This window comes from Caretta caretta, chromosome 5 (genome assembly GCF_965140235.1).
Source record: "Caretta caretta isolate rCarCar2 chromosome 5, rCarCar1.hap1, whole genome shotgun sequence".
Taxonomy (NCBI): domain Eukaryota; kingdom Metazoa; phylum Chordata; order Testudines; family Cheloniidae; genus Caretta; species Caretta caretta.
The window spans coordinates 130,384,555-130,456,643 of record NC_134210.1 but is presented as its reverse complement, the minus strand read 5'-3'; the positions used below and the strand labels follow the sequence as shown (position 1 = coordinate 130,456,643).

The window sequence follows — 72,089 nt, the reverse complement described above, 5'->3', positions numbered from 1 at the left end:
GCATGTCACTGACCTTTCTTTCTAAGTCTTGAGCAGTTTTCCCTGTGACTCGGAATGGGGAACATCTTATAGGCGGGTGCGACCCCGTCTCCACCCGGTGGACAGTCAGATTAGTGAGTCCAGGCTGGTTGGAAAACAGCTGTCGGTATACATGCAGCACCCTTCTGATCTCAGCTTAGACAGTTCCACCACATAATTTACCTCATTTAGTTGCTTGACAACCTTGAAAAGGCTTTCCCAGGTGGCCTGTAGTTTGTTTTTTCTCACGGGGATGAGAACCATCACCTGGTCTCCGGCAGCATAGGCGTGGGCCTGCACTGTGTGGTCATACCAGAACTTCTGTTTCCTCAGGGCTCTAGCCAGATTCTCCTTGTCCAGGCCCATGAGCTCAGCAAGTCTTTCTTGGAAGGTCAGGACATACTCCACCACTGATTCTCCATCGGGAGTGGTCTTTCCCTCCCATTTGTCTCTCATCAGGTCCAGGGGCCATCTTACCTCACCTGCTGTTTGCGTACAGGGAGGTGCCCCAGGAGTCTACTGGGTTTTTGCCTTTTGAACTGTTGTATGGAAAAAGGGTAAGCACTTGTCCCAATCCTGCGGATGCTGGTTCATAAAGGTTTTCAGCATCATCTTTAGAGTTCCATTGAACCTCTCCACCAGCCCATTGGACTGGGGGGTGATATGCTGAGGCCCAGGTGTGCCGGACCCCACATTTCTCCCACAAGCACCTGAGCAGGGCTGACATGAAGTTGGATCCTTGGTCTGTCAAGACTTCCTTGGGGAACCCCACTTGGCTGAAGATGATCAGCAGCACATCTGCCACGGTGTCTGCTTCAATGGAAGACAAGGCCACTGCCTCGGGGTAGCGAAATCTACCACCATCAGAATATATTTCTTCCCTGATCCGGTCATCTTGCTAAGAGGCCCCACTATGTCTACAGCCACCTTCTGGAAAGGCTCCTTTATAATGGGCAAAGGTCTCAAAGCTGCTTTTCCCTTGTCCTGGGCCTTCCCCACCCTCTGATGGGGTCACAGGATTGGCAATACTGCTGGACAGTGGTAAAGACCCCAGGCCAGTAAAAGTTCTGTAGCAGCCCCTGCCTGGTACGCCGGATTCCCTGGTGTCCTGAGAGAGGGATGTCATGGGCCAGGCACAGGAGCTTGCGGCGATACTTCTGGGGGACCATCAGCTGCCTCCGGATCCCCCATGACTCCACTTCCCCTGGGGAAGCCCATTCTCAGTACAGGAATCCCTTCTCCCACAGGAACCTCTCCTGGCAGCGTGGTCTGTGCCATGCTGAGGCCAGCCAGGTCCCTTAGCTTCTGCAAGGAGGGATCTTTCTGCAACTCGGCCTGGAACTCAGCAGCTGGGGAAGGGATGGGCACTCAGGCACCCTGCTCCCTCTCACCGGCTGGGTCTGAAGCTACTGCCCCTCTGAGCCTTGTCCCTGGGCACTCCCTCCTCACTAGGGGAGGGTCTGGCACCTCTGGTAAGGTACCCTACCCAATACCAGGGCGCAGTGCCCCTCGCCAGCTCTGGCTACAGGTCATGACTAGGATGTTCTGGGGCTTGCTTGGCCAGTCCTCTAGGTCCATCAACACCTCAGTGGTCAAATGATGATGCACCCGCACATCCTTGGGGCCCTCCTTGGCCCCCATTTCAGATGTACCCTTGCCACGGGCACCTTAAATGGGGTCCTGCCCACACCCGTCAGGGTCAGGTAGGTGTTGGATACCACCCGATCTGGGGCCACCGCCTCGGGCCAGGCCAGCGTCACCTCATCACCCGTGTCCCAGTATCCACTGGCCTTCCTCCCATCCACCTCTAGGGGAACAAGGCACTTGCTCTGTGGGGACAGCCCCGCGCCCACCCTGTAAACTGAGAACCTTGAGTCTGGAGCATCCAGCCCCCCTGAGGAGCTAGTCTGGGAAATGCCTCCCTCCTGAGCAGTGGGTAAGCTGCCAGCCCCCCCGCCTGGGATGCCTGCCCCTCTTCCAGCTGAGTCCCCACCAGTTAACCCTGTGCAGGTTCAGTCTGCTTAGTCTGTCCTTGAGCTTGGGGCACTGGGTCCATATGTGGCCTCTCTGGCCACAGTAATAGCAGTTCATGTTCCGTTTGTCCTCTCGATCTGGGCGGTTGGTCCTGAGGTCGGTTGTTCCCCTTGGGAGGGTGTGCTCCACATTCCCCCTTTGGGGAATCCCAGGGTGACTCTTTCTCTGCATCAAGGTGGGCCTATTCCTTTAAGCCTCCTCCTGTCCACCTCCTGACCAGCGGTCCATGAACTCATCGACTAGCTGCCCTGCGCACCGCAGATCCTCTGGCTTTTTGTCCGCCCAACCACATCCTCAGGTCGGATGGGCAATGTTCATACAGTTGCTCCAGTACAATCAGTTTAGCCATGTCCTCCTTAGCCTGGGCCCCATCTGCCTACTTGTAGACATATCCCTGCATTCGGAGGATCAGTTCCAGATATGTGACCTCAGGAGTTTTACGCAGACTCTGGAACTTTTTCTGGTATGCCTTGGGCGTCATCCCAAACTCGTGTAGCAGGGCGTTTTTGAACAGTTCATAGTCCCCTGCCTCTGCCCCTTCCATTCGGCTGTACATCCGCACGGCTTTAGGGTCCAGTAAGGGGGTGAGATACCGGAGCCTGTCAGCAGGGTCAACCCTGTGCAGCTCATAGGCTTTTTCAAAGGCAATCACGAATTCATCTATGTCCTCCCCTTCCTTATATTGGGACAGGATGCACTTACCAAAGCTCCATGCAGTCCTGGGTCCCCCATCACTCACCGCAGCAGGGGGCTCTCTGCTCCTCAACCTTGCCATCTTCAGCTCATGCTGACACTGCTTTTCCCATTCTTCCTGCTCCTCCTTCAGTTCCTGCTGCCTCAGCTCCAGCTCTTTCAGTTTTATCTCCCTCTCCCATTCCAGCTGCCTCAGCTCCAGGGATGGGGAGCTCCGCTGGGAGGATCCCCTGCTGGCCGCAGGGGTCAGGGTGCCCTCAATGTTTGCTGGGCTCCTCCCAGCCCCTCCACTAGGCATATGTAGGAGGGGCCTCGGGATGCCCTTGGCAGCAGTCTGACCCCTCCCAGCTGGGACAGGCCCCGGTGCTCGCCCTGCATCCACTGGGCTGCTTCCCTCAGAGACAGGGATCGGTTCATCTGAGCGATCTTCCTCCTCCAGCTGAGCAATCAGCTGTTCTTTGGTGAGCTTCCCAATGTGCAGCCCCCTCTGCTTGCACAGTTCGACCAGGTCCCTCTTAAGGTGATGGCTATTCATCTTCCTGGTGGCCCCAAGTTATTGTAGCTACTGTGGACTCGCAGGCCTGTGTGCTCTCAGCTCCCCATGGTTTCTAGGAGGATCCCCTAGTATGCCAACCCTTCTTCAAGTCACCACCTCTTTCCCAGGGTCAAGCCACAGATGACTCCACCCCTGGAATCACTCACCGGGGGACCCCATTCCTGCAACAGTCCTTCTCTCTCCCAGGGTCAAGCCACAGATTCCTCTGCCCGTGGAACTGCTCACTGCAGTCCCCAGAGGGACTCCATTTCTGCAACAGTCCTTCTCACTGGTCACCCACTCCCAGGAGTTAAGTGTAGCTCCTCTGCCCAGTGAAACCGCTCCTCTCTGAGCCTTCAGCACGCCTGGTCCTCATCAATCCCCCTTCATTTTACTGCTCCCCAGTCACTTACTGCAAGAAGCACCATCCATGGGGTGCAGTAGATCCCACCTCTACCACCAGTTTTCATGAAGCATGGGGGACACAAGGCCCCGCACCGCCCACTTCCTGCAATTCATCATGACTCTCAGCCATCCAGTAAAGCAGAAGGTTTATTAGACAACAGGAACACAGTCCAAAACAGAGCTTGCAGGTACAGACAACAGGATCCCCACAGTCAGGTCCATATTGGGGGACAGGAAGCTTGGACCCCGGCCCTGGGTCTCCCTCCATTTCCCCAGCCAGCTCCAAACTGAAACCCCCTCCAGCAGTCTCCTCCAGCCACACACCCCAGCTCCTCCTCCAGCCTTTGTCCAGTTTCCCGGTGTCAAAGTTCCTTCCCCACTCTGAACTCTACGGTACAGATATGGGGACCTGCATGAAAGACCCCCCAAGCTTATTGTTACCAGTTTAGGTTAAACGCTGCCACCACCAAAGTGTTATACAAAGAACAGGGGAAGTGCCCACTTGGAAACGTCTCCCCCCCAGAATATCCCCCCAAGCACTACACCCCCTTTCCTGGGGAAGGCTTGATAAAAACCCTCACCAATTTGCATATGTGAACACAGACCCAAACCCTTGGATCTTAAGAACAATGAAAAAGCAATCAGGTTCTTAAAAGAGAATTTTAATTAAAGAAAAAGTAAAAGAATCACCTCTGTAAAATCAGGATGGTAAATACCTTACAGGGTAATCAGATTCAAAACATAGAGAATCCCTCGAGGCAAAACCTTAAGTTACAAAAGGACACAAAAACAGGAATATACATTCCATTCAGCACAACTTATTTTATCGCATAAAATTTATTAACGCATATCTAACTAACTCTTCTTGCTTGCTAACTCTTCACAGGAGTTCTGACCTGCATTCCTGCTCTGTTCCCGGCAAAAGCATCACACAGATAGAGAGAACTCTTTGTTTCCCCCCGCTCCAGCTTTGAAAGTATCTTGTCTCCTCATTGGTCATTTTGGTCAGGTGCCAGCGAGGTTATCTTAGCTTCTTAACCCTTTACAGGTGAAAGGGTTTTTCCTCTGGCCAGGAGGGATTTAAAGGTGTTTACCCTTCCCTTTATATTTATGACACCCGGGCAGAAGGTATCATCTGGCCCCAACCCCCTCCTGGGCTCAGGTTCCATGCTCAGGTATCATCCCTCAAGTGAAGTCACACCCTGATATCCCATCACCAGTGCAGACAGTACCAGTAAAACTCCCACGCAACATCCCCAGGTCAATCCTCCTACTCCCTACTCCGTCACACAGGATATGTGCATTCCCTTCATAAGGTCTTGCCATCCAGCCTCTGTGCTGCAGAACTACAACTGTAAGATTTTAGTTTTATGGGATTCTCAGGAGTCCAAAGTTTCTTCTCAGTCCTGTGGACAATCTGAAAAATCCTGGCAGTTTTAGTGTTCCACAGTAACCCCTTCTTCCCTCTTTAAGCATCCTCTTCCCCAGCCCCCTCCTCCACATGTATATATACCAGTACAGAAACGGTGGTGCTTCCCAGCCTAATTGCCTTAATTGGCAAGGGAGCACACCAAGACAATGAGATACCGGAGGGACTCTGTTGAGAATTGTGATTTCTTTCGCATAATCTGTGCTCCAGAGTGCTCATTAGGCTGTGAATTACTATCATGCAATGCATTCCATTTATAGTGCACAACATCTCAGCACGTAAACTGACACTGATTTGCTATGTCATCTCGGACAAGGCAAGGTTATGTGCCTTATCTGGGAGGTACCATCATCAGTTAGGAAGTGAATTAGCAATTAGGAAACCAGTGTATTTATTCTCCTACTGACATTTACTTGATGTGTGACTTTGGGTAAATAACCTTTCTACAGGTCAGGTACCCCATGGATCAAATGGGCAATATAATAATTATTTACTAACCTGGGTGCTCAGGAACTTCGCTCAAGGGAGGTGAGGTCTAGTGGCCCTTGTTAAGGATAGCAACATTCAGGAAGCATCAAACCAAACAGTTCAGGATTATGGAATTTACAAGACCCGTTAGCAATGTTACGTCAGACAGAGGAACTTGCAAACACTGACTAGAGCCTGAAATGTTCTGTTGCACCCTTTAAAAAAACCTGGGAAATTAAATGCAAAGATCTATATAAATGCAATCTTAAAGTTGCACACCAGCACTCAAAAGTCAGAAAACACAAAAATTATAGTTGGAGAGGCAACCTTAACTGTGACCTCTTTGTGCATATGCATTATGAAACTATACTGTTTCTCAAATAATGCAGTCTAATAACAATTTTCCTGCAACCTTGAATACACATACAAAGCATCTTGAATTAGTGCTTTTGGGGGGGGGGCGTATTTAGATTTAAAATAATAAAGACTCCAATCAAAGGCTTTAGATGCCCTAAGAGCCTTAATTATACAATAAATACCATCACATTAACTCTGATCAACATTAAAATCATCAGTGCCAAAAACTCAGCCAGCCAGCCACTCACCCCCTTCCTCAATGAGGAAACATACCCTCAGCCCTCTCAAATAGATGCCTTTTTGCATGCCTGGAAAGTCAACAAATTCAGGTTATTTTGGACCACAAGGAGATGAAGTTCCAGAGTTCATACACACAATGCCCAGCCAGTCACCTCCTCTTTCATTCACCAACAAAAAACTTCATTTGGCGTTAGTTAAGGTTGCTCTCATCAATAAACTAAACCATAACAAATGAGGAAATACAAAGTTAAGGATTAAAAGGCGGCAGTGACAAATGCTCTCAGGTTAGGAAATGCAATAATGAACGTTGCCTCAGCAGCCTGAATTCAGCCCCCTTGTGTGTGTGCATTATGACACAGCCTTTAATGACCTGTAGAAGTGACTGTGCAAAGTTTGGTGGGAGTGTCATGCCCATCATCCCATAGGAATTTGGTGGCAGAGGCAAGGATAGAATCCATGCTTTCAAAGTGGCATGCAACTTCCCTAACCACAAGGCCATCCTTTTTCTTCCAGCAGTCCCCTGTCTCATTCACTACAAATCTTCCAATTTCTGCAGCACATGAGGCAGGGATCCTACAGACAACAGCCTCCTTTACTGTACTTCCCTGATTCATCCCCAGTGCACTGAATGAACCTGGGGTCCTGTGTTACACATACTATAGGTTGATGTAATTAAAAACTGTATCATAATCCACATGTGAAAAGGGGACAAATTAAGGTGCCATAGACAACTTTCAGTATGGAATTTCTGAACTTGAGAATGCTTGATTTTGCAACCTTTAAATCTTCATTAATTCTTAACTTTGTATTTCCTAATTCTTTATGGTTTAGTTTATTGTGAGAGCAACCTTAACTAACATTAAATGAAGTTTCTGATTCGTTAATTTCCTTAGTTTTTTAAAAGGAAGAAAATGGTTTATATATGTGCTATTTAAATAACAAAGCACTTACACATTTGTTGTCTTCAGTGTATACACTTCATTGCCATAAGCTATCTTTGTGAAGCTCCATATTTCATCACTCAATGATATGTTGTCCAATATATTGAAAGTCATGAAATTAAATTGTAGTAAAAACAAACCAAGTTTTAATGCAACTTCAATTTTACTGCAACATCTAAATGACAGTTTTTAAAATTCTGTAACAGGAAACTGGGCTGGGACTCAAAGCTAGAATCTTCCACTTTTTAAAGGAATCTACATGAAAAGAAGCTGGAGAAAAGCATCTTCTTTTCATATCCCCCTTTTGAGGAAAATAAGAAACCAACAATTACCAAAGAAACCATGGAACATACCATAGTACAAGCCCAAAGGAGCACAGCTGGAGTTGATCCAAACCCAGTCTGCTCTGTCCCAGGTCCTCCTGGGGCCCTGCTTTGTACTAATGTGATGGTCATCTGAGGGAGACAAGTTATCGAAGGCAGCTATTGCTATGACAACCAGGGCCCTAGTGGCTCTCCCCAAGTATGCAGATGAGAGTGCTGAGTGGCTGATTATCTCTGATGTCACGATGTTACTGTACAGGTAGCTGCAAGGGACATTGTGTGAACAAAATAAAAATCAGGTTTTTCCAGTGTTCTGGTTTTCCCAAATTTTCCAAAACAGACCTCAACATACAAACCCAAAGTACACATTGGAGATCATGCCACACAGGTATTAATCAATGGCTGAAATTTGGTTCAAATTCCCCATGACCTGGTTACTTAAAAGGGTTCCAAAAAAGGTGAGACATTGATGTACAGACCCGATAACACAGAACATGTTGATGCAATCTTAACTATGGTTATTTGCTGCTGGGAGACCATAATAATGAGGGAGTTCCAGCTTAATCACCCCTTCTAGCCCCAGCTGTGTTAGCATGGCCTGGAGAGAGAAAGGAGATCTCTCAGGTAGGCTGGTGCCGGGCTATTTAGGAAGACACCACCCGAAGGCTACCTTACTAACCCTATCGGCCCCATATATCTCTTGCAAAAAAGGTGTGACAGGATGGTGCCCCACGGCATCCTATACTCAAGAACTCTGCAGGAGGAAGAGCAGTTGCCCACAACTGCCTGCTGAGATCCAAAGAAAGCCACCAAAGAGCAGCCCTGCCAGGCTGTGAATAATTCTGTGCATATAGCAAAGAACGGGTGAAAACAACTGACTGGACAGTAGATAGTAAACCATGAAGTGACATATCTCAAATGCAGTGTAGTAAAACAGGGTAACAGTGAACAGCATATGCACAGGCTAACCATTAAATAGCATGAAGTCTTTCAAGGACTACATCACTAACAGCTGTGCTTCATCAAACCATATGAGTTCTAATCCTTATTTAGGCCTTCATAGATTCACAGAGTTTAAAGCCAAAAGAGGGCCCATTAGATCACCTAGTCTGACCTCCTGTGTATTGCAGCCTCTTAAATTTTGCCCAGTTAGTCCTGTATTGAGTCCAATAGCTTGTGTTTGGCTAAAGCACATTTTCCAGAAAGGCACTCAGTCTTGATGTGAAGAGATGGAGAATCCACCACTTCCCCTGGTAGTTTGTTTCCAGTGGTTAATCACCATCCCTGTTACAAAAAAAGTGCCTTATTTTTTATTTTAATTTGTCTGTCTTGAACTTCCAGACACATTATGCCTTTCTCCACTACATCAAAGAGCGCTTTAGTACCCAATCACGCTTAGTTCCTATTAGGATTTCCATTCTCCTTATTTCACAGAAGGTAGGCACATCCTTACCCCTCAGGCCAGTTTAATTCAGTTTTCATGTAAATGAGGCATGTCAGAAACTTCTCTTTAATTGCCCACTTTCCTATTTAGCCTAAGCTATTCAATATCCCTAGTTTCATACAAAATTCCTATTAATTTCAAAGGGAATGTTGCCTTTTAAAGGACAAGTGGATAAGTCGCACTGTATTGACATATCACTATTTATTTCTTACAATGTCACTGTACAACTGGGAAATCCCCATGGGGACCTGATCCATCTCTCACTGGCCCCAGTGTAAATTAAGAGTAACTCCATTGGAGTAAATCCAGTTTCACAGTGTAAATGAGTGGAGAATCAGGGCCAGGCACTTTTAGGTTAGATTATCAGAAAAAAAATCTATCATGCACTGGCTGAAGGTGGAAATATATTTAACTTTCAAATTATTACTGTGCAGGTTTCTATTCTAGATTCAACAAGTTCTCCTGGGATATTAAAGAAACAGGTTCAAAGAAAGTATCACCAGTACTCAGTGAATTAATTGTTGATTTTTATTAAAAGTTTTGAAGAGGTCACGTGGGTAAGAAATTTGGGGGCAGAACAAAGATAGAGTCAAAAAAAATATTAGAAAAATTCATACTCAGTAGATCTCGGAAGGATGAGAAACATTTTATGAACCAGTATAATAATGAATAATATGTTTATTGTTCAGAGATATGTATCCAAAGTGGGGGAGGGGGTCGGGTTTAGCTGTACAGTTAACAATTTTTTTTTTAAAACTACATCTAATTTGCTGAAGTCCCAGCGCTGTCATCCCTACTCCTAGTGAGTGGTACCTTACCCTGTTAGCGGGCTTGCTGATTTCAGTAGGACTACTCCCAAAGTAAAACTACTATTTGACATGAATAATGGGGGCAGAATCAGATCCTGAAAATATACTGTACCATTACGACCATAGGCTTAGTGGAAGCATACAACAATGACACAAATATATGAAAAGATGCGGCATATGAGTAGCTAAGGTTGGAGAAAACCCTGTTGCATTGCATTATTTATGAAGTAGTGTGTGATTGCACAATTAGAAGCCAATCCTACCTCTCTACACAGTGCCGTTTTGCTGCGTAGGAAGAGGACAGGGTGGGAGAGGTCTGTCCAGGAAATGTGCACCCTCTGCATGCAGCAGAGTTCAACTTCAGCTCTTCCCGGCATGACCTGTAATCTCAGCTAAGACCCAGCTGACCATTCCACAACCCACCTTGGCTGCTGATTACAGTGTTAATTAAGAACCTGATCCAATGCCCATTGCAGTAGAAGAGTCTTTTCCATCAGGTTTAATAAGTGCTAAAATCAGGCCCGGAATGCTCCGAATGTTGCAAGTTTTGTCATATTATTTTCCTTTTTTCTTGTTACACTATAAATCCTTTATTTTTTGTGCTGCCCTCACTGACTCCTGAAAATAATTGGTCCCTTTCTTTCATTTTTGTAACAGCCTTTTATATATCTGTAAACAGAGCCATCTCCCCTCCCTTTCCTTTTCAGCAGACTGAACACTTCCAGCTCCTCTAACCTTTCCCCATTGGTCTTATTTGCCAAACTTCTGTCATTTTACAGCTCCCTTCTGAACTGTCTCCAATTCTCTCTCTTTCCTAACAAGTGGTGCCCAAAACAGAACTCCAGCTGAGGTCTGACCTGTGTGTTCATTTCATCCTCCTGTTGATACCTCCTAAAGCCCCATCTGTCTGTTTTGCAGCATTGTCAGTTCATGTTCCATTTATTTCCCATTCTGACCCCCACATCCTGCATTGTCATATGACGCTCAAGCCAGCTTTCCCCTATGCTGTGGGCCTGATCCCAAGGGTACGCTGACTTGTGGTTCCTCGCTGCGCTCAGGATCAGGCTGTGTATCAGTGCACGTAACTACTTCCTTTGGAGCCTGTTTACAGAACAAAGAGTAATCAAATGTAGTGAAATGGGTAGGAAAGGAAATTTCCTGCCTCCTAATTCCTTTTCTAGAGGGCTCCAGCTTCAAAGCAGGCACCGCCAGCTATAGCTGCTTACCAGGAGGTAAGTCAAGGCCTTCTACCCACAACCACTGACCCAGAGAGACCTGGCACCAGGCCCACCAATGCCCCTTCCTCTTCTCCACATGGAGAACCACAACATGAGCTTGCAGGGACAAATGACATAAATCCTCCAACCCTCACCGCTCCTTGCCCAAAGCTATCAGCTCCAAATACAACCCAGGGCACAGCGTACCCCCACCACTGGATCCAGAGGGACCCACCCCCAGGTTACTGGGCCCTGTAGCCTTCCACGCCACGCTCCACATGGGAAGAAGCAGCAGCTGCAAGGAGCAGCTTTCCCAGCCTCCTGACACCATTCGCTCATCACTGAAACCAGGACTCTGGGAACGAAATCCTGGCCCCTTTGAAGGCAGTGGCAAAACTTCCATTCACTTCACCCTGAATATTTTCTAAATGGCTGTGTTACCCCTTTCTGGCCCCTTTCCTCCTATCTGGCCCCTTTCCTCCTATCCCAGCAACCCCTCAGCTGCCAGTCCCACTTTCCCTGCCTATGGTGGCTTCACGCTCCCCTTTCCACCTCCCTCCTTTGTAAGTTCTCTCTTTTTATCCACTGCTCTTCCTCAGCCCCCATTTCAACCCCAACCCTTGGAGAAACAAAAGCTGCATTTTAATCCTTTAACTCTGACGAATACACAAACACGTTTATTTGGATGGATCTAACCAACCATGTACTCAGCACCCTGAGCACTTTGCTTGGATCTCATATTTCTTTCCTCAGATCCATCGCTGTTTTTTTGCCTTTTTAGATTGCAAGCTTCTCAGGGCAGAATTCTGCATGTTTATACGGTGAGTAGCATCCTGTGGCACTACTGAAATAAAATAAAATAATAAATAATTATTAAACAAATAAATTAATAAAATAATAAATAATTTAAAACAAAATTATTTAGTGCGTTGTGATAAAGACTCAGGGTCTGATCCAAAGCCCATTGGACTGAATGAAAACATGCCTTTTCAATCAGGTCACTGTTTGATCAACCCCTCAAAGAGGCAGTGTTTCACATGTCAGTTCAGCCCCCTCTTATTTATCTTAGGGTTTTATAATACTGCCACCCATTACCATAGTATCTGGGTGCCTGCCAGGTAAAATCAATAGAAACAGCCCAGTCCCTAGTAGACTTCAAGGAGTCTCTAGTTCAGGGGTCGGCAAACTTTTTGGCCTGAGGACCACAGCTGGGAATAGAAATTGTATGGCGGGCCATGAATGCTCACAAAATTGGGGTTGGAGTGCAGGAGGGGGTGAGGGCTCTGGTTGGGGTTGCGGGCTCCAGGGTGGGGCAAGAAATGAGGAGTTCAGGGTGCAGGAGGGGGCTCTGGGGTGGGGTGGAGGAGTAGGGTGCGGGGGTGTGTGCAGGCTCTGGGGTAGGGCTGGGGATGAGGAGTTTGGGGTGTAGGAGGGTGCTCTGAGCTGGGACTGAGGAGTTTGGAGGGCAGGAGGGGGATAAGGGCTAGGGCAGGGGGTTGGGGCATGGGGAGAGGCTCAGGGGTGCAGGATTTGGGCAGCACTTACCCCTCAAGGGGCTCCCAGAAGCAGCAGCCATGTCCCCACTCTGGCTCCTACGTGGAGGCATGGCCAGACAGCTCTGCACGCTGCCCCATCTGCAGGCGCCATCCCTGCAGCTCCCATTGGTCAAAGTTCTCGGCCAATGGGAGCTGCGGGGGCAGCATGCAGAGCGGAGCCCCATGGCTGCCCCTACACATAGGAGCTGGAATGGGCCCATGCCAGTGCTTCTGGAAGCAGAGTGGAGCAACCCCAGACCCTGCTCCCTGGCTGGAGTGGGGCAAGGCCCAGACCCTGTTCCCCAGCAGGAGCTCAAGGGTCAACTTAAAAGGGCTGGCGGGCTGCATTCCGCCCATGGGCCTTAGTTTGTCCACCCCTGCTCTAGTTTCTCTCCCTCTTTTCAGAGCAACAACTGCTTGAGGTAAGATAGTTTTGTTTGTTTCCAATTTTTTAGGGCAGGGCAGTTGAGTAGGTGGGGTGTGGAAGGAAGAAAGAAAGAAAACTTGCTAAGGAAGAAAAACTCTTCCAGTGTACAGAGAGAAAATGTGTGGATTTGACCTTTATGCAACTAGTTGATGCCGTCTCAGAGAAAACAAGGACATGTCTGTAGTGCCTGACCGCTTACAGATGGGTACACTATATGACAAACCAGGGGGAGAAAACACTATCTTCTGAAAAAAAACCTACACTTCCATTGTTAGGAGTCATTGGAGAGGAAACAATAGCACATATAACATCCGCTATTTAATAAGCCCTCATGTAGATTGGCCAGCTGGTGAGAGGAATGGGGAAAGTAACCACATGTGACAGATACTACTTCTATGTGGTTGATTCACTGCTGCAACGTGATCTGGTGCTACAGTGATGGATGTATTAAAAGAACCAGTGCAGGCGAGAAACAAACCCATCTGGGGAGGGGGGAAAGTCTCCAGAGCAGTGCTTATATCAAAGCTAAAGTAATGATCATCCGTTATCTTCAACAGGCAGTTTTAGAAAGAGAACAGCGGGCATATGTACACGTCTGTACTTTTGCTCAAGAGCTGGTAAGTCTGCCTCTAGGAACACCAACTGATGCACAGATGATCTGAAGGGTGCGTGGATGCCACACCACCAGCAGTGCTAAAATGTATGAGCACATTAGCTGCATGAGAAGATGATCTACAGCAGTAGGTGAAAGGTGCCAAAGCTGACCACAGTTATCTCTTTTGGCTGAATATGCACTCAGGCCTGAGAGAGTGATTTTGAGGATTGCTACCAAGTACTTCTCTCGTGAGTGTTCAGAGGAGATGACTCTCAGAATGTTTTCTCCTCTTTCTCTGCTCAGATCACAGAGGTAGGCTCAGTTCTGCCAGCAGTCACAAGCAACAGTTATTTCAAGTTGGGCCTCTCTGCCACGACCATAGGTTTGCCAGGCGTCCGGTATTCGACCAGAATGCCGGGTCAAAAAAGGGCCCTGGCGTCTCCGGTCAGCATGACTGACTGGGCCATTTAAAAGCCCAGTCAGCAGTGCAGCAGGGCTAAGGTAGGCACCCCTGCCTGCCCTGGCTTTACACACCACCACAGAAGAGGCCAACATGTCTCTGCGGCCCCTAGGCGCAGGGGCGATCAGGGAAGTTCTGCACACTGCCCCCCCCAGCACCAGCTCCACAGCTCCTATTAGCCGAGAACTGGACCCTGACCCATACCCCAACCCCCTGTCCCAGGTCAGAACCCCCTCCCACACCCTAACTCCCTCCCAGACCTCACACCTGCTCTCACACCCAAACTCCCTCCCGGAGCCCATATCCTGCACCCGCTCCTGCACGCCAATCCTTGCCCCAGCCCTGAGCCCGCTCCCACACTCCAAACCCCTCAGCCCCATCCCAGAGCCCACACCTTAACCCCAAACCCCTCAGCCCCAAGCCCACCCCAGAGCCCACACCCCCAGCCAGAACCCTCACCCCCTCCTGCACCCCACCCCCCTGCACCAGCCCAGTGAAAGTGAGTGAGGGTGGGGGAGAGTGAGTCATGGAGGGAGGGGGGCTGGAGTGAGTGGGGTTGGGGCCTCAGGGAAGGGGCAAGGCCTTGGGGAAGGGGCAGGGCAGAGAGCGGGGCAAGCATGTTCAGTTTTGTGCAATTAGAAAGTTGTAACCCTACACAATCACCATCATAAATAATACCTATATTACCTGTTCCAGGTATCCCCTGGGGGGGCACTTCTGCTTCTACTCCATCCATGGATGGTGTTACATAGACCCCTCCCCCCCCCAAAAATGGCTCCAATAATCCAGTTACCCCATGTCTGCACAGATCTAAGTAAACAGGTGAGCCATCCTGCCGGGTACAGGGGTGATCACACCAGTGACCTCACAGGGCCCAGGGTCACTGAATCATCCTGCCGGGTACAGGGGTGATCACACCAATGACCTCACAGGGCCCAGGGTCACTGAATCATCCTGCTGGGTACAGGGGTGATCACACCAGCAAACCCACAAAGGCCAGCATTCCTTGGGAACATGTTTCTGTGGCTGGGCAGTTCCCCATACCAGGCTGGATGCTCAGCTCTTGCCATAGCATGCACATGAGGATTATAACTGAAGTTGAGCAGATCTTTGGACCCAAACAAAACCTATTTTTGCCTCTACTCTCTGGTTCCCCACAACCTGGTCAGTGCAGAGACCACAGAGATTTTCATTCTAGAAGCTCTTTTTCTTTTTACCCACATAAACTTGACTATCTGTTAAAAAATCAGACCCTCCCGTGCACCAGAGCTCGCCTTGACACAGTGCGGGGTCCGCCTGCATTGCAAGTGAAAGTGCAACTGTAGCACAGGTAGGCATAGGTAGTGTACACCTGGCGGCACAGGCTTTACCCCAAACTATAGACCCAGGCTCCCCAGCAGGCTTGTACTTCACATCTTCGCTTGCAGAACAGACTTACTCTGAAAGGGAGGCAAAGGTGGCCTTAAGCCACATTCGTTGTCCTCAACCCACCAGAACTGACTGGGGCTGACTCTGCCCCCAGCAAAACTTGGACCCACAGATGTAATGGCCCCTAAGGAGCCATTCCATGGGCAAAGACGGCTAGAGAGAAGTTATATTCCCTTCCCCCAGCCCATCCCACGACACACCACCTATGTGGACATTTCCTCCCCCCTATTATGGCTTTAAGGCTGCTGTGGGCCACTAACACAGAGCAGCCTGATTTGGGCCCACGACCTGGACCAATTACTCCTGCCATAGTTAGTATATAACATTCTTCTCGCTCTGATCTGCATACCGCACATGAGTGCATTCATACATCACACTTGGATGCTCTACAACATACAAAGTAAATTAAAACAATAAATAAGAGACGATAAAGGGCTAATTTCACCACTTTTATTAAAGTGCCTAATGTTACTCTTGAGTCCCCTTTATGAAGTCTTTCTTACCCTTCAGCTGTACAGTCTTCCCGGCAAAGTCACAAGAGAGGTGACTTTTGCAGATTGCACTACTAATGAGAAAATTGTTTGTTTTTATTGTAAGATGATTTATATAAATATTCCCCGCATGATAAGACTCTTGAAAAAACAAGTCTCGTTTTCAAAAGTGTCCTGGGATACAGCAAGAAACAACAAACAAATTCATTCATAAAAATTTGACATTTAGAAAACATTTGAAGAACAGGGCTTCACGCTTAACAATCCCAGTTCAAAAAACCCTAGCACTGGTTGGCATTAATTTTATTTCAGAGGGAATTTATTATTGATATTATTCTATTGCTGTGCCCATGATGAGCTAGGCATTTTCCATGCATTCAAGGCTATGAGCCACTCACAATTTAAAGACAGCTAAAAGGAGGGCAACCACAAATAGCGAATTTTCATACTGCTCAGCTAGCTTCATTACAGGCAACCCAACTGAGAAACAAGGCCCTGCAGATGGGCTCGGGGGATGGGGGGCAAGATTGGACCATGTTTTGGAGACTCTACAGAAGAAGGTACAGAGGGGACTTTCCAAAAAGCTGACAAACAGACAGACAAGACCCAGGAATGTTAGTAGAGTGGAGGGGACAGAATAATGTGAATCTTGGCAGGGAGGATAACCAGGAAGGGGCAGAGATATGTAAAGCTTTAATCTGATGTGCTGGCAGATAGGGAGTGAGGGTTTCAAAGACAAGAATGATGTGATCAAATCAAGAGGTACGGAAGATGACTTTATGGGCTGAATAGAACCCATTACAGCATATACTGAAGGCAGACAATATTATCTGATTTAAAAGTTACCAGCTATATAGACAAAATGGGAACAATACTAGACACAAGTTTTTTTCCTGGATTTGGATGAGCATGTACACAGCAGGTTGGCTAAATCTGCTGATGACACAAGGTGCTTTACTTTCTGACAGCTGTTGAGGATTTTGAGACACTCCCAATAGATCTAAGCACACTGGGGTATTTAGCCAAGTGAGTGCAGATTAAATTTAATTAGCAAAAAAATGCAAGGCAATGGCCAAAAATAGTCCAAACTTTTATATAAGCAGATGGACTGTGAATGAACTTTGAGGATTCACGGAGGGAAAGACCTTTGAGTCAATGTGGATAACTCAATGGAGCTGTCTGCCCAGTAGCAGATAAAACAGATATTTGTGTGTTAGAAGAACATGGAAATGAAATTTTCTGGAACAACTGTGTGAGCCCTGCTGAAGTGATGTGAACAGCCAACAGCAGTCTTGGACTGGCACTTTGAGCCCCAAATTCCTCCCTACATCAGTGCAGAGCCCGGCACAGGGATGGGGAGGAGAGGAGCTACTAGGGACCAGTATGGACCCTGGTAATATTTAGGGCAGCCCGCAGTGCTGTCTAATTTGGGAGCCAGCTGCCCAAGGCCTCTGCCTGCCCCTATGTCCCCCAGGAGTAGCCCCTGTGCTAGCAGCTTTCATGACCCAAGACTACTCAATTGTCACATACTTGCCCATAAAAGTCAAGGGTACATTTAGCAAATGGAGCAGGATTTAATGTGATCTCAGTTACAGGCAGCATTTTCCAAAGCACTCAGCTTTGGCCCACCTCTGCTCCTGTTGAAGTCAAAGGTACAATTCCCATTGCCTCCAGGAAATGCAGAGTTAGGCCAAGCTGAGCGCTTCTGAAAAATCCTGCCTTACATAGTAGGTAAGCCTTGAACACTTAGGCAAGTGAAACCTCTTTTCTGATGGGTGAGTAGTGTTGAGTCAATATTAACGGCACAGAATTTCTTATTTAAACAAACTATAAAAGCTAAAAGAAATCTCTAAGCTTTCATAACGGAATACTGAATTCATGAACACTAATGAGCACAATAAAAAACCTAGGGCCTGCCTGATCCAAGGCCCATTAAAGTCAATGAGGGTCTTTGATTAGTCCCTGAGAGAGACTACCTCCATGCAGATTGTAAAATGAAGGAGTGATATAACTGTTCCATTGGTTTCCAAAAGCTATTTTGCACTGAGCACTACCGCTTTGTTGAAATGATCAAAATACAACACCAACACCAAATTCAAGATTTCTCAGAGGTGTGTACTTTCAACACTACTTTATAGTGCAGAATGCTGGGGAATGAGAAAGTATGACATGTCCAAACTGTCTTCATTTCATACAACCTGTCTCAGAAAAATCCTCTATATCTTTTGGCCCAGAACAATCTCAAACCAAGATCTATTGACACAGCCAAGAGTGCAGCACAGTGCAGCACCCTCATTGCCAGGAGGCGTTGGAGACAGATGGGTCACGTGCTTCTGATGGAAACTGATTCCATCACTAGAGTAGCCATAAGATGGACACCAGAAGGCAAGCGAAAATAAGGCTGCCCAAAAACAACATGGCAAAGAGCTGTGGAAGCCGAGCTGAAAAACCTGGGGCACAGCTGCGGAACCATTGAAAGACTTGCCAGAAACAGACAGGAGTTGAGGAGCTTCGTCGCTACCCTAAATGCCAGAGGCATAATAGAAACATCATGATGACGATGACTACCACTTTGTGAACATCAGCATTTCTACTGCTTATTATGATTCTACTCTCCGTTGTTCATTAACTGGACAAAACCAATTGTTGTTCCAGGGTAAAGCTTGCAACATAAAATAACAGCATTGTCACCTCCTGTTCCTCCCTGTGAGACAGTGATTTGAGAGGTGAGGTGGCCAGGTTCAACAGGACCAAGAAGAACTGTCAAGCTCTAGGCTAAGCTGAGAAGAGAAACTGGATTCTTTCAAGGAGATCTGTGATGCCTGGCCCTAAAGATTTCCATGTGACTCGTTAGTATTCTATTGGTCACCCATTCCAGCCACGCTGCAGTAGAATCTTTTCCTTGCTGCTAAATCCAGTTTGTCTTTCAATCAATCACCTTGCTACATAAATCTGTGACGTGTGGCCCTCAGAGTACTTTTCAATAACAAAAAAATTAAAACAAATACTAAAAGCAAAAGAGGGGAAAAAATTTAAAAAATTTAGCGGGATTTTAAATAACCTGCGTGTAGTGGCACTTACTGTGCTCTGTGTTAGGGACCCACCAGAGCAGCAGCCTGTAGCTTGGCCCTGCATGCTGTGTCATTAGCAAAGCAGTTTATTGGGACCCCACGGTGCTCGTGTGACTCCTTCACATCAAGTTTGTTGGGCAGAAGACAGAGCAAACGGATTCTACATTCTCAGTAAGAGGAAACCCTACAGAAGGTGAGTTAATTAGGCAAATAACTGAGCACCAAGTGATTTCATTCAAATGTACAGCAATATTTAAATACACTGGGGGACACCTGGAAATGGAATGAGTCCGTCTATCACTACCCTTCAAACATGAGCATGTTAATCACAAAGCCTATCTAATTCAGCTTCAAAATATGGCAATGGAAGTGTTGCAAAATTTAATATGGTTAATTTGAGTTAATTATCCCTAATTATACATGTGCCATATTGCAGAGTTATCTAGAAACAAGTGTGTTTAATAGCTACAAACAGTAAGTATAATATTGAGCTCTATGATGAAACTTTAGATGCAAAATATATTCAAATACACACAAAAGAGCCATTGGCCATTATCTTTGAAAACTCATGGCGATCCGGGGAAGTCCCGGAAGACTGGAAAAAGGCTAATGTAGTGCCCATCTTTAAAAAAGGGAAGAAGGAGGATCCTGGGAACTACAGGCCAGTCAGCCTCACCTCAGTCCCTGGAAAAATCATGAAGCAGGTCCCCAAGGAATCAATTCTGAAGCACTTAGAGGAGAGGAAAGTGATCAGGAACAGTCAGCATGGATTCACCAAGGGCAAGTCATGCCTGACTAATCTAATTGCCTTCTATGATGAGATAACTGGCTCTGTGGATGAGGGGAAAGCAGTAGACACGTTATTCCTTGACTTTAGCAAAGCTTTTGACACGGTCTCCCATAGTATTCTTGCCAGCAAGTTAAAGAAGTATGGGCTGGATGAATGGATTATAAGATGGATAGAAAGTTGGCTAGATTGTCGGGCTCAACGGGTAGTGATCAATGGCTCCATGTCTAGTTGGCAGCCGGTATCAAGTGGAGTGCCCCAAGGTGGGTCCTGTGGCCGGTTTTGTTCAATATCTTCATAAATGATCTGGAGGATGGTGTGGATTGCACCCTCAGCAAGTTTGCAGATGACACTAAACTGGGAGGAGAGGTAGATACACTGGAGGGTAGGGATAGGATACACAGGGCCCTAGACAAATTGGAGGCTTGGGCCCAAAGAAATCTGATGAGGTTCAACAAGGACAAGTGCAGAGTCCCGCACTTAGGACGGAAGAATCCCATGCACCGCTACAGACTAGGGACCAAATGGCTCGGCAGCAGTTCTGCAGAAAAGGACCTAGGGGTTACAGTGGTCGAGAAACTGGATATGAGTCAACAGTGTGCACTTGTTGCCAAGAAGACCAATGGCATTTTGGGATGTATAGGTAGGGGCATTGCCAGCAGATCCAGGGACATGATCATTCCCCTCTATTCGACATTGGTGAGGCCTCATCTGGAGTACTGTGTCCAGTTTTGGGCCCCACACTACAAGAAGGATTTGGAAAGAGTCCAGCGGAGGGCAACAAAAATGATTAGGGGACTGGAACACATGACTTATGAGGAGAGGCTGAGGGAACTGGGATTGTTTAGTCTGTGGAAGAGAAGAATGAGGGGGGATTTGATAGCTGCTTTCAACTACCTGAAAGGGGGTTCCAAAGAGGACGGCTCCAGACTGTTCTCAGTGGTAGCTGATGACAGAACAAGGAGTAATGGTCTCAAGTTGCAGTGGGGGAGGTTTAGGTTGGATAGTAGGAAAAACTTTTTCACTAGGAGGGTGGTGAAACATTGGAATGCATTACCTAGGGAGGTGGTGGAATCTCCTTCCTTAGATATTTTAAGGTCAGGCTTGACAAAGCCCTGGCTGGGATGATTTAGTTGGGGATTGGTCCTGCTTTGAGCAGGGGGTTGGACTAGATGACCTGCTGAGGTCCCTTCCAACCCTGATATTCTATGATTCTATGAAAAGCAAAAACCAGACAGTGCCAACTGCTGAAAAGCAGCAGTGTCTTGTGAGACCTCTATGTCATCTCTTGCTATGGGCCACAGGAGACCCTGGTTTTCTTCTTCATGTGTGTGTGTGTGTGCGTGTGTGTAGTTGGTGAGCACATCAGATACACTTCTCCTTCCACTTCCATTTCAGCCATCTGTCACAGAGGTGGCTGCCCCTTTAAGGTCAGGCCCTGGTCCAATACATCCCTGATACAAGTTCTGGTCTTTCAAGGATAGGCATTCTGGGAATTGTAGTCTCCCCCAAAAGGATCATGTGACTGCAGGCTACAGCAAGGTCATCTGGGCAAGGTGGGGCAGACTGTGAACAAGAGTCAGACCAGGAAAGAGGAGGACCCTGATGCAGGGCACTCTACTGAGGGAGAGCTGAAGAAGCAACAGCAGCTTGCTATTGAAAGCTCTTGAGTGCCCTGTGTCTGTGGAGAGTGTCAGGGAAGGAGCAATGGAAAGGCTTGATAGGGGAGTGCTGGGAAGAGGTCAAAAGCTGGGAATGGGCGAAAGATCCATGGGCGAAAGATCACTTGATGCTTTCCTGTTCTGTTCATTCCCTCTGAAGCACCTGGCATTGGCCACTGTCAGAAGACAGGATACTGGGCTAGATGGACCATTGGTCTGACCCAGTAGGGCCATTCTTATGCCAAGGAGAAGGCATAAAAACAGGCCAGCACCATAAGTGGTGGCCCTGGGAAGCACCTTTACTGATGGTGAAGGACTGTGCAGTTCGTTATTGTTTGTGGCTTGTTTTCCCTGGACGAAGGAGAGTCTGGTTTGGCCGGAGAGTCCAGTCGCTAAATTCACAGAAGCACCAAGAGCAAGGGGAAATTGATGTACTGACGCAGAGGGATGGCTACATCTGACGCTGTATGGGCGAGCTGACCCTATCATGGTTCTAAGGAATCCATGGGAATGGGGACAGAAGATAGAAGAGACACATACAACAGTTTATAATCCCAATAAAGGGAAAAAGGTATCCTCTACTACATTGGAATACCTACACAATATCTCATAAAAGGTTGTACATGATTGCTTAGGAGAAGTGAACATGTCTGTATCAAGGAGACATTATCTGTAAAATAGGAAGTTCAGGACAATATCTTTCCAAGACCACGTATGCTGGACATAAACTCTTCTTCCAGGCAAGTGGAGAACAGAAGAGAGCATACAGTTCTTTGGGCCCCATTCCCATGTGTGGAGACCACTTCTCAACGCAGGAGAAGGTGAGAAGCTTCCCCCCATTGGTTCAGTTAGTACATGGCTGCCATGTTGAATGAGAGTAGGAAAGGAACTGAAGAACAGATATAAAGGCCTCAAGTTCCAGGACACTGAGATGCAGCTTGGACACGTTTGGTTTCCACAGCCTGTAAGCTCTGAGCATCTCTTCCAATTCAGAGTTTAATGTATCTGTCCCTACATAGGAGACAGGGTGGTTGAGTAAAGGGTGGACCTCTTAGCACCTTATGTTGTAGGGATCACCAAATGAGCAAGTCATTCTTTCTAAAAGGTTACAGGGAATATACACAGATGATGCCATCATTTTGGTCTCTTGGACACTGCTCAAAGCAGCATAAATTGTACCCCTGAACAAGTCAGATCTTTCAAAAGGGAGTTTCTGGCTCTTTTTTATGGATTTCCTTGAATGACATAAAAGTTCTGAGCCCAGAATGCTTCTTGAAGGTAATGACTGAAGAAATAGAATTAGCTAGAGTATGGAAAGGATCCAAGAATATTATTACTGCATGCCTGGGTAAGTCTTGTCCCTCTTAAATGGCAGTCTTCGTAGCCTAAAAGAGAAAATCAGGGAGAATAGCTATAATTTGGAGGATCTTACTGTACAGATGGAAGTTGCACCACATCATCAATGCCTCCTAGTTGGCAATTTTCACAGACAAGGTGGCCAAGGAGTAAGCTCTCTTTCTCATGTAATATACCATAATTTCTATGGCTCTTTAAGTTGGAGAATCATCTTGGAAGACCCACCCATCCTACACCTTTCAGAGGCAGCAGAAAATACCAAGGAAGGATCCTGGACAATAGATATGGATGTGATACACAAGGATGGTTTTCTAAGCTGCAGATGAACCAAGGGCAGTGTGTTACCAGATCTCCTCAGCTGGATCCATTCTCCCCTCCTTTATTGGTAGGGCCATCTCTCCTTAATCCTTTGTCTCCACGACATCAAATATCTTGTGTATCTTTTCATGAACTACAGCAACTGGAATGTGAAAGGTTAGAGCTTAGTGTCCAGCAGTCTCTTGGATGGCCTGACTGTCCTCAAGAGCAGAATGCAACTACGGAGTAATTCTGTGCAGTGGCTGCAAAAGAAGACTCCTCATTCACCTTGTTCTTCTCTTTTTCTGGTGTCAATTTGCAGATGAATAGATTCTAAGGAACCTCCGGAAGATGATGGCCTCTCAAATGCCTGTTTATGATGCGTGGAGACAGAAGAAGGTGGAGACTAAGCTCTCCTAACTCCCTTCCTTTTGGAGGGATGTCCTTGAGAGGCTTCCTAAGAAGGTGTCATATAGGAGCATTTTAGTCTTGTGGTTAGACCACTAGGATCCTGGCCTAGGATACCTATTCCCCATGAGGCAGAGGAGGTCAAAGGATGAAGAGTGCAACTGTCCTGGTAACACTGTCTCTGCTGGACACTCGCCAGGCTGCTGTGTGTGTGTTCCACCCGCTGGGACCATGTGAGCTAAGCTTTCTTGTGGCTAAGTAGAATACAACACTGTCTGTTCCCTGGACCACTCTGGCACATTTCCTAGGTACAGGCGCCCTGTTATCTCTTCATAGAAACGAGACGTGCATCCCTTAGTGCTGGCTCCCCCAGATTCTCCAATAGCTTAGGCACACCCTTTCCCAGAGCTCCAGCCTCTGGGTACTTTTTACAGTTCACCACTTCAGGAATGTGGCAGAGAAATGCAAGCAGACACATATGCTTTACAAGGATTTCTGAACACAGTTCCTCTTTCCTTAGACAGCATGAGGTCTAGGCAAAATAAGAAACACCTGCACACATTCCCCTGGCTCATTTTCCTCGCCACTCTTGTGCATTCTTTGGGTTTAGGGCAGACTCCTCTAAGGAGTCCTGGATTCGCCTCCTGCACATGGGTTCTCCTCTGAATCAAGACATCTCTCCCCTCCTGTAGATGAGTCAGCTTCCTTCTCCCTCAGCTGGTCCCTCAGTTAAACAAGACCCACTGCTATGGAAGCATGCCCCTCTCTTCCTCTCTCCTGCCCAAAGTTTTCTATGTCTCTCTGAGAGTCCTTCCCAAGCCACCAGTCTCTGTGGTTTTGGAAGGCTAGCATCAACACTTTGGTTTCTTGGTTCTGCTGCTGGGGATTATCCACTCTCCAAACCCCAGCCCCCTGCAGGGAAGTTGGAGAGAACTGATTTCCCCTAGGATGAAATTACCCTTTTGTTCTCCCTAGGTAAGATCTGTGCAAGTTACTGATAGTCCTTAACAATCAGCCTGTTCATGGGCAGAAATGTCAGTGCCATCCTCTGTCTCCTTAATACAAAAAGCATGGGGCAACACATATTAAAAGAGCTTCATAAGGTATAATACAGACAGTTCATAAAATCAAACTGTAATTCATAAGTTGTATATAGACAGATTCCCCAAATTGTCACAGAAGCTCTGGCTAAGGAAGCAGAGATCTGTCCGGGTACCTTAATAATGGAACCAAAAGGGCTGCCTCTGATCTGAATGCCCCCTACCCCAAACAGACAGGCGGGGACTCCACGTACCAGTCCCTCAGAACCAAAGAGGCTGTATACACTGGACCCACCCTAGCCCAAAAGCTCTTATGGCATGGGCACATAAAGAACCGATTTCCCTCCTACAGAATCAGAAATGGGCCACATGCATTTCAAATAGGAGTGACGTTTGTTGCCCTCTCTCAAAGTGTTGCAGCAACTTGGAATCATCACACAGGACTCCTACTAATTCACCATGTGCAGAGCACAGGCACAAAGCCCATATATTACTTAAGTGCCACTCAAGGCTTCCTTTGAAGGCCTAAGTGGAATTTAAGTGGTGCGTAAGCCTTGAGCCTCTGCACAGGGGTGATGTTCAAGGTTAATGCGTTCAATCAAATATTGGAGCAAACAGACACATTGTGAAAAACTGAAGCCCTGAAAGAAAGGATTTTGAGAGTTTTATAGGCTTGGTAAGAGGATTCATTAGACATTTACTCATTAACTTAATACTTGGCCAGAACGTGTAGAATCAACCATTGTCCAGTTCCACCATTAGGATAGCATCAGACACATTTATGAAATCTGATCATTATTGAATGGCTTTCTGGGTGACAAGTACAAGAAAGATGTCATGTCTTTTACATAATTTATCAAATAATGTCAAGCAACTAATGTTAAACACAAAAGCAAATATCTGATCTTTCCCCATAAGAATCTGTATCATACTTTATAGTCTTGTAATGTAAAATAAATTCTTAAATAATTATTGATACAGCTATAAGCTGAACTGAACAGAGAAACCATCCTTTTTTATTCTAATCCTAAATCATTCTTTAAAATTCTGATCACAGGTCCCTCCACAACTCCTCACTCCTTACGGAAATCACATCAGCAATGGGAAGAGCAAGAGAACAGGGAATTTCTCGGAAGCTGGTGAAAATGCCAGTACTATCAACAGAAGAGTGAAGTCTGCTGCTGCTACAAACCGCATTAAACTCTCGCTGCATGCTGTACCCTCACCATGGAAGGAGAGTAGCTGAAGAGTGCCTGAGACAGCCAATGACAGGTTTCAGAGTAACAGCCGTGTTAGTCTGTATTCGCAAAAAGAAAAGGAGTACTTGTGGCACCTTAGAGACTAACCAATTTATTTGAGCATGAGCTTTCGTGAGCTACAGCTCACTTCATCGGATGCATACCGTGGAAACTGCAGCAGACTTTATATACACACAGAGATCATGAAACAATACCTCCTCCCACCCCACTGTCCTGCTGGTAATAGCTTATCTAAAGTGATCATCAAGTTGGGCCATTTCCAGCACAAATCCAGGTTTTCTCACCCTCCACCCCCCCACACACACAAACTCACTCTCCTGCTGGCAATAGCCCATCTAAAGTGACAACTCTCTACACAATGTGCATGATAATCAAGTTGGGCCATTTCCTGCACAAATCCAGGTTCTCTCACCCCCTCACCCCCCTCCAAAAAACACACACACAAACTCACTATCCTGCTGGTAATAGCTCATCCAAAGTGACCACTCTCCCTACAATGTGCATGATAATCAAGGTGGGCCATTTCCAGCACAAATCCAGGTTTTCCCACCCCCCCTCCCACCCCCATACACACACAAACTCACTCTCCTGCTGGTAACAGCTCATCCAAAGTGACCACTCTCCCCACAATGTGCATGGCAATTGCACATTGTGGGGAGAGTGGTCACTTTGGATGAGCTGTTACCATTGCCATGCACATTGTGGGGAGAGTGGTCACTTTGGATGAGCTGTTACCAGCAGGAGAGTGAGTGTGTATAGGGGTGGGGGGGGGGGGGGGGAAACCTGGATTTGTGCTGGAAATGGCCCACCTTGATTATCATGCACATTGTAGGGAGCGTGGTCACTTTGGATGAGCTATTACCAGCAGGAGAGTGAGTTTGTGTGTGTGTTTTTTTGGAGGGGGGTGAGGGGGTGAGAGAACCTGGATTTGTGCAGGAAATGGCCCACCTTGATTATCATGCACATTGTGTAGAGAGTTGTCACTTTGGATGGGCTATTGCCAGCAGGAGAAGGAGTTTGTGTGGGGGGGGGGGTGGAGGGTGAGAAAACCTGGATTTGTGCTGGAAATGGCCCAACTTGATGATCACTTTAGATAAGCTATTACCAGCAGGACAGTGGGGTGGGAGGAGGTATTGTTTCATGATCTCTGTGTGTATATAAAGTCTGCTGCAGTTTCCACGGTATGCATCCAATGAAGTGAGCTGTATCTCACGAAAGCTCATGCTCAAATAAATTGGTTAGTCTCTAAGGTGCCACAAGTACTCCTTTTCTTTTTGAGACAGCCAATGGCAGCATAGCTTTGAGGCTGATAAGTATAGATAAATAATAACCATAGGTGTAAATTCAACACAAGCTATGTTTGGCAGAAATGCAGGGCTGGAAACTCAGCCTCAGCCGGCTATGCACAAGGGACCCCCATTCAGCAAAACCTTTAAGTGGGTGCTTCAGTCTGTCCCTATTCTTCAAAGAGACAAGGTGGGGGAGGCAATATCTTTTATAGGACCAACTTCTGTTGGAGAGAGACACAAGCTTTCACAGAGCTCTTCTTCAGGTCGGGGAAAGGTACTCAGAGCATAGGCATCAACATTTCCCGGCGCTAGTGGGTGCTTGCCCCTGCCCCACCCCCATTCCAACCCCTTCCCCAAAGTCCCTGCCCCAACTCCGCCCCCTCCCTGCCCCTATTGGACCCCTTCCCCAAATCCCGGCCCCGGCCCTGCCTCTTACCAGAGCCCGCCGCGTTCCCCCTCCTCCCCCCTCCCTCACAGTGCTTGCCATCCCGAAACAGCAGTTTCGCTGCTGCAAGCGCTGGGAAGAGAAGCGGGGACGTGGCGTGCTCAGGGGAAGAGGAGGAGCACAGGTGAGGTAGGGCGGGGTGGGGAGCTGCCGGTGGGTGCAGAGCACTCACTAATTTTTCCCTGTGGGTGCTCCAGCCCCGGAGCACCCACAGAGTCAACCCAGAGTGTCAAGGTGGAACAGATAGAGAGTTAACACATGTTGCAAGAGACCATTCAAGGTGAAGTGGGCAGTTAACACCTCTGTAGTCATAGGACAAAGGAGGGGTAGTGGATTACAGATTATTTTAATTTATTACAAATGTCTTTATTAAATCCATGATTTTTGATGTCTAGCAGAATTATAAATTTAAGTTCCCAGACCTTCAAAGTGCTTAAACACATGCTTATCTTCAAGCATGTTGTGAAGTCCCACTGCAGCCAATAGGATTTAGCCTTGTGCTTAAGAGTTTTCATGAATAGATCTGAACCTGGACCAAAATAACCACAAAAGGTAGAGGGTAGAATACAGGATAAAATCTGTTGCTCTAATAATGTACAGAATCCCTAAAGAACGTGTGGTATTAAGTCATTCTCCAAAGGATAGGAATATGTCCCTGTGAGTATTACCTGATGGACAGCACTTAAACAACCATCAGGGCATAGTCCCTAGATTAATGAAGATCCACTAAGGCTCATAATGACATCACACCCATAAATATGACTGGTTCATTCTCATAACTCAGGGCTGTGATAGCACACCTATGATTAGGAATCATTTTTGCCTGGGGTTCCTTTCATATAATCATTTTTTTAAAGGGTGGAAGAGCAGGCAGGCCTCTACCCATGAGGCTGTTACACATGGAGAGAAGACCAGAATGAGAAGCAGAGGGTTCCATTTTCACAGTTTAAAGAACAAAATGAGCTGTATCACTGGGGAATACAAATGGGACCTCACAAAATGATTAAAAGTTTGTGTTTCTAAGGTGTGCTTAGTCATAGGACATATAAATTGTTTTTAAATAGAAAGTTTTACAGTTAACAATGTCCCTTTTGGAACCAGAAAATAAGAACCAGGAGACAGAGTAAGCTAAGGCAGGTTATATATCCATCATGACTGGCGGTATTCAAAGCTGACGCCCATTTATCAGAGATGGCTTAGAAATAATGATACACATCTTGCTATAATGCAGTGTGCGTTGAGAGGCAGGCGATAAAATAATGTAATGCGTTGCACTTAGATGGCATAGTCTGGGGATCTCAAGATGTGTTACAAACATCAGTGAGTTTAGCCTCACCACATTGATGTGAAAGAGCATTGTCACTTCCTTTCTGTAGCTGAGTCACAGAGAAACTTAGGGTTTGCCTAGATCAGGGGTTCTCAAACTGGGGGTCGGGACCCCTCAGGGGGTCATGAGGTTATTACATGAGGGGTCGCAAGCTGTCAGTCTCCATCCCAAACTCCACTTTGCATCCAGCATTTATAATGGTGTTAAATATATTAAAAAGTGTTTTTAATTTATAAGGGGAGGGTCACACTCAGAGGCTTGCGATGTGAAAGGGGCCACCAGTACAAAAGTTTGAGAACCACTGGCCTAGATGGAGAGTTCGTGTACAGCACGCCAGGGTGTGCACTAGTGTGTTGTGCACTAATGGGCTGTATGGACCCTATTGCTGTGCACTAAACGTTTCCTAGTGCTCTTTGATCTATGCCAGGGGTGAGCAAACTATGGCCCATGGGCCGGATCCGGCCCACCAGCCATTTTAAGCTGGCCCTCAAGCTCCTGCTGGGGAGCGAAGTCTGGGGCTTGCCTCACTCCGGCGCTCCAGCTGGGGAGCAGGGTCTGGGGCCATTCCACACAGCTCCCGAAGCAACTGTGTAGCCCCGCTCCAGCGCTCCAGCTGGGAACGAGGGTCAGGGGCCGCTCCATGTGGCTCCAGGAAGCTACAGCATGGCCCCCCTCCGGTGCTCCAGCCGGGGAGCAGGGTCAGGGGGCGCTTCATGCTACTCCGGGAAGCAGCGGCATGGCCCCCATCCGGCTCCTTCATGCTCCAATGGCCCCACTCCAATGACCCCCTCCGGCGCTCCAATGGGAACTGCAGGAGCAATGCCTGCGGATGGGGCAGCATGCAGAGCTGCCTGGCTGCGCCTCCACATAGGAGCCGGAGAAGGGACATGTCGCGCTTCCTGCCCCCCTGATCCTCTTCCCACCCCCCTGCCCCAGCCCTGATCCCCCTCCCACCCACCAAACCCCTCGATCCCAGCCCAGAGCACCCTCCTGCACCCCAAACCCCTCGTCCCCAGCCCAACCCCAGCTGCAGCACCCCCAGCCAGAGCCCGCACCCCCCCACACACACACACTCTTCCACACCCTGAACTCCTTATTTCTGGCCCCACCCTGGAGCCCGCACCCGGTACAAATACCCAGCTGAGCGCACTAGGGAAAAGATTCCACCACCAAGTCACTCTAGCCTGAGCAACCTCCATAGGCCCACCAGCCTTTCTTTGCAGGAGGGCAAGACCCACCCCAGATCCTTCCCAGGCCGCCTCCCTCTTCCCTGCTGTGAACTGACACACATGGAGCTGCCACTCAACTGGGCTAGTTTCTGCAAGAGTGGCTGCACAAGGCATCCTTCCTTCACAAAACTGAATACTGATTCTGCTGCCAGGGGCTGGCCACGAAGAGAAAGGTAGAGGCAGGATTTGATCCTAAATAACATGCCCTATGGGTACATAGAAAACCTGTTGCATAGCTGGGAACAGCACCCATATTTCCTATCTCCAAGTCCTATGTTCTAACCACAAGACCATCCTTTCAACCAATGGACCTGATCTAAGCCCAATAAAGTCAATGAGAGTTTTTTCATTTACTTTCATGTACCATCTAGGTACCAGGCCTAGATGATCCAACTGTGGTTCTTCAGACCAAAGCAGTTTGTAACTATTTCACCTTTTCCTAGTTTAGTAGCATCCTAGGGTTTGTTTGCTTTCCTAGTGATGCCCGTGAGTAAGAGAGGGCAGGTGGTCAATGTAAGGTACCGATTTGGGGGATATTTGTGCAGAAAAAGTAAAGTACTAGGTCTTATTACTATTATTATTAATTGAATAGTATTATTACTGCATTCCCAGAGATTTAACCCAAAGAGAGTTGAACAGGAGATGGGGGAATTTATTAATGACCTTACTGTATGTATTCTCTCCTCTAGCCCTCTGTGTGTGAAACTGCAGTGTGCTAAATAACTACAAGGGAAATTCTGCTAACACAGAGCAACACCGAAACCCTAGAGACTGGTGAATAATAAAGTAAGCATTTGTTCTTTTGGTAGTGGAATTCCTAGCCTGGCCTATTGAGTCTGGTGCTCGGAAGGTCCCCAGACATTTTGGGGAGGATTCGGCAGGGACCGTGTGGGAGAAGGTCAGTAGTAGCCAGTTGCCCAGCAGGAAATAGGTGCATTACCAATGTTGTTAATGCTTAAACTTGTGTTTGTCAGTCCTGCCTCATGCATGATTCTGAAATAAACAATGTGGAACGGGTGCCAGTGGAGATTGTGGCCCCCAGTGTGCAAGGCACAGCACAAACACATAGCGAGAGATTGTTCTTTCCCTGAAAAGTTTACGGTCTAAACGAACAAGACAGAAAGGGTGGGATGGCCGCAGAAACATAGGAATTGCCAGATCAGTGGATCCTTATCTTGTCTCTGATAGTGGCTAGAACCAGATGCTTCAGAAGGTACAAGAAACTCCAATGTGTCTCCAGTGGAAGTTTCTTCCCTAAGCATAATTTTTTTTAATTTATCTAATGTAACTGTGAATGTTCTAACTATTAATATGAACAGCTGACCCTTTACTGAATCTTGTTAAGCTCCTAACAATAAGATACAAATTCTATATTTCTGTCCTATTTAAATAGGAATATTTGTGTCATGTGTCACTGAGTAAAGCCTTGTCCATTGTAACTGCAATTAGTTCATTAGGTGATAAATTCCTACTAGATGCAGTTCCTTTCCCACACATGGAGAGACCATTTCCCATTTCCCTGCATCTGCTGGATGGATGGGGAGTTTGGACTGTGTGTTACAAGACGGTGCTCAGGCTTCACCAGACACAAGGGCCCAGCTCTTCAAAAGTATTTAGGCCCCTCACTCCTGTTGATTTCAATGGGTGTTAGGCACTCAAATCCCTTTGACATTCTGGGTAGGGACCTCAGCAGTTGAGTGCTACAGTTATGTAATATTGTGCAGGTAGCGTGCATTGCCATTTTAGGAGATGGGAAGATATAGAGTGCACTTTTCCAAGGTATTTACATGCCTAAGGATGCAGCAAGCACCTAGAGGGATTTCAGTGGGCTTTAAACACACACGTCGCTTTTGCAAACCCCAGTAGGTACCTTGCTGCTTTTAGGTGCCTAAACCCCTTTGGAAATCGGGCCCTAAGTAATTTAGGAGTACAAGTCCCACTTAAAATTAATTAGGCACTTAGAGGCTTTTGGACCACCCCTTGCCCCCAAGTGTTGTTAAAGTATTCTACAGGCAGGGGGGCGCTCTCAAAATGCCATGAGAACAAAACCAAACCCAAACCCAAAGGAGGATCTTGCACAATCGCTATTCCTGGAAAGCCCCCAAAATGAAATGCAAAAATCAAGACAGCAGACCAGGCTAGTTGAGGGCACCCATCAGCCAGGCAAAGCGGTGTGTTTTAGCAGCTTGCACTGTGCTGGGGAACATACACGCATTCCGAGGCTTTTTTAAAAGAAAAAGTCCCACCAATCTCTTGGGGCTCACATAACGGGTCTGACGCCGCCTGCAGAACGGTTTGACTTTTGCCTGAGTCAGGACAGCACAATGTTGCTGTAGCGCCTCACCTCCATCCCTCCCTCCCCCTCGCTGGTGTGGATCAGTGGAAAGGAGAGGAGCGTTGCCACCCGCTGCGTCTTTTCACACCGGGCTGGCCAGGCTGCCTGCGCCTGGGAAATTCGCAGGGAGCGAGGTGTTTCACTACAACGGGTCCGGCAAAATGCAGCCTCCAGATCAGCTGGGGGGTAGCTGACACCGCTCCGCCCCCAACACCCCCAGGGCTGCTGGGAAGCCAGAGGGTGAGACCGTGCATGTTTCCGGCGGAGCATGGGCACGCAGATGGTTTGCACATAGCCCCTCTTCCAATGGCCGCAGCAGGTGCATCATCCTCTGCCCACTTCGCCGCCGGGAGTACGGAGGGGACAGCGCGCTGCAGGGCGGACGGCTGGGGCTGGAGCTGCACGGGACGTTAATCCGCAGGGCGATGCGGAGCGCAGGGGGCCGGAGGCCGGGAGCAGTCGGCGGACAGAACTTTGCCTTCCCAGGCGTGCGGGTGTGAACCCCAGAGCCGCCTCCCACACCCGGCGGAAACACCCTTCCAATGCAATCGTTACAAGCACCGGTCCGGTCCCGGTCCCCTCCCACACCCACTCAGCCGCTCTCCCACGCCTCCTCCCTGGCCCGAAAGACGCAGCCCGGTGCGTGCAGCAAGCAGGCAGCTCGGGAGCAGCTGGAGCAACAGGCATGCAAGCAGCCCACATTGCTATTCTCCGCAGCTCCTCATCCCTCCACCCATCGCAGCTCGGCACGTCTTCGAGCCGCTCCGGGGATGTGCCGCGAGCCTTAGGGACATGGGAGCGGATCGTTTGATGATTTCGGGGGGAGGGGCTAGGAGTGTAGCCGGTCCCCTATAATGTCTGTGCCTTTTGAAAAGCACCGCCTAACGTAATCAACGCTGGTGATAAAACAGGTCTGCACCTAGTTCGTTGGCAGCAAAGCAAAGGCGCGAACAGCCAAAGGACCCAGCAATGTAGCCGGAGACCCCACATCACTCCGAGCGGACACTGAGCGCAGGCAATCGCGTGCCTCTGACTTCCAGCGGGGTCCCACACGCTGCTCGCCCTCGCTTTAGCTGAGTTCCTCCGATGGGGGGGGGGGTCCGCAGCAATTACAGGCGGGAGCTGGGTGCAGGTGGAAAGCGTCTCTCTCACCAGCAGAAGTTGGTCCAGTAAAAGGTGGGTCCAAGCAAAACCTCGCCCACCTTGACTCTCTAAGATGCTGGGACCCACAGAGCTACACCGCACCGCTCCATGCCACTTGCAGGCGGATGAATGTGGCTCCCCGTTCTGCTGTGAGATTGCATTCCCTTTCCCAGGGGGATGTATTTGATTTCCTGCCTTCAGCCCTGAACCCTGTCAGAGTCGGGAGATAAATGTGTCTGTGCGGGCGCATCCTAAGTCACGCTACCACTGTGCTAAACTTTTCAATCACACAAACCCTCCCGAAGTCTCTCCCCTCCCCACTCCGTCCCTTTCACTGTTATTCAGAGATGCTTCAATGATCCAGCCTCGCTTGTGAAACCCCCTTCCACTGCCTTGTGGATTCCGTACTAAAAATGCCAGCAGCTTGTATGAAAATAACTTGCACAATGCAGTGAGATCACCCGAAACCATCCCTCCTTCCCCTCCACGAGCAGGTAAGAGGAAGGAATTTAAGGACCCTGCCAATATTAGCAGCAAGGGGGGGGGGGGCGATGATAAATCACGGTCGCCAGCTCCTGGTTTTTCCCCTGTCTCTCCGCTTTGCTGCAAGGAACCGTAGTGCCGCCCTCTGGGGCAGGGCAGCCTTGGCACCACCATGGGGAGAGGCGGGGGCGGCCAGGGCAGGGCACTGCGGGGGCGATGCCCTGTTCCTTCCTCTCTGCAGGTGACCTCACCGGCAGAGGGGGGCGGGGGGGTTGAAGACTAACACCCCCAGCCCCAATCTCATCCCTCCTGCCATTGGCCCTGGCCAGGCTTTTCACCGTCCCTCTGCTGCGGGTGCCGTGTGCCCGCCGGGGGCTGGGGCTCGCGGCTCGGCAGGCTGAGCAACAAGAGGTCACCCTCCCGCCCGCGCCCGGCTGCGCTCCTCGCCCCGGCTCCGGCAGCCGGGCGGTTGCCATCAATTATTAATCGCCTCCCAGCAGCCGCGGCGGGGAGCGGGAGCAGCCGCGATAAGGGAGGGCGGCAGGGAGGGCGGGCAGGAGGAGGGGAGTGTGTGTGCGAGCTGCGCCTGGCTCACTGAGGCCGGCGGCTGCCTGCGGAGCGGAGGCTGCAGCGGCGGCGCGTTTGGAGAGCTGCGGGTCCCCCTCGCCACCATGTCCCCGCGCTGCGCGGCGGCCGCCTCGCCGGGAAGGGCCGCCGCCCCGGAGGACACGGGAGGATGAGGCGGAGGCGGCGGAGGAAGGAGGAGGCGGCGAGGCAGGCAGGGGGAGGCCGGAGGAGGCGGTGGGGCAGCGGAGGATGAAGTGGAGTGTCCGGGGAGCCTGCGCCGCGCTCTCCAGCTGCCTCCTGCTCGCCTGCGCGCTCAGCGCCGCCGCCGTGGGCCTCAAGTGCTTCTCGCTGGGCTCGGAGCTCAAGGGGGAGCCCTTCCGCCTGGGCACCGCCGCCGGCGCCTTCTACTCGGGGCTGCTGCTGGCCGCCGGCCTCTCGCTGCTGGGCTCGGCGCTGCTCTGCTGCCGCCCGCCGGAGGGGGAGGCGGCCGGGGGGCAGCAGCCCGCGGCGGCGGGCGGGGGCGGCGAGGCGGCGCCGCCGGGGGGCCGGCAGAACTTCCTGCTGCTGGGCGTGCTGGTCTTCATGCTGGGCGTGCTGAGCGCCTTCGCCGGGGCCGTCATCGACGGCGACACGGTGTCGCTGGTGGAGAGGAAGTACTCGCACTACTGCGGCCCGGCCCTCGGCGGCGGCGGCCCGCGGGCGGCGAGCGCGGCGCTGCGCTGCCAGAAGCTGCGGGACTACCAGCGCGGCTTGGTGCTCTCCACCGTCTTCAACGCGCTGGAGTGCCTGCTGGGCCTGCTCAGCCTGCTGCTAGTCCGCAACTACAAGGCGGCCCAGCAGCGCGGGCTCCGCCGGCAGCGCCGCCGCCAGCAGCAGCGGCCGGCGCCTGGCGGGAGGAGACGGAGGCGGCGGCGGGGCGGAGGCGGGGGAGCGGGCGGGCGGCGGGCGCCGCGGCCGAGCCAGGGCTCCATCTTCTCCAGCGAGGAGCCCGAGCTGTCCCCCGCCGACTGCCCCTTCCAGGCAGTCTCCTACATCAACGTGGGCGTCTTCCACGTGTTCGACGAGGCCGGCGTGGAGGTGCACTGCGGCGGGCACCCTTCCCTGGAGCTGCCCGGCTACTCGCCCATGGACCCCGAGCTCAACCCTTCCTACCCCTATTGCTACCCGCTGCCCCACGAGCAGCCCCCGGCCTATGAGGAGATCTACCCCGGGGAGCCCTGCGCCAACAGCAGCTAGCGAGGGGCCGGCCCCAGGGAACCGCACCTGCGCTGACAATCAGCCGCTGGCACCAGGCAGCCCCCGCCACAGCTTTTGGGGGACATACCCTGGGCAGCATCAGCCCCCTCTCTTCACCTCATCGGCCCGCGCAAGAAGCGTGCGTCCCTCGTCTCTCCGCGCTAACGCCCGCTGCGGCTAAGCGCCTTGCAAAAGATCAGCCTCAGTCTCCCGCACCCTCGAGCTCCATCACTGCATTTCGTGAGACCCTGACCAGAGCCCCACCGTCCGCTGCTCCTGCTGGTGAAGAAGGCTGGGGCGTGACCGAGCAATCCCACTAGTACATTTTTCACTATCATGGTTCTGCCTGCTGGACTTTTTCATCTGTCTTGTCTGCTAAATATCAAGATCAAGTTTTAAAAGGCTGGACAAGAACCATTTAGGAGTTGGTTCTTCCCGTCCTGATGTCTCTTTGGCCAATTTTTTTTTAAGTGAATCATCATCATAGTCTTTTCTTCAGCTTTAAAACGGTACAAAAGTATACCATTTATGATAACCAGCCAGGGTAAGGGGAAAAGTGTAAGGAAGCTTCTTTACTTCTCAAACAGAGAAATTTTTAACAACGAAAAGACGTTCCTGTAATGTTTACCACAGCTGTTTGGGGAAATTCTTATGTTTACACTTTCTTGAAGATTTAAATTCTATTTAAAATGTAGTGAGAATTAAACCCTGTGTTGGGTCTGGTAGGGTGCACATTAAACCCCCCCTGCACTTTCAAAAGGAAAAGGAAACAGCAACATTTTTGTACACTAATGTGCCTGCTTTTGTTGTTAACTTCTTACTGTAAAAGCTTTCGAAAGCCTACAGCGAAAAGGTTTGGTAGATTCATTGCAATCTAAAATTAATCACTTTACTAAAATAATTGAGATGTTATTGGGATATAGCAATTAAAAGGAAGTCCAAATGTCACCTACATTCCTTTTTGTAAACAAGTTCTGTGTTTTTAATGCGAGGCAGGGGTCATTTTTGTTTTACACAAGTTTAATTTTGTACAACTATATAGTTTCTCTTGTAAAGAATTTCATCGTACTGTTATAAATTCATCAATCTGGTAAGCTTGAATATTAAAGTTTATTTTAAAATATATACTTTAAACAGCCTTAATTGATGTAATTGCCACAGTTCTAAAGGAGAAGTTGTACAAACACACCTTCCAAACACGTTTTCAGAATCACACTTAAAATTCCCACTAAACCTGGAGAATAAAAGTGGAAAGCGTAATTTAATGCACAGAGAGCAAAGAAAAAAAATTAGATTAATTTACAAAAGTTAGCAAATACAGACACATTTAAAAAGGATTCCAGCCAAAAATAAGAAACTATTAATCCTCATTTAGCAGCCTGTTGTGGGATGTCAATTTATCAGATAGCAGGAGAAAGTAATAATTAAGGAAAACAACTATGGGGTATTTTTTTGTTGCACAGAAAAGGTGAAGGCTTAAGTAATGTTGCCCAAAGAACAAACAAGGCACACTTCAGATGGTGGCCTCCCACCTCTTTTTTCAATTAGCATGTATTAAAATGGAATCCTATACAAATAAGAACCCTTCTGTTAATCCTCATTTTGGAACCTACTGTGTAATGTCAGTGTATTAGATAGTAGGAGGAAGAGGTAGTTGCAGGAAAACAGAATTATGGCATATTTTTGTGGGGGACAAAGTTATTTTTAAATGTTAAGAAGCCAAGAGAAAAGTAATGTACAGCCTTAGACTCAGTAAAAGCACATTTTAGCCTAAAAATGTTGCTGCCTCTCTGCACTATTTTGTTTTCTAAAGCATTTTGATTTGCACACTTTGTATTGCCTAAAATGCAGAATGCCTTAGAAGTCTTTTTAAAATAAACTGTATCTATGAATCACATAACAAATCTTTACTCTAGATATGGAATCAAATGCAACTATTCCAAGTTTGCCAAGTAATTCTAAATTGTGGAAGTCTAGTGATACAGTGCTTTTCATTTGGCTGAAATTTTATCCTGTGGAGAAGGCCAGCACAAAGCCCTGTTTAAGTCCTACTTAAGTCTTCAAAATAGGCTTTATGCTGGCCCTCTGCACAAGGGGAAAATTTCACCCCCTTTAAACCCAATCCTGTAGTCCTTACATACAGTGCTGATTTAGCCAAAAATTTCATATTTTATATAATAGAGCCAAGGTTGTGGGGTTTAGTTTTTTGTTTTTGATGGTTTATTTTTTATTTTATTTTTTTACAAAATGGGTAACTGAAGGAAGGATGCTAAATCCTTATTTAGGCTCCTGAATAAGTGGCTTGATTAGCAAAAATGCTGAGCACCCAGCCACTCACTGAATTTAAAGGGGAATTGCTGGGTGCTGAGTACTTTTAAAAGTTAGGCCATTACTTGAAATGGCTAAATAGAGATTTAGAAGGTTAACGGCAGGTGTCTATTTTTAAAATCTTGGCTATACAATGGAATTTTTTAAAAACTTTAAGAAATTGATTTTTAACAGGAAATACCAATATTTTAGGGTTCATAAAATTAGATAAGTCTGAAACTCCAGTTGTTCCAAAGACCAGTGCTCAGGGAAATAAATGGAAAGTCAAGAAAGCTACCTATTACACTCAAGTTTAAATATAACATAACTTTAAACTCAAAATTTTAAAAGATTGTTAAATTCACTTTTTTGTTGTGTTATTTAAATATTATCTTTTCAGAATGCCATTATGTTTAAACATTGTTTGTGGATCAGCTACTTCCTAAATTCATATCTTTCTTCACTTGGGCTTTTTCCCCTACTAATAGTTTAATTTAGTGATGGAAAACATGCCGGAAAAACAATCTAAATCCAACTACTACTGAAGTTAATGGGAGTTTTGCCATTGACTTCAGTGGGAGTAGGAGTCAGCACAAATGATTCTAGCTACTCCACATAATACATGTGTAAAACAATATATTAGTCTTCTGGCACAACAGATAAGATGCAGCATGAAATATTAGCTCTCAGATATGTATTATTTGTATCAACAGAAGTGTGAAGAAAGTAACATGGTGTCACACATTTTTTATACATATAAAATTAGGCAGGCAAGTTGACCAAACAAGCCATGTTTTCTTAAAGATGGTATGCAAATGTTTCAGGTATCAGGTGACTAACTTTTATGGTAAAACGCAAATGTATTTATTTCTCAGTGAGAAGAAACTTATAAATACAAAGTACAAGAAGAAGCTTCACAAGCGTGATCCAAGTGTCATGGAGCCATTTTCAGTAATTTTGAAAACCATTATTATATAGATTGAGCAATAATGTTCGAGTGTATATATAGTATTCTGCCCAAATGGAAATAGGCTGGTGTAGTATTAGAATTTTAGGTTAATTACATTAGAGGGCTCATGCTACCCAATCTTTTTAAAATTATATCCCATATGTCATGTAATTGACAGAGTAAATGCAAAAGCAAATCTGATATAGGTCACTGGGGGGGAGGGGGGGTTAACTACCTTACAGGATTTTATTCCATAAACATAATAAAACAAGGGAAAAAACCACACAAATATTGTTAACACGTGTATCCATACATACACACTCATTTAGGTCCCAGTCTTGCTTTAATTGAAGACCATGGCAACACTCCCATTGCGCCTGATCAGCCACTGCTTTACACTTTGTTTAGTCACATCTGTGCAAAGGTGATATAAAGTGGGTGTGAATGCTACTGAACTTGCAGCATTTCACCTCCATTTTCCAATGCCTTTTCGCAGGTGTAAGTGACCAAAAAAGGAACAAGACAGTGGAGAATCAGGCCCATTGTCTTCGGCCGGAGCAGAATTGGGCCTCTGTGTGAAAAGAAAATGCCACCAGCCTATTAGTAATTCAGATGAATGATTTTCACACACTCCAACATCTTGCTTAACTAAGTTACTATATTTTGCATTGTAATTGACAGACAGAATAAATGTAAATTAAAAAAGAAAGAGCATTTGATGCTAAAAGAAATTTTTATTAAACTAGTACAGTTCATACTCTAAGTTTGATTTCACTATAGGACTTCTTTGGTTCACCAAAAGGCACTATGGTGACTGGTATAACTTAGATATATTTCAAATGTAATGTTTAATCATCAGAAAAGGTTTCTAAAAAAAAAAGTTAATGTGATGAGGGCAATCTGTTTCTGGGTTTGGACTTAGTACATATGAAAACCTTTTCTCCATTTTGCCATTTAATCTGAGATTGATCCTCAACAAAAATGTCAAATAATTGAGATTGTAATTTTAGGATCAATAAAATATGTTTTAAAGCACAGCATATCCTATAAGAAAAGCCTAATGCTCTTCATTTCATCTTTCCTTCTTGTCTTATAGTAATACCTAACATTGCTACTCAAAATAATATTTAGTTGCAATTTCCAGGACAAAGTATGTTTTCAGGGATTTATACTGAGCATCAGGTGGAAAACTGGCATTATATTTATTAGAATCATAGAATATCAGGGTTGGCAGGGACCTCAGGAGGTCATCTAGTCCAACCCCCTGCTCAAAGCAGGACCAAGCCCCAATTTTTTTGCTCTAGATCCCTAAATGGCCCCCTCAAGGGCTGAACTCACAACCCTGGGTTTAGCAGGCCAATGCTCAAGCCACTGAGCTATCCTCCCCTCCCCATTAGCCCTGCTTTGAATTAAAATCTACTTAAGTAAGTTAACCAATATTTTTAGTTATAGAGCATTCAGAGGTTTTTGGATGCCTTTTTATTATTTAAATGCCCAAACGAGTTCTATTTTTTAAAAATTGTATATAATGAAATTCTTCGAGCACAACTACGGTCTCTCTCCTTAATACAGGCTATTAACTCCTTTTAAATTTAGTATGGGAGAATAAGATTGAATTCTTACTGTAGACTCGCCATTTTAAAACTTTATTTTTTTCTAAATGGCCATTTAACCTCAAAAAGTTGCTCTTGTACATGACTAAACACATACTCTACAAAATCACTGTGGTACTGAAACTCATAACTTAGCATTTATAAAATGGGGTCCAGAAAGACCAGTGCAATGTTATATGAAATTCCCCATCTAATGAATATGTTGCAACAATTCAGTTTAAATTGCACTGAGTTCAGAAAGCGCCCCTGAACCAACACACTGTCACTGAGAGGAATTAAAGCTCATCATTCGTTTGCATTGCTTTGGTATGTTCTTGCTATTACAGTATCAAGGTGGAGACCATTGTGCTGCATATGCCATCTCTGGGTGAAATTCACCGCAGTGCAGAGGGACAAACACAAGACCTATGCACAACTTATGCTCTCAATATAGAGTTTAAGTGGTGCCTGTGCCGGTCCTCTGCACAGGGATACATTTCACCCGATATTCAGGCAGAGCAAATCATGTAATATTAGAACTCTGTGTATAGCCTCATAGTTCACTGACCCTGAGACTGAAGCATGACAGTTTTGGATGTGGTAATTGCCCTGTCATGGGTGTATATCTCATTTACAACAGACCAAATCCTGAAGTCCCCTTTTCATTCCCTTCAGGACAAATCTTTATGGACTTCAATGGGTTTATCCTGGAGTAATGATTAAAGGCTTAAAGATTTGGCCCAATAGTCCTATGCTGAGTTTCAGATATTTGAAAGATCTCATTAGATTTATAGGAGAAAAATATGTTTCTATTAAAATATCATATAAAGTATCACTGGCAGCATGCTGCCTATTTGTAAGCTCATATGTATTATGGGAAATGGAGAGAACTGAAGGATCAAAATTGTGTAGATGGCCCAGAGATTGCCTCAAGGGAGGATTGATCATAGAAGTAGCTGGTGTGTCACTTCCAGATTTGATTCTATGGTGATCCAGTTTGGTAATGTCTAGTAGTTGTTGTTTTTTATGTCTGAGAGTCTTTGTGAATAAGTCAGTAGTCTCAGTCCTGTTCCTAGGGGACAGATGTCTACTGAACACCATAAAAGTCACTACCACAGTTGTCAATCTTGCTATTCTTATCAGCAGTCAAGGTTTGAAAGGCATGAAGGCTGAAACAGTCTTATATGTGGTCCCTCTAGAACAGAGTTAAGGCATGATGGGTGGGGTGAAGAGGGGAAGTTGTACAGATATTTTTGGAGAAAGAGGACTTCATGCTCTAGATCCATCATTGTTTTTAAGTGAGAATCTGCATTAGATATAGGGAAATATATCCAAGAGAGTATTTTCAGCACACACGTTTGAAATCTTTTCAAAAACCGTAAGACTTTATTTTAGAGAAGGTGCTAGAAATCTTTGCATTTTCTCCTTAGCCACCTTTAAATCCTAATTCGATTCACCTAATTAAATCCTCAGGAGTTTAAATTATTAAATTTAGGGAAAAGTATTTAAATTTAGAGAAAATATTAGCTTAATCCTGCAAGATACCGAGTGCACTTAATTCTACTGAGGTCATAGGAAGGAACTCAGTACCTTGCAGGATCAGGCCTGATGTGGCCCAAATTGTGGCAGTCAGTCACTGCCTGGGAAGGGAGTGGTGCAAGAGACAGTCCTTTCCAAAGCAGCACAGGGGCTCCCTGCAGGCTGCAGACATGTCTGAGGTGCATTTAATCATCATATATTCATGATTAAAATGTATAACCTTACAAAGATGTCCATAGGGAAATGTAAGATTTGAGTAGATGCATGTAATTTCAGCTAATTTATACATATATTTTGAACCAAACTTCTCCTAAGAGAAAATACTGCAAAAAAGAGGATTGTGCTCCCACACACACAAAAAAAATCCATATGGAATTTCTGCCATGCTCCTGCTCCTCCAAATATCTGACCGTTCCTGGATTACCATGAAATTGCTGGAACAGACAGAAGATGGTCTAGCTAGAGTCCTGGAGAAGGGATGAAACTGAAGTGCAAATATGTTGAAAGCTATTAAGTGTTTCTAGGATGTTTTGATTACCCATGAGTGCTCTCAAGAGCTGAGCATGTGCTATGAACAGCAAATTCCGTAATTTTCAGAAACAGATCAAGCAGTTGAAAGATCTACTTTTATGATGCTGAGGAGGGGAAATATTAGCAAATGAAGATATACAGGTGCTAAATGGGACAACTTTTCTAAAAGACAAAACTAGAAGATTTAGAGAACCAGAGGTGATTCTCCAATCTGTGTTTTGTGGGCATCCGAAATGAAGAGAAGGATGTTGAGTTGATGGGTTTTCTGTGATGGCTCTTGCAACCAACACTCAGTAGAAAAGATCCAGGCCAAGAAATAGAAAGCACACTTGTTGTTCTTAGGCCCAAGTCGAAGACCAGATAAAAGTTCTTGCACTTCACCAGCAGAAGTGATTTTGCAAGAAATCCTAGTTGCAACTTTGGTGGATATTGATAAACAGATTTGCACCCATCCTGATACTAACATTGAAACTAACTCCGAGACATAACATCTGATCATTGCTGAGAAATCACGTTCTGCCTCTGACATGTTATGTTGCCATCTGAAGGGAACAGAAAGGGGTTTCTGCCAACACTGTGCAACTGGATTATTTGATTTAAAAGAGTTTGACTGGAGTGGCATCTTCCCCTTCTACATCACCAAGAAATCCTGGATCATTACCCTGAGCTGCCAAGAGATACAATTTGTACTAAGTTTTATCCTGAACATTGCTTTAATGTACAATGATTTCATGTTCCTATACATACTGTATAACATATTGCTGTGGCTTGCCCATGAGATGTCATACATACTCATGACATTTATATGCTAACATCTGGTATATAAGTACATTGAGCAGGCCAAGCTTATGGACCACCTGCTACTATGCCCAGGATGGTTTGGTTTTGCATATCTGTTAAGTGGTGATTAATCCAGGAGATAGCACTGCAATTTGGGTCAAATCCTGGCCCTGCTTTATGTAACTGTAAGAGTGTTATCCCCTTATTGCCAAGGTTCTACACTTGACCCATCAATACTGAGGAGAGGTAGAAGAAGGGAAACTGGTTCTTGTTCTGGAGCCATGGAGATTTCTACAAAACTACCATGTGGGAGTGAGGAAAGGGCCTCCCTAAGGCCAAGTAACGGTGGATAGGATGAGTGGGTAGGCTACTGTCCTCATCTCCCTGTGAACACTATGGAAGTGATTTCATCACCTCTATATGGGAGCTAGGTATTCTAGCCACTGTGTTCCTCTCTAAACTGACTGCTTTCTGAGAGTTATTAGTCAGGAGACCAGTCTTGATTCACAATGTCTATTCAATCTCTCCCAGCCAAGCAACTGCCAGAGGAATTCCCTACACACATGGAGTCAAGACGACACTGTGCTTGTGCATTGCCTCTCCTGTGCTCAGGTGGGAGAATGCTATGGTATATTAAATTATTGGATCAGTCAGGGGTACAATAAATAGAAAAGAGGAAGAAGACATGAGAAAGCCTTGCTAGTATCCTGCAGTTATACAGGTTTTTTGTTTCTTTAAAAAAAACCTATCTACAAACATCCATTGTCTCATGTATCCCCCTGAAGTTTGTGGGAGTTTTACCTGTGTTAGGTCTGCAAGATCAGACATTCTAAGTCTGAGTAATGCTGTCGAAAAGTCCCACACACTGGTTTACCTCAAAAGCAGTCCTGACCTTGTTCCAGCAAATGCATCTATGCATGAAAATCACAAACAGGGCTGAAACTACAGGAGTCCATTACTCTTTCGACAACAGCAGCAAAATAGATAAAAATGCTATTTAAAGTAGCAACAGCTCAGATTCAAAAAGTTCTTCGTTACAGGGAATATGGACCCGGCCAGGGTTAGAATGGCTTTGGGAAGGCATCTATGCACCAAAGGAAAATGGATATTTTCTTCCACAACATTTTCCTGACAACTATTGGAAACATATTAGGAAAGCAGGGGATTTCAACGCACTGTCGCATGTACTACTAGAACTGGTTTTCTGTTGTACAATGTATTCAGAACTTCACCTTACGTCTGATTGACTCTAACTTGCAATTTTTTCCTGGCAGATATCATATTCATGCACACACATTTTTTTAAACATATTCAGGGCTAACCTACAGAACTCTCACTCATATGGAGTAGTACATTGTTCCAGGTGATGTCCCTATGAAATCAACCCAACTGTTCACGGAGTAAGGGCTTACCAAACATGAGCAAGAGTATCCCAATCTAGCCCATAGTAAAAGAGAGGACGTAAGCTCTCTTGTTGTCTCTGACCATACTGTTCCCTAAACGTAAACCAGGCTATTTGTTAGAAGTGTCCGTGGAATGTTGCCTCAAGATCCCTTCAGGCTTTATCGTGGGCATAATTGAGCGCCCAGTGCAGGGGAATAAGGGGGTACAAGGAATCCTCTTCTGTAATGAATGGGCTACCCACATTGTCGCCACCTGTGCAATCTGGAACAAGGACTGGGCAGAGGTTTGGCTCCACTCACAGCAATGCATTTGTATCAGTGTGGGAAAGGGGGAATAAATTATACAAGGCAAGGGGCTCCTGCAGCTTATTTCTCCCCAGGACAATCGGGGACTGAATCATGACTCACAAGTCAGTCCCTATCCCCCTCTGGGGGCAGCACAGCTCTGTGCCGTCCCTTAACATGGCCTGGATTGCAAGGTCCTTGTGTAGCCCTCGATAATGTCATGAAGTCCAAAGCCAGAATTAACTGCAGTCTTCAAAATGATACTCTGCAGATAAGGCCTGGGTAAATGATGCTTCTCTGGTGGAAATTTCTTAGCTGACTCTTGGTAGATAAAAGAAAGCCTCTGACACCACAATGAATGGTGTGCCACTTCCAAAGAAGCTCATCTTAAAAGAAAAAAAGGGATACCAAGCCAACTAGCAGAGATAGTTAAAATCAGAAGGGACGTAAATCCAAACGAGAGCCACAAAACAGAGATCTTTGACCATTTCCTCTATTTTCATCCTTGACAGTCATTTCAACTTGTTCATGGTTTCAGTGCTAGCTCTCAAAGTGTATAAAAGCTGGTAGAAGTAACACGGGCAAAGCATCAGGTAAAGGAGAACCAGTTTTTACATTTCTGCTCTGAACAAGAGTGGACTATATTCTAGCCTGCAAGCTTAGAAAGCAAAAGCAGAAATGATTAATTACTCTAATTAGGGCTCTAAATAGGGAAAAGCCAGCTCCCTTGAGCAAAGGCACAATGAATTTCCTCATTTATGCGCAATTGTATTGCTCAGAGGAAGAAGCCATCAAAGTGCATCTCCAAAACAAACATTTTCCGACTTTAATTTAAAAACACATTCAGGCCCTCAAAAAGAAAAGGAGGACTTGTGGCACCTTAGAGACTAACCAATTTATTTGAGCATAAGCTTTCGTGAGCTACAGCTCACTTCATCCGATGCTTATGCTCAAATAAATTGGTTAGTCTCTAAGTTGCCACAAGTACTCCTTTTCTTTTTGCGAATACAGACTAACACGGCTGTTACTCTGAAACCTGAATTCAGGCCCTCAAAACTGAAATACCTAATGCTGAGATGTAAGAGGCTATCTAGCCCATGGCCAACAGGAAACCAGCTGAACTGAAGCAAGCTTTTCCCCTACGGAACGCTTATAAAAACCAATGCAGGAACAACAATAATCTTTATGTCAAAAGTGTACAACTGAGTCCTGAGAGACGGTGAGCTGGCTGACACCAGCTGCAGAGCTGGGGGACTGATTCTGACCTCTGTGATGGGATTCAAAAATAACTCCATTGAAATCAATGGAGCTCCACCAGAAACAGTCTCATTGTACCAAAAAGAGAGCAGGCCACGAAAGGGATACGTACGTTATTGACCACTAGCGCTGCCCAATGCTAAACAGAAAATCCCAGCACAGTTTCATGGTGACAGGATGGAAGATGTTATGCAAAAAACCTTTTAGTTGGATTCTCAATTTGCTCCACTCAATCTAGTCACAGACCAATGTAGCAATATTCTTTCCTTGTTCAGGATTCATTCCTATCCCAGTAGCCTAATAATGAATCACTATGCTAAATTTTGCTCACGTTTTATAATGGATGCAAACTACACAATAGTCATAGATTGGGGAAATACTGACTCATCTCTAAATGAGGGAGCACAAGAAACGGGGATGCTTTGATCAGAGTGAAATTAACTTGCTCCTTAAACAGTTAATATTGAAATTAATGAGCTACATGCTTCCCATTTCTTAATGAAAAAGAAAAAATGAAGGTTACTTACCAGGGACTGCAGCTGTTCAAGATGAGTTTCTGTATATTCACCCCACTGGGAGATGCGTCTGTGACAAGAATTTTCTTCTCACTTAGCTAGAACGCACTGAGGAACTGTAAAATCCCTGAGTATGGAAAATCATTCCCTTCCTTTATTCCCAGGAGAATCACTAATCTCAGCTGAAGGAAAGGGCAACTGTGCATATTCCAACATTTTACAATCTTATAGTGCACTTTGGAGTTTAAGATCAAAGTGATTTACACATTCTAAAGAGGCAAGTCACTTGGGATCCACCAAAGTGTTACTTGGTCTTACCAGAACAAGTAAGTAGGATGCCTGGACATTCCCAGAAGATGATGCCTTGAATGGGCTGAAGACATCAAGAACCAGATGAGGGAAGGAAGCTTCCCAGTTTTCACTGGAGATGATATCCCACTTCTGGAGGGTTAGCAGACTGCCAGGCCGTCACCTGTCAAGACAGCATAGGAAGTAAGGGAGAGCCAGGACCTGTGGGGAGATAGTGGTTCTAAGGCAAGGGTTTCAGGGTTTGGTGGGGCCAGGTCTTAAAGTTTGGGAAAATTCCAATCAATTTCCAACTTGCCGAGGTTTATTCAGCTGAATCCAAGGGCCTAAACCTTTTTTCGAGCATCACTAATCTCACATAAAAATAATATTGTAAATTACAGTAACCCCTAGGAATTTAGGCCTCACATTCCCTTCTCTGCTTCTCCCTTGCTCCTCTGGGAGCCCGGGGGTCGTAATTTGCTGTTAGTTTATGCTAATATGTTGGGGACAGATTTTAGGCTGTGCTCACTCCCTACCTATATACTCTACTGGGGAGTAGTAGAAGCACTGCACTCAATTACTGCTCCACAAGGATATAGCCAAAGTCACAATCAAGACCAATGAGACTTCTCGTGCAGTAAGGGTGGCAGAACCCAGCTCTTAGATATTAGGTACCACAATTGTTCTTTAAATGGAACATGAAATATAAAGTCCATTCTGTTCTCGTGCATTTTCAGAGAAAGTATATTAGGTGAACAGCTGAACTAATTTCAGATCAAGAGGAAATCAGTGATTTGCGAATGTCACATTAAAATCAAGTGATGGGGAGATGTACATACATAAAAATATAAACATTATAAACCTCACATCAAAATCGCAAGGCAGCATTACACATGGAGCCAGTTGTTGCAGAGGTTAGTGATGTGCCAATCCCTGAGGGCCCTTAAATATAAAAAGACAAATTCATTCAGTACCTGCAATTAGCTTGTCACAGAAGGGCCACATTTTATCATTATTACTGTCTGCAAATGAAAGCTTTTCCATCAAGAAAGTGTTGGCCATTTAAGAAAGCCAATCCTCATGGAGCAGACAGGTCATCCTTTTCCATTTTCTCAGAATGACCCTCTTACCGGAGAGCAGTAAGAGACCCATGTAGAAGCAAATGGAGTGAGATTTAGCCTGTGATCTTCAAAATAGAATACAACATTCAGCTGATGGAATAATTAAAGGAACATAAAAGAGGGGGAAAGAGCCCTACAGTAGGCAACTCCTGTAAGTTCACCTGGAGACCAAGTTGAACATCCAGATGGAACATTCACACCCCTCAGTCTACTGCTGCTCCCCATTTCTTCTTGGGAACCAGGGACCTTAGCACCCCCACCCCATTACTGCAGATGGAGAAAACACCTTCTGTCTGATGACAGTCACCGCTAGACCGAGACACAGGCAGATAGCATCAACATAGGCCATCGCAACTATACTCTCGGAATTAAGGGGCTTCATTTCCCTGGTGCAGGGTTGCTAGAGAGCTGCTGAGGTTTCTCTGGATACCATGAAAGGGATAATGAGGCCCTACCTACCTCTCCCTATGTGGAACAGTGACTGCAGCCAGAGAGGGAATATGTCCTCTCTTATGCTCCTCTATGGGGACTCACGCTGCTCTTGCCTCCTGGAGACCCTGATGGATTAGAAGGTGATGACCCTCACTTAAAGCCCACCCCAAAGCAACAGAATGAGGGAGCCTCTGGACTTCCTTTAACACAGGTTAGTTAGGGGATCTCTAGGAGTTACAGGGGCTTCTGGGGGGAAGGGGGACTTGAGAGGTACGCTGCAGTAATAGGGTTGCCAACTTTCTAATTGCTGAAAACTGGACACCCTGGGTCCCACCCCCACCTCTTCTCCAGGCCCTGCTCCCCATTCACTCCCCTACCCATCTCCCTCCATCATTCGCTCCCCCTCCCCCACGTCACTCACTCCCCCCTGTCCCGGGACTCACCTGCCGCCTGCAGAGCCAGGTGGGGAGGAGCTGACGTGGAGCCTGCCTGCCTGCCCAATTGGGGCACAGCAGGGTGGAGGAAGGAGTTGGCTCCTGGAGCGAGGAGCTGAGGCAGGGGCACAGTGGGGGGGGGAAGGGGAGTCAGTCCCCGGAACAAGGGGCAGGGATAGGAATACAGTGGGGCAGAGGTGGGGTGGACAGGATCCCCCCCTCCCAGGCAGAGGTAGTACTGGCACCTACCTCTCTGACGGAGATGCTGGAGCTGGGTCTGGTAGCCAGATAGCCACTTCTCTCCCTCAGCAGCTGAGCAGAAAGCAGCTCCTCCAGGATCCTGCTCCTTCAGACTCTTCCTGCCCTCTTGGCAGGGAACCTGATTGCGGTTACTCTGGCCTTTATGACCGAACTTTCCAGTCAAAAACCGAACACCTGACAACACTATCAGCGGTAACTGCATTATACCAGGCACAACCAACCTTGTGTATCACAGCTGATATATTGCAATCACATTAGAACCTCAACTTCATCCTGTTACAGATGAGTTGCAAGGCTCTAATCAAACCTTATATGTTGTCCTCATGCTAAAGATTGAGTCAATACTTCAGCAAGCTTTCTCAGCTTTATGCGAGACAGGGTTACAACATTTCCCTGAATCAGATATCAGAAGCATGTCCTGTGCTCTTAGGCCTTGTCCACAACTGACTGAGAAATCTTCCACCAATATACCAGCATCAGTTGCAGCTTCTCTGATGGTAGCCATGGTATGGGTGTTAGCAGCCAAGGCTTTTCACCACCATTTCTAGACATATTTTGAGTAGGATTAGCTAAAAACAGTGGCAAAACCCCTACAAAAGCACTCCCACCATGTCTACTGCCAGAGGAGCTACAGTAAGGGAAGTGCAATGTTGAGCGATTTCCCAGAGCACTTGTGCACAGCTTTGAAGTCCTGTCCATTACAGATTTTCAGGTACCCAACAAAAACAGGAGGATGTTATTCTGAAAGAATCTCTAAAGGTACAGAGCAGGCCCATTGCCAGCCAAAATAGGAGAGAATGGAGAAAACTGTGCAGAAACTTTGAAAGAAACTGGGTCTGAGTCTCCTCCCGCCAAACGATTTGGAAAAGATGGTGCATTCCCTGGATTGTTTTTTTTCCAAGGAGCCCGTGGGAGTTAGGCACCCAAATCCCATTTAAATTCAGTTCTCAGTTCCCTTAGGCTCCTTGGAAATCCTAGCCTAAGACTTTTTTTTAAACCTGCAAGCCAAAAGTTAGCCTCCCCCCCCCCCCCCCGGTGATTATCTGTCTAACTGAATAACTTGCCTCTTAGCAAAAATTTTCTCCTGTAAAATGCCACAAAACAAGCCACGACCTTACGGACACACAAAGCTTCCCATCAGTTCCACACAGGAACAGCCCAAGAAGATATTCAGAAAGCCAGCGTCACTGTAATTAGCTCCACAAAACAGCTCAGAAACAGCTAGTATGCACCCATATGAGATACCAGCGCTTCTCCGAAGCTAGTATCTTGTTCTCCAGAATCTCAAGTTTTCATTTTAAAAAAAAATGAAAACCACAAAAATGTGAATCGAGTAACCAAAGCAGAGAGAAGTCTGCAGCAAGCCTGGAACAATCGCTCGGAGAGGTCTAAACTTTCCCCATGCATCTCACTGAGGGGTTAACTCAGATGCCCAGTGAGGATAATTTAAAGTATCCCTGTTAACTATTTCATCCCCCATGTAAGAAAGTGAGGGAGAGGCATAGGGCTACACAATTTACTGAGTGATGTCTCATTTCTGTGCCCCAGGGGAGCTGTTTCAGAGTTATCATCACTTATCTCCTCCCCCACCACAGATCCAGAACCAAGGCGCCCCAGAGACCATGTGCATATTCAAGCCCCAGCAAGAGAGAGCCACTCAAGGAGCCCAGGAAAGGCAAGCGGCAACATCATGAACATATTTTCAATCTTCTGTGACAAGAGGAGTTTATTTGGTGGGCCGAGCTGGGAGGAATACTACCATCTTTCTACCTCACCTCCTGCAACCTGACCCCTGCATAAAGCCCAAGCACCTTGTCATTTCCTGCACCAGGACTATGGAGTCCCCATTCCCACATCCTAGCCACACCCAGGTCACTCAGATCCTCCTAGGGTGACCGGATAGCAAGTGTGAAAAATCGGGACAGGGAGTGAGGGGTAATAGGCTCCTATATAAGAAAAAGCCCCAAATATCAGGACTGTCCCTATAAAATTGGGACATCTGGTCACCCTAGATCCTCCTCCTTACACAATCCTGGCACCAGAGGTTCCCTGCTAGCTATAATCTAAGGCTGGGTATGCTTTTAGGTAGCATTTTCATTTCCACCTTTAAAATAAAAAATCTCTTGGGAAAAAAACACAGCCAAGCAGCCTTGGGCTCGGCTTCCCCTTGCAAAGGCACTGGTTTCCATGGCTGCCCACCCCCTTCATTCCTACACTGTTTTGTTGGTTCGCTCTTCAGGGCAGGACTTTGCACTGATACCAGTTTGATACCAGCACCTGAGCACCCTGCTGGTGTTATACTTATAAGAAGCACAAGGGATCTTTATAGGGGAGAAGGCAGCACGCCGCATTTGTTGAGAATACAACAGTTAACATATACTTTTCAATCACACACACACACACACACACCCCATGCACCCAGTCCTGCCAGTCGATGTTTATAGTTACCAGTCCAGAGTCTGGATCAATCTAGTGGCCAGCCAGATTGGTCGCAGAGGGGAGCAGGGCTTTGTCAGTCGTGATCCAATGCTCCTGGAGAGTGGCAAGACAAACCCAAAGTCCCATGGCCAAGCACCCTGTTCTTATAGTCTTTTTTCTCTGTTGAAGTCTATGGATTTTGTTGTGTCAGTTTGTGACCAGTTACTTCTTAATTGGGTATCTTTTGATGTAAACATTGTCAATGGGTGGTCCAGTACATCCTTTCCTGGTTCTGATTTAATCATTGTCCTGTCTTTAGGGGTGCCAGCCTTCACCTCAGGGTCGTCAGTCTGCCCTTCCTTCATTATGGATGCCCGTTGATGGTTCTTTGGTGTCGTTAAGTCTCTTCACTCCTTCTTCCTTAACCATCTGGCTATAAAAATGGCCTTCACACTTTATCTTTTCCTGATGCATGCATTCCTCATTCACACAAACCGTCTTTTACAGAGACCTTTGAGAATATAAAGAGTATCAGTTTATATTGAGCAAAAGACATTGTAAATTAAACCTTTCTCTAATCTCCTTAACATGGACACAATACAAGATCCTGTCTCTTAGGCCTGGTCTACACTATGAGTTTATGTCGGATTTAGTAGCGTTAAATCGAATTAACCATGCACCAGTCCACACAACAAAGCCATTTTTTTCAACATAAAGGGCTCTTAAAACCAATTTCTATACTTCTTCCCAATGAGGGGATTAGCACTGAAATCGACATCGCCGTTTTGAATTAGGGTTACTGTGGACGCAATTCAAAGGTATTGGCCTCTGGGAGCTATCCCACAGTGCATCATTGTGACTGCTCTGGACAGCACTCTGAATTTGGATGCACTGGCTAGGTGTACAGGAAAAGCCCCAGGAACTTTTGAATCTCATTTTCTGTTTGGCCAGGCGAGCTCATCAGCACAGTTGACCATGCAGTCCCAGAATCGAAAAAGAGCTCCAGCATGGACCGAACGGGAGGTACTGGATCTGATCGCTGTATGGGGAGAGGAATCCGTGCCATCAGAACTACGTTCCAAAAGACGAAATGCCAAAACATCTCTGAGGCCATAAGGGACAGAAGCTATAGCAGGGACGCAACACAGTGCCACGTGAAACTTAAGGCGCTCAGACAAGCATACCAGAAAACCAAAGAATCAAACAGACGCTCTGGGACAGAGCCCCAGACATGCCGCTTCTACGCTGAGCTGCATGCAATTCTGGGGGGGTCCACCACCACTACCCCACTCCTGTCCGTGGACTCTGATGATGGGGTATTCTTCGCCACGCCTGAGGATTTTGCGGACAGGGAAGATGAGGAGGAGGTCAACGACGAGCTTGAGGAGAGCACACAGCACACCGTTCTCCCCGACAGCCAGGATCTTTTTATCACCCTGACTGAAATACCCTCCCAACCCAATGAAGCCAGAGAAGGGACCTCTGGTGAGTGTACCTTTTAAAATATAATACATGTTATAAAAGCAAGTGTTTTTTAATGATTAAGTAGCCCTGAGGACTTGGGATGCATTCGTGGCCAGTACAGCCACTGGAAAAGTCTGTTAACGTGCCTGGGGATGGAGCAGAAATCCTCCAGGGACATCTCCATGAAGCTCTCCTGGAGGTACTCTAAAAGCCTTTGCAGAAGGTTTCTGGGGACAGTAGCCTTATTCCATCCTCCATGGTAGGACACTTTACCATGCCATGCCAGTAGCAAGTAATCCGGTATCATTGCATGACAAAGCCTGGCAGTGCATGGTCTCAGTGTTTGCTGGCATTCAAGCAATATCCATTCTTTATCTCCCTGTGTTATCCTCAGGAGAGTGATATCGTTCATGGTAACCTGGTTGAAATAGGGGAATTTAAGGAGATATTCAGAGGTGGCTGTTCCTACTGGGCTGTTTGCCTGTGGCTGAAAAGAAATCCTCTCCACAGTTAGCCCCGTGGTGGGAGGCGGGGGCCATTGGCACTGAGCCGTTTGCGTTTGGCTAGCAGGGATCTTCCCTGATACCAGCCACGCGGTGCGGTGAGGGGTAAAGCAATCATTCCAGAGAATTGGATGGGGGAAGAGGAGTTAGTTTGGTTTCTGCTGCTGCACGTTAACAGGAAAACCGCAGCACTAAATGGCCAACTCAATGGGCTTTGCTTGGTATGGGAGAGGAGGGCGCTGCTGTTGCCAAGGTTGCAGTAGCTGAAAGACTATGGCTTACCATGGCCGCCTGCAAGCCAAATTCTGTTGCCCGGCACTGCATGTGTGATCTCTAACACCAAAGCCGCAGGCACTCAATATAAGATGCAAAATGCGACCTTGTACCAAAATCACATGTGCTATGTAATGTGAATAGTGTTGTTCATCATGAAAGAGTATAGACATTGTTCTGTAAAATGTATCTTTTTAAATACTTCACTCCCTTTTTTGTCTCCAGCAGCTGCAAATGTTTCAAGCCTCCCTCCTCCATCCCAAAGGCTATCTCAGATAAGGCAGCGAAAAAAACGCACAAGTGATGAAATGTTCTCTGAGCTCATGCAGTCGTCCGGCACTGACAGAGCTCAGCAGAATGTGTGAAGGGACACAATAGCAGAGTACAGGAAAGCGGCCAATTAACGTGAGGAGAGGTGGTGGCAGGAAGATCAGAGGAGGTGGGATGCAACGCTGGGGCTACTGCGGGATCAAACGGACACGTTCCGGCGTCTGGTGGAGGTTCATGAATGGCAGCAGGATCACAGACTGCCACTGAAGCCCCTGTTTAACCACCCTCCATCCTCCCCAAGTTCCATAGCCTCCTCACCCAGACGCCCAAGAACGCGGGGAGGGGGAGGCTCCGGGCACCCAACCACTCCACCCCAGTGGACAGCCCAAGCAACAGAAGGCTGTCATTCAACAAGTTTTAAAGTGGCCTTTTCCTTCCCTCCTACCCTCCTCCCACACCCAAACCGGGCTACCTTGTGAGTTATCTCCCTATTTTTATAATCAAGTAATAAAGAATACATGTTTTTTAAACAATAGTGACTTTATTTCCTTTGCAAGCAAGCTGTGATCAAAGGGGGGAGGGCAGGTGGCTTACAGGGAATTTAGAGGCAACCAAGGTGACGGGTTTGAATCAAGGAGAAACAAACAGAAGTATCACACAGTACCCTGGCCAGTCACGAAACTGGTTTTCAAAGCCTCTCTCATGCGCAGCGCTTCCTGCTGTGTTCTTCTAACCACCCCGGTGTCTGGCTGCGCATATTCAGCGGCCAGGTGATTTGCATCCACCTCTCACCTTTAAATACATTAAAGACTGTGAAGCGCTTTGAGATCTGCTGAAGAAGAGCACTGTATAAGAGCTAGGCATTCATGTCAGGAGACTCCTCCCATAGTCACAGCCTCTAGCTCTCCCTCAAGGGGTCTTTTATCTGGCTGCCCTTCTGCCTCTGTTGTTGTTGGGGAGTTGTGTTATTCCTCCCTTTTCTTCCTTGTTTTTGGGTTGGAGTAGTAGATCAGTAGGGGTTGCAGTGCCACCAATTCTCACAGTTTTACTGCCGGTCACAATATCTGGTGTCCAAGTCTATACATGATCTCATGGTTCCCACCTTCCCGCTCATGAATTTTCCCTTATTCAGAATGGCCACCAACTCCCATTGCTTTGAATGGGGCTAAAGTCAAGCTGCCCACCATTCCCTACAGTCATTACCCCCTGCTGTTTCCAGTCAGACTAAAGCCAGGCCCTCCCTAAGGAAGATGGCTGCCACTCTGCGGCGAAGGGAGTGAAGAGGAAACTCTGAGCAGACAGGAGTAATGTGGGGAGCAGGAGAGAAGCTGGGGGTGCCAGGGACTGTGAAGGCAGGAAAGAGGCTGAAGGGGTTACATGGGAATAGGGGGCAAGAGGGAAAACATCAGAAAAGAATGGAAAGGGGAAAATGAGGGAAAAGGCGTGGGTCCGTAAATGCAGGGAGAGGTGATTGTTTACAGCTCCCTTCCTGGGGATTCAATTGTTGGCCCATGGCTCTGACAGTAACAGGAGAGGGGAGGAAGGGGTCAGCATTTGGGCTGGGAGATAGTGTACTTTATAGTGGACTTAGGACAGAGAGTGGAGAATAAGAAAGCAAGAAAAGAGGCATCCCCTGCCAAGGTCCTGTGCCCCTGAAAAGAGAGGACAGTATGTACGAGCCCATCCACACGCATATGCTGCCAGTCCCTCAAAGGCAGGTTTTAGCCACTGGAGGCAGTGCCAGCAACGTCCTCACCGCTTCCAGCTGGGCCAACCCAGGCAAATCAGGGTGGGGGTAGGGAACAGCAGTGGGAGGAGATGATTCACAGGGGTCCATGGGTGGAGCAGAGTCCAGCCAATCACACCAAGTAGGTGAGCTGACCAACTCCACCTCCAGCCCATTTGGAGCTCCCTGGCAATCGGGGAAGGCTCGCCTGCATGCGGAACCAATGGCCAGCAGTGAGTGGGGGACAGCCACCCGTATGTAGGCCGTGACAAGGCCCAGCCCTTGGAGGGGATTAGCATGGGTACTGTGGGGGTCTCCATGCTCATCTGCTGCTGCTCGGTGCACAGGGCAGTTCCGCAGATGCCAGGGCAGGGACACATCGCTGTTGCCTCCGGTCCTGTGGACACTCACTCCTCTAAGTTCTCAAAAGGTAAGTTGCCCATGCACAGAGAAGCCAGTCCTGGCTGCCTCACAGAGCATCCAGGTTCCCCTCAAGCCTTCCCCTTGAGAGATAGAGGCTCCCATGGGAATGGGAAGCGGCTGCCCTCTAGTGGCATGCAGCACTCCTGGGATACCACACAGGTACCAGGGATGTATAAGCCCACTAGGGTCACCAGATGGCCCAATAAAATCGGGACTGTCCCAATATTTAGTTGTTTGTCCCACGTCCCGACCGATGTACGGGACGCCATTTGTCCCGATATTTTGCTTCGGTGGCACTCCAGCTTTTTTTTTTTTGTGCTGGGGGCAGCAAAAAACCTAGAGCCGGCCCTGGTATGTGGGGGTGGGGGGGTGAGCCTGTGGCCGCCCCTGCATGTGTCCCGATATTTTGTTCTTGTCATCTGGTCACCCTAAAGCCCACAGATCTTAAAGGGGGCTCAGTTGAATCATAGAATATCAGAGTTGGAAGGGACCTCAGGAGGTCACCTAGTCCAACCCCCTGCTCAAAACAGGACCAATCCCCAATTAAATCATCCCAGCCAGGGCTTTGTCAAGCCTGACCTTAAAAACTTCTAGGGAAGGAGGTTCCACCACCTCCCTAGGTAACGCATTTCAGTGTTTCACCACCCTCCTAGTGAAAAAGTTTTTCCTAATATCCAACCTAAATCTCCCCCACTGCAACTTGAGACCATTACTCCTTGTCCTGTCATCCGCTACTACTGAGAACAGTCTAGATCCATCCTCTTTGGAACCCCCTTTCAGGTAGTTGAAAGCAACTATCAAATCTCCCCTCATTCTTCTCTTCTGCAGACTAAACAATCCCAGTTCCCTCTGCCTCTCCTCGTAAGTCTTGTGTTGCGAACCAGTCAGTTGCGAACCAGCTGAGCAGCGAACAGCAAAGCAGCTAACAAAAGGAGTTGGCCTGGGAGTTCGCCTGGGGAGAACCCACTGAGGCCTACATCTTGCCAGATTCTCTGAGTAATTACTACAACTCCTGAGGAAGCTCGTAGAAGGAAGGTAATATGGATGGGGGGTGTTCAGCTGTTGTGACCTGCACTGGATGTGCTATGTTTGTCTTTCTTCCACAGGACAGATGCGACTTTGTCTGTACAAAGTGCAAGCTGGTCTCCATACAGGAAGAGAAGGCTCAAGGTCTGGAGCAACAGGTATTGACCCTGCGTTGCATAAGAGAAACTGAAGGTTTCCTGGATGGATGTCAGGATAGGCTTCTACAGGCACAAGGTTCTGAAGATTCGGAGCAGGCTGCACATCGGGGACAGAAGGATGGTGAAGAAATTTGGCATCATGTGACCTCCAGAAGAAAAAAGGGGAACGTCCATGTACCAGCAGGGCAGATACAGGTAAGTAACCGTTTTCATGTTCTCTCCACAGGTACTAATGCGGAGAGTGGACCAGATGATACGTCTGAGGGAAGGGAGCAGAAAGAGACTCCGCCGATTGGAAGACATGAGATGCACTGTCCTAGGGTTGGGGGTTCCATGACCACCGCTCCCAAGAGAAGGAGGCGGGTGGTGGTGTCGGGGACTCTCTCCTTAGGGGGACTGAGTCATCTATCTGCCGCCCCGACCGGGAAAACCGAGAAGTCTGCTGCTTGCCAGGAGCTAAGATTCGCGACGTGACGGAGAGACTGCCGAGACTCATCAAACCCTCAGATTGCTACCCCTTCCTGCTTCTCCACGTGGGCACCAATGATACTGCCAAGAATGACCTTGAGTGGATCACTGAGGACTACCTGGCTCTGGGAAGAAGGATAAAGGAGTTTGAGATTCAAGTGGTGTTCTTGTCCTTCCTCCCCGTGGAAGGAAAAGGCCTGGGTAGAGACCGTCGAATCGTGGAAGTCAACGAATGCCTACACAGGTGGTGTCGGAGAGAAGGCTTTGGATTCTTTGACCATGGGATGGTGTTCCAAGAAAGAGTGCTAGGCAGAGACGGGTTCCACCTAACGAAGAGAGGGAAGAGCATCTTCACAAGCAGGCTGGCTAACCTAGTGAGGAGGGCTTTAAACTAGGTTCACCAGGGGAAGGAAACCAAAGCTCTGAGGTAAGTGGGGAAGTGCGATACTGGGAGGAGGCACAAGCAGGAGCGCGTGAGAGGGGAGGGATCCTGCCTCATACTGAGAAAGAGGGGCGATCAGCGGGTTACCTCAAGTGCCTATATACAAAGGCACGAAGCCTGGGAAACAAGCAGGGAGAACTGGAAGTTCTGGCACAGTCAAGGAATTATGATATGATTGGAATAACAGAGACTTGGTGGGATAACCCCCATGACTGGAGTACTGTCATGGATGGATATAAGCTGTTCAGGAAGGACAGGCAGGGCAGAAAAGGTGGGGGAGTTGCACTGTATGTAAGGGAGCAGTATGACTGCTCAGAGCTCTGGTATGAAACTGCAGAAAAACCTGAGAGTCTCTGGATTAAGTTTAGAAGTGTGAGCAACAAGGGTGATGTCGTGGTGGGAGTCTGCTATAGACCACCAGACCACGGGGATGAGGTGGACGAGGCTTTCTTCTGGCAACTCGCAGAAGTTACTAGATCGCAGGCCCTGGTTCTCATGGGAGACTTCAATCACCCTGATATCTGCTGGGAGAGCAATACAGCAGTGCACAGGCAATCCAGGAAGTTTTTGGAAAATGTAGGGGACAATTTCCTGGTGCAAGTGCTGGAGAAACCAACTAGGGGCAGAGTCCTTCTTGACCTGCTGCTCACAAACTGGGAAGAATTAGTAGGGGAAGCAAAAGTGGATGGGAACCTGGGAGTCAGTGACCATGAAATGGTCGAGTTCAGGATCCTAACACATGGAAGAAAGGAGAGCAGCAGAATACAGACCCTGGACTTCAGAAAAGCAGACTTTGACTCCCTCAGGGAATTGATGGGCAAGATCCCCTGGGAGAATAACATGAGGGGGAAAGGAGACCAGGAGAGCTGGCTGTATTTTAAAGAATCCTTATTGAGGTTACAGGGACAAACCATCCCGATGTGTAGAAAGAATAGTAAATATGGCAGGCAACCAGCTTGGCTTAACAGTGAAATAGGAGAGAGTATGGCAGAGGACAACAAAAATAATTAGGGGACTGGAATCATAGAATCATAGAATATCAGAGTTGGAAGGGACCTCAGGAGGTCATCTAGTCCAACCCCCTGCTCAAAGCAGGACCGATCCCCGACTAAATCATCCCAGCCAGGGCTTTGTCAAGCCTGACCTTAAAAACTTCTAGGGAAGGAGATTCCACCACGTCCCTAGGTAATGCATTCCAGTGTTTCACCACCCTCGTCGTGAAAAAGTTTTTCCTAATATCCAACCTAAATCTCCCACACTGCAACTTGAGACCATTACTCCTTGTTCTGTCATCTGCTACAAGTGAGAACAGTCTGGAGCTGTCCTCTTTGGAACCTCCTTTCAGGTAGTTGAAAGCAGCTATCAAATCCCCCCTCATTCTTCTCTTCTGAAGACTAAACATCCCCAGATCCCTCAGCCTCTCCTCATAACTGATGTGTTCCAGTCCCCTAATCATTTTTGTTGCCCTCCACTGGACGCTTTCCAATTTTTCCACATCCTTCTTGTAGTGTTGGGCCCAAAACTGGACACAGTACTCCAGATGAGACATAACCAATGTCGAATAGAGGGGAACGATCACGTCCCTCGATCTGCTCGCTATGCCCCTACTTATACATCCCAAAATGCCATTGGCCTTCTTGGCAACAACGGCACACTGTTGACTCATATCCAGCTTCTCGTCCACTGTCACCCTTAGGTCCTTTTCTGCAGAACTGCTGCCTAGCCATTCGGTCCCTAGTCTGTAGCGGTGCTTTGGATTCTTCCGTCCTAAGTGCAGGACTCTGCACTTGTCCTTGTTGAACCTCATCAGATTTCTTTGGGCCCAAGCCTCCAATTTGTCTAGGGCCCTGTGTATCCTATCCCTACCCTCCAGCATATCTACCACTCCTCCCAGTTTGGTGTCATCTGCAAACTTGCTGAGGGTACAATCCACACCATCCTCCAGATCATTTATGAAGATATTGAACAAAACCGGCCCCAGGACTGACCCTTGGGGCACTCTGCTTGATACTGGCTGCCAACTAGACATGGAGCCATTGATCACTACCCATTGAGCCCGACAATCTAGCCAGCTTTCTATCCACCTTATAGTCCATTCATCCAGCCCATACTTCCTTAACTTGCTGACAAAATTACTGTGGGATACAGTGTCAAAAGCTTTGCTAAAGTCAAGATACAATACATCCACTGCTTTCCCTTCATCCACAGAACCAGTTATCTCATCATAGAAGGCGATTAGATTAGTCAGGCATGACCTTCCCTTGGTGAATCCATGCTGACTGTTCCTAATCACTTTCCTCTCCTCTAAGTGCTTCAGAATGGATTCCTTAAGGACTTGCTCCATGATTTTTCCAGGGACTGAGGTGAGGCTGACTGGCCTGTAGTTCCCAGAATCCTCCTTCTTCCGTTTTTTAAAGATGGGCACTACATTAGCCGTTTTCCAGTCGTCCGGGACTTCCCCGGATCGCCATGAGTTTTCAAAGATAATGGCCAGTGGCTCTGCAATCACATCCGCCAACTGCTTTAGCACTCTCAGATGCAATGCATTCAGCCCCATGGACTTGTGCACATCCAGCTTTTCTAAATAGTCCCGAAGCACTTCTTTCTCCACAGAGGGCTGGTCACCTCCTCCCCATGCTGTGCTGCCCAGTGCAGTAGTCTGGGAGCTGACCTTGTTCATGAAGACAGAGGTAAAAAAAGCATTGAGTACATTAGCTTTTTCCAAATCCTCTGTCACGAGGTTGCCTCCCTTGTTCAATAAGGGGCCCACACTTTCCTTGACTTTCTTCTTGTTGCTAACATACCTGAAGAAACCCTTCTTGTTACTCTTAACATCTCTTGCTAGCTGCAACTCCGGGTGTGATTTGGCCTTCCTGATTTCACTCCTGCATGCCCGAGCAATATTTTTATACTCATCCCTGGTCATTTGTCCAATCTTCCACTTCTTGTAAGCTTCTTTTTTGTATTTAAGAGCAGCAAGGATTTCAATGTTAAGCCAAGCTGGTTGCCTGCCATATTTACTATTCTTTCTACACATCGGGATGGTTTGTCCCTGTAACCTCAATAAGGATTCTTTAAAATACAGCCAGCTCTCCTGGACTCCTTTCCCCCTCATGTTATTCTCCCAGGGGATCTTGCCCATCAGTTCCCTGAGGGAGTCAAAGTCTGCTTTTCTGAAGTCCAGGGTCCATATTCTGCTGCTTTCCTTTTCTCCTTGTGTCAGGATCCTGAATTCGACCATCTCATGGTCACTGCTTCCCAGGTTCCCATCCACTTTTGCTTCCCCCACTAATTCTTCCTGGCTTGTGAGCAGCAGGTCAAGAAGAGCTCTGCCCCTAGTTGGTTCCTCCAGCACTTGCACCAGGAAATTGTCCCCTACATTTTCCAAAAACTTCCTGGATTGTCTGTGCACCACTGTATTGCTCTCCCAGCAGATATCAGGGTGATTGAAGTCTCCCATGAGAACCAGGGCCTGCGATCTAGTAGCTTCTGCGAGTTGCCAGAAGAAAGCCTCGTCCACCTCATCCCCCTGGTCCGGTGGTCTATAGCAGACTCCCACCACAACATCACCCTTGGTACTCACACTTCTAAACTTAATCCAGAAACTCTCAGGTTTTTCTGCAGTTTCATACCAGAGCTCTGAGCAGTCATACTGCTCCCTTACATACAGTGCAACTCCCCCACCTTTTCTGCCCTGCCTGTCCTTCCTGAACAGCTTATATCCATCCATGACAGTACTCCAGTCATGGGGGTTATCCCACCAAGTCTCCGTTATTCCAATCACATCATAATTCCTTGACTGTGCCAGGACTTCCAGTTCTCCCTGCTTGTTTCCCAGGCTTTGTGCATTTGTGTATAGGCACTTGAGATAACCCGCTGATCGCCCCTCTTTCTCAGTATGAGGCAGGATCCCTCCCATCTCACACGCTCCTGCTCATGCTTCCTCCTGGTATCCCACTTCCTCTCTTACCTCAGGGCTTTGGTCACCTTCCCCTGGTGAACCTAGTTTAAAGCCCTCCTCACTAGGTTAGCCAGCCTGCTCGCAAAGATGCTCTTCCCTCGCTTCGTTAGGTGGTGCCCGTTGGACACCAGGGAGCTTTGTAAGGTCAGAACACGGAGCATGCCCAAGGTCCCACTCGCTGTATCAGATCCAATTGGGAGGAAGACACCCTAACAGCAATTCATTATTTAATTAGATTTCAATAATAACACAAAGACTCCTACCCAAGGTTCTAAAGGCCCTAGTTAGCATATCATTAACACCACACAATCCCAGCAGCATTAAAATAATCATTTCAAACAGGAACTCAGCCAGCTACCCACCTTTGTGCCCTGTCCTTGTTTCTGGAGCACATCCACCACCCCCTCCAAACACCAATCAAGTAGATATCCCACTAGATGATGGGAGACACATTGCTTATCCCCACTGTGGAACTGTGTCCCCAGACTCCCAACCAGGGGAGCTGAGATGCTGTTGGAACTCCTCCTCCTTCTGGAGTGGGATAGCATGACACCTCCTGTACTGGCTGCCCCGGCCTCTCTTGCGCAGTCAGAGTTGGAGAACATGCAGGCCCAAACTGTACATCCAAATAATGGAGGAGTGCCAGGTAGGAGGGACTCAGCATGCAAATGAGAATGTTAGAAACTCTTCATCTGCATGCACTTGCAAAAATCTGTGACCTTCACAGGAAAGTCCCCGAGATTCTCCACTCCCAGCACGTGCAGCCGAGGAACTAACCCAGTATTTTGGCTGGGGTTGACACTTGAGCCCGGCCACTGCCTCACTGCAAGACTTTGATACACAACAGCAGCTAAGCCAAAGCACTTGAATCCAACCTTTCAAGAGTTATTTAAAAAACAATTCCTCCTGGGCCTGCTCTGGGACAAGTCTAAAATAAGTTGGTTTCCAACCATTCACACTGACACCATCCCCTTAATAAAAACAACACTAAACAGCTCATGCTCATAACAGTAATAAGCAGTTAATGGTTATCGCTTAACAATGCTAACAGCAATAATTCTCAACAGCTAATCATAATGGCAACATTAACAAAAATGGTGTCCTTACCAATAAATAATAGTAATCATTTGTTAATAGTAATAATGAGAAGAGTGAAAAAACATTCCAAAATTGAATGGTCCGTCAGGGACTCCTCTGCAAAGAGTTACAAGGGATCTCATAAAACTGGGTGACTGGGCAACAAAATGGCAGATGAAATTCAATGTTGGCAAATGCAAAGTAATGCACATTGGAAAACATAATTCCAACTATATAGACATAATGATGGGGTCTATACTAGCTGTTACCACTCAAGAAATATATTTGAGTCACCATGGATAGTTCTCTGAGAACATCCGCTCAATGTGCAGTGGCAGTCAAAAAAGCTAACAATGTTAGGGACCATTAGGAAAGGGATAGATAAGACAGAATATATCATAACAGCGCTATATAAAGCCACAGTACACCCACACCTTGAGTACTGCATGCAGTTCTGGTCGCCACATCTTTAAAAAAGATATATTAGAATTAGAAAAGGTACAGAGAAGGGCAACAAAAATTATTAGGGGTATGGAAGTTATGCAACATTTTTTGCCTGCCATCTGGTTTTTGAGCTGGTAGGAGAGGCTACATTGTCCCTTTCTGCTCCCTACATTCCTCTGCATGCACCCCTCTGTCTCATCACCCTTCTTAAATTGACTTGGACTGTCAGCATTACTTATTTCACCCACCAATGAGCCCTCTCGCAGTGTGCTGACTGAACTTCAACCAGCCAAATTAGCCACTTGGGATCCTCCTCCCATCACTGGGGCGGTGTGACACTCTGTACCTCAAAATAGCACCCTGGAACCCCTATATTCACCACTGTGATATTGGGATACATGTTGAACAAAGCATGCCTTGTGAGATATCATTGTGTAAGTCTTGATCCGTTGAATAATAATAACCTGTTGGATTGTATGTACTATCATTGTATATGACATTATGAAGTATTATTGTATGTGTTACTGAAATACGTTGTGAGGTTGGGAACACCCACAACCAGCCTTTCAGTTACAACAAAGGAGTAGCCATCAGTAGCCAGACAATGTTAATGGCTCATCAACACACCATCCATTATCCCAGAGACTTTTCGGAGAAGGCAAGTACACCAGGGGGTGGACTAACTCACATCACAGCAAACATCTTTCCAGTAAACTGGAAGAAAGTATAAAAGAGAGACAGTGACATCACCACTTGGCATCTCTTCCCTCAAACTCAACACCTGGAGGAACATCTGGAGGACAAAGACTTTGAACTGGGGAAGTTTGGTCCCAGGCTGGAAGGTAGTGCCAGCCTGTGTATTGAGGAACTGTAACCTGCTTGTACCATCAGTAAGGGTGAGAAAAGCTGTTTGACTCAACTTTTGCTTAGACTAAAAATTTAGGCTTTAGAATGCGTGTTTCTATTTTTGTTTCTTAAGGTAAGTATCTCTAACCTTTACGTCTACCACTTATAATCACTTAAAATCTATCTTTCTATAGTTAATAAGGTTATTTTAATGTTTTATCCTTCCCAGAAACTTTGTCTAAAGTGTTTGGGAAATCTCAGGTCAGGTTACAAAGGCTGGTGCATGTCCATATGGAGAAGTGGCAAACTAAGTAATGAACTTACCCTGGTCAGGCTTCTGACCAGTGCAAGACAGTACAGTTCTGGGGATCAAGACTGGGGAGCTGGGAGGAACTGGCTAGAGCCTCTCTGTTTATGGTTCATGAGTGGCTGGGAGATCATTCATGTAACACGGTTGGGTGTGTCCCTGCCTGTGGATGGCTGTGTAAGTGCAGTGCCTATCAGAGGTTTGTAGCTTGACATCAGCATCACAGTGTGAGAGGCAACCCAGGTTGGTGGGTTTGGAGACCTCAGCAGTTCCACAGTCCAGGTTGCACCATGGGGACCCTGTCACAGGATGTCATAGGATCTCCCCTCTTCTAGATCAGTGGCTCTCAACCTTTCCAGACTACTGTTCCCCTTTCAGGAGTCTGATTTGTCTTGTGTACCCCAAGGTTCACCTCACTTAAAAACTTACAAAATCAGACATAAAAATACAACAGTGTCACAGTACACTATTACTGAAAAATTGCTGACTTTCTCATTTTTACCATGTAATTATAAAATGAATCAATTGGCATATAAATATTGTGCTTACATTTCAGTGTATAGTATATAAAGCAGTATAAACAAGTTATTGTCTGTATGCAATTTTAGTTTATACTGACTTCACTAGAGCATTTTATGTAGCCTGTTGTAAAACTAGGCAAATATCTAGATGCATTGATTTACCCCTGGAAGATCTTTGTGTACCCCCAGCGGTACACAAACCCCTGTGTGAGAATCACTGTTCTAGAAGTGTAGATGTTTCCCCTTGTGGGGTCCTGGAGCGCTGTGGTACCACTATGTATTGGCACAGCCTGTGGCAGCATGTCAAATGCACAATAACTGAGGCAAGCACTGTAGGTGCTTCACCTGCTAAGGCGCTTGTCACCACCTTGGGTTTCCCATGGCCAAGGCTTGGGTAAGTCCTGCCACCACCAAATTTTGCATTTAGAAATGTTGTACTGTCCCACCCCTCTCTCTGCTCCCTTATTCCAAAGACGGGGGTCCCAGGAGCAGGAGCTCATTGATAAATACGGTAGGCGCTCTGCAAGGGACACTGCAAGAAAACCCAGGCACCACAGCTCCACTCCAGACTGGATTAACAAACTCGTACCTGATTAATTACAAGTAAACCCATGAATAAACTAATTTGGAGTCTCTTCTGGGCACTTCCAGCCCTGCCCCAGAAAAACTTGCCTCCAGCTGGCCTGTCTCAAATCCCCTCCCCCGGGTCCTTGCCTGCTGCCAGAATTTGAACCAACACTCCATGATGGCTCTTAGCAACCAAAAGGGACTTTGCAGAGTCCTCAATTGTAACATCACTGTTCCCTGTCCAACCATAGCTTTTGTTTCCCAACAAGCCCACATGTAAAATAACATTAATGCAGCACATTACCTCATGTTCTCCGCAGCTGTGAGAAACCGCATGCCTGGTAGTCCCACAGTCCCAACACGCTTCCCAACTGCCACCACACCACACTCCCCCATGGCCTCCTGTGTTCATGTAGTTGGAATAAATGGGCCCAAGAGTCAATGGTGTCCCAGTTGCCCATGCACTCTGTCCTCCCTGACCACCCTCCAAAACCCATCTGCCCACCCCAGCACCATGCTCCTCCCATAAACCCAGCTCCCTTGACATCTCCACCACCCAGTTGTTCCCCCAGCGGTCCCCCAGCACTACACTCCTTCCACAGTCTCAGTCCCACAGCCTCTCTGAGACTCCTCCTGCCCAATTGCCCCCCAGCATCACACACTTCCCAGGACCCCAGGCATCAGCCTCTCTGGTACACAGACCCTGCATTAGAATACCACCTTTAGTTACACCATCACATGCCCTACATTATCTGGTGCAAAGAAGGGTAAGTAGTAGAATTCCATGGGTAGCATAAAAATTTTACCTATGAAGGCCTTTGCAACAAGCTTAATCTTATTACACTCGCTCTCTTTCCCCAGTGGGGACATAGGAGCAGAAGAAACCTGTGCCAGCTGGTATCCCCACACACACATGCCTCCGCCAGAAGCAGCCAGGGAGGAATATCAAGTCACTTTTGGAGATTTGGGAATGAGAAAATGAGAGAGAGAGAGAGAGAAAGAGAGAGAGAAAGAGAGAGAGAGTTTTTCTAAAGTTTGGATGGCAGGCTGTACCTCCTCTCCCACGAACACCCCACTGCAGCAAGGTGTCCACAGGCTCTGCTTCTCGTGAGGAAGCAGCCCTGCTTCTCCAGTCTTCCCCACCATCTTGTGGTCTGGAGGACTTTTTACAACCATAACACACACTGCTGAATACTAAGTCCTCCTCTCCCCCAAAGCAAGGGAGGGCAGCAGGGGTGCCATGACAAAGTATCTCCATGAAATAAACTGCCTGGTGCCATGAGCAGCCTCATTTGTTGTTGTGCTCAATCCTACCTGTTGTTATTGTCGCTGTTATTTCTACTGTTAGGCCACCATACTTACAGTACACCCACAATTACACTCCTACCATTCCTGGGATTCGACCTGATATAGTGCTAAAAAGGGGCCCAACAGACCTGTCTTCCCCATTGCATTTGGCAAACCAGACAACTACTTAGATGATCCCATGGCACAAACCCCTACTTCACCCAACACAGTCCAAATGGGGAGGGACTGTCCAAGGAAACAGCAGACATAGGAAACCAGATACCAGACACCTATTCTGTATCCACTGCATTGGATTATTACCTGGGCACAAGCCTGAAGCAGGCAGCTCTAAAGCTACACAAACTGAAATTGATGTTGATCAATGCAAGATTAATTGCCAACACACTATACATTCCCTTATCAATTATGAAGCACGCAGTGCAACTTGCATCACAGAGACCTGGCTGGGTGCTATCAAAATCCCTGTGCTAGCCCACTTGTCTCCTCAGGCTACTCTGTCCATCACAGACCCAGACAGGACAGGGCAGCAGGCAGCACGGCATTCACCTGCTCATCAATTATCATGTCCTAGAGAGGTGCCTCTTGTAAGAAAAGTTAATTTGAATTCATTCATCCAATAGAAACCAGAGCCGACGCTGACAGACTTTATGCTTATCTTCAGACTACCACAGACTAAAAGGTACATAAAGGAACTCACACATGCCTTGTCGCCTATGGTGGCAAAATATGCCAGAGATTTGTCATCCTGGGAGAAGTACACAACAGTCTCAGAGTCTCAGTTCAAGACCTGTGAATCTGACCCATTCCTTTCCTGGCTGGTGAAAGAGTCATCAGTAACTGGGGCCACTAATGACCAGACTAGTCTGGTCTGAATGCCTCATTCAGAGAAGGAATCTTTCTTTCCTTCTTCAAACACACAATTGTCTGATCAACACTGAAAAATCTACTCTGGACGCATTGGTTCTAGCCCACTATTGCCCAGTATCAAGCCTCCTGTTCCTGAGGAAGCTCATAGAGAAGCTAGCCAAAAACTGACAACAAGCTCATCTAGTTGAAATAATACCCTAGGCCAGCACTGTCCAGATTCAGATCAGGACATAGGACAGAAACAGATAGCCTAAAGCTCCAGGATGAGGACCGCAGAACAAACTCCTACAGGAACTAAAAGCCATCAGAGACTTCCCTACCTTCTGCTCCAAGTGCAAGGTGCACTTCTTTGACCTGTTTTTTCCAGTAAAAACTTTCCTCCCTTACCCCACCCCCACCAAAAGCCCTACTAAAACAAAACAGTACATTGCCCACACAATTCTCCCCTGGAGAGAGGATAACAAACCATGCATGACAGACGTCGTTGGCCATATTGCTTAATGCGCAGCTGGAAAGTGCTGCAATACTTTAGGTGATGCGGGCCGCATAAGAACCTGTAGAAAAATGGAAGAATTTATTTCCTGCTAATGCTCTACTTTTTATGACTGGCCACACATCTGGTAGGTGGAGACCAGAAGACTTCTGACCTCTCTTCTAGTGAATTTAATGAATAAATTTACAACAGAAAAAAATCTCAGTATATCCTTTCGCATCTGAAATCCAAGCTCAATGAAAGAATGAACGCCAAGGTTTTCCATAGCCTTGCACCATATACAAGTGGGTGTGAAATGGCAGTAGCCTTTTATGTCTAGTTGGTGAGGGAGGGGAGAATCAGGCCCAAGTGTCCCTGTCTGTAAAGAACAGGACAAGATCTGGTTCTATCAAGGGAATGGCTAACTTCCTACCAGACCCATCGCCATGGGGAAGCTACTGAGGGGCACCATCAGCTCTCCTCACAGACTCTCCATTCCTACCTCCAGCTTCCCACTCCCTCACCCCCCATATCTCCTCAGTCATTCCATGCCTACTGACCACACAGTTCTGGCCCTGATCTCCAGGCTGATCAGGAGAGCTGAGTTGTTGTCCCACCTTGACTCTGCTGGGCGCTCCCCACCTGCTCCGAGCACAGCAGGGCAGAGCAGAGGGGCAGGTGCCCAGCAGGTGAAAAGGGGGTGGCCCCATGATCCCAGTATTACTAGCCCCAGGAATCAGCCACCTGCAAACATTAGAAAAATGGTGGTGTTAACTTAACGGAGAGGAATCTGGCTTTTGTTCCCTTAAGAGTAAGGGGGTAGGGAGGATTACCCATTTTGAAAAAGAGCAACTCTTCACAAGCTTGTCCTGACTGGTTTCCAACTCTTGTGATATTTGGAGTGCTTTTTTAAAGGCATCTCATAGCTTTCATATTTGGGGAGCTTAAAACATAGCCTTTTTAGATGAAGGCAATACTAACTCCTGTTACTGCTATCAATGGCACTCAAGCCACAGGCTGCCAAGATAGCCACTATTTCCCTACAGCCTTTGCAGGTGAAAATGAGGAGGTTGCCAGTAAAGACGGACGCCAGCTCCCATTGTTTCTAAGGAAGCTGAAGCCAATCTGCCCTCAGAAAAGATGATGGCCCCATAGTCACGAGGCGCAGGCAGGGGCACCGGAACAGGGAGAAGAGACACACGTGAGTGGGGGTCAGGGCCACCGTTCGGGTGCAGGTGGCACACCCACTTTTAGGAAGCTTCCGCCACCCCTGGGCACAGGCAACTTAATTCTGGTATTTGTTTACATCTGAGTGATTGACTTTGCCACTTTATCTATTTTAAACATAATGCATATGAAAACAATTACCACCGGTTTTAGCATATATTCACGGACATTGAAAGAAGTAAGGTTACTGCCTGGTCCTCCTCTGCCAGTTGGGTGAGTCTCTGAAAAAGAGTATCCCTCACAAGCAAAGACAGATTTGCAGAGGCACTGTGATGTCTTGGGACAGATTCTTATCTCATTTATACTGGTGTACAGCTGGAGTTACTTCACTTAAATCCATGGAAGTACTCAGGGGATTAAGACCAACGTAAATGAGATCAGACAACTTCATTTTTCACCACGTCTGTATTTAAATGGTTCCTTTTTATTTGCCACAATAATGCATATAAATATAGGAATTGTTACAGTGGATTAGCCCAGGGGTGATCAAGGGGCAGGGAGGGATAGCACAGTGGTTTGAGCATTGGCCTGCTAAACCCAGGGTTGTGAGTTCAATCCTTGAGGGGGCCATTTAGGGATTAGGCAAAAATTGGGGATTGGTCCTGCTTTGAGCAGGGGGTTGGACTAGATGACCTCCTGAGGACCCTTCCAATCCTGATATTCTATGATTCAAGGCCAGTATCCTGTCCCCAACAGTAGCCAGAGTCAGCTATTGCAGAGGAAGAAGCAAGAAACCCCATGCATTAGACAGTTATGAAATAACCTGCCCTCAGAGGAAATTTCTTCTGAACTCCCATTAACTGGAGGTTGGCTTATGCCTCAAGGCATGCACAACACTGAACAAAGTCATTACTATTTCAGTACAATTAAGCATTTTATGTAACTAAACTGAAATGCACTTTTTTGGCCCTCATTAAAAGAGTGATTATTTCATGGGCTAACCTAGAATGATTATCTATGTACTTACATGGTCCCCGTCACTACAGTATCTGACACCTGTACTATCTATCAGTCCGAACTAGAAAATGCCAGGGAAAGCCATATGGAGGTTTCACTATCTTTAGCATTCCCTAGGCGGAGATCTGTAGGTTAATTCATACCTTCAGGAGCCATTTTTAGTGATGCAAATAGTCAGGTTCCAAAAGTGGCTGGCAGTTTATAGAAGCAGAAATGGAGAATCTAATCTATCGATTACTTTCAGGGAGATGAATGAATTCTTTAAAAGTTTATGAAAAGGCAAATGTTTGTCAAAGCAATGCTATGTGAAGATAAATGGCAGGTTCTTATGTTCATTACACTGGCATTTACCCCAGGTAATTCTTCCAAAATCAATTGAGTTCCTCTATATTTACAGTGGTGCAACAGAGATCAGAATCTAGCCAATAGCCATAGTCAGAAATAAGTGAAAATCCAGTGAGAACCAGGAGCTATATTGGTCTAAGTGAGAAGTAAATCAGGCCCATTACCAGAGAATAGTCATTCTGGAAGGTGCAAAGCTATGAATCTCCCCAGATTCAGATAGCAAAAGCCCCATGGATGGCTCAGTACATAGCCTCAGAGCCTGCTGAGATGGAAGTGTTATCTTACTGGTGGCAGAGTAATGCTGGTCCCTTTCCAGGATCTTCATGCAGTCTAATGGCCACATACAGCATGTGACAAATAATATGTAGTAGTTTCTTCCCTACTCAGTGAGGAAGGATTTTTCTGTGTTAGTTTCGTGATGGTGAAAAGAGCCAGCAACCAAAATCATGGAGTCCAATGCCCCCCTTGGCTGCAGAACAGGTGCAGCATGGAGAGTGGTCAATACCAGTGTCCCAACATTGCCTCATCCCTGACAGGAGGAAA

The 72,089-nt window shown here is 47.0% G+C and overlaps 2 protein-coding genes across 2 annotated transcripts; both read left to right on the top strand.

Moving 5' to 3' along the window:
• Positions 1-33,875: 33,875 nt before the first annotated feature.
• On the top strand, positions 33,876-54,904 carry LOC125637247 (uncharacterized). Its single transcript, XM_075128898.1, has 3 exons — positions 33,876-33,990; positions 52,846-53,379; positions 54,360-54,904. Exons 2-3 carry the CDS (start codon positions 52,902-52,904, stop codon positions 54,497-54,499), a joined length of 618 nt encoding a protein of 205 aa, XP_074984999.1. The 5' UTR covers positions 33,876-33,990; positions 52,846-52,901; the 3' UTR covers positions 54,500-54,904.
• Positions 34,525-40,078, top strand: TMEM271 (transmembrane protein 271). Its single transcript, XM_048851488.2, has one exon. The coding sequence runs from the start codon at positions 34,796-34,798 to the stop codon at positions 35,780-35,782; it is 987 nt and encodes a 328-aa protein (XP_048707445.1). The 5' UTR covers positions 34,525-34,795; the 3' UTR covers positions 35,783-40,078.
• Positions 54,905-72,089: the final 17,185 nt, after the last annotated feature.

Excerpts from the sequence above, each read along its gene's own strand:
- TMEM271 (XM_048851488.2), top strand. The coding sequence starts at position 34,796 with ATGAAGTGGAGTGTCCGGGGAGCCTGCGCCGCGCTCTCCAGCTGCCTC.
- LOC125637247 (XM_075128898.1), top strand. The coding sequence starts at position 52,902 with ATGGACCGAACGGGAGGTACTGGATCTGATCGCTGTATGGGGAGAGGA. Across the intron at positions 53,380-54,359 it reads AGCCAGAGAAGGGACCTCTG|CAGCTGCAAATGTTTCAAGC; the intron begins GTGAGTGTACCT and ends TTTTGTCTCCAG.